The sequence below is a fragment of the Bubalus kerabau genome, chromosome X (assembly GCF_029407905.1).
Source record: "Bubalus kerabau isolate K-KA32 ecotype Philippines breed swamp buffalo chromosome X, PCC_UOA_SB_1v2, whole genome shotgun sequence".
In the NCBI taxonomy this organism is placed as follows: Eukaryota; Metazoa; Chordata; class Mammalia; order Artiodactyla; family Bovidae; genus Bubalus; species Bubalus kerabau.
The window spans coordinates 124,715,613-124,787,701 of NC_073647.1; the positions used below are offsets into that span (position 1 = coordinate 124,715,613).

At 38.6% G+C, this 72,089-nt stretch overlaps 1 long non-coding RNA gene across 1 annotated transcript; it reads right to left on the reverse strand.

The window, feature by feature from the left end:
- Positions 1–17,617: 17,617 nt before the first annotated feature.
- Positions 17,618–59,831, reverse strand: LOC129638700 (uncharacterized). Its single transcript, XR_008707974.1, has 2 exons — positions 59,120–59,831; positions 17,618–17,992 (listed from the first exon to the last, which is right to left on the reverse strand). It is a non-coding gene; the product is annotated as an uncharacterized LOC129638700 (long non-coding RNA).
- Between the last annotated feature and the right edge of the window lie 12,258 nt (positions 59,832–72,089).

Genomic DNA, 72,089 nt, shown 5'->3' on the forward strand with positions numbered 1-72,089 from the left:
AATTATATCCTGTGACTTGAATACAGAGCTGGCTGGTTTATTGAGGGAGCTCAACATGTTGGCATTACAAACACAAGAGGCTTTTATCACTGTTGTTATCATTACTTCAATACTGGTCTTAAAAATGTGCTCTTGAATCCTTTTCTTTAATCATATCTTGGGACACTTCCATCATTGCTGGTTACTATTGGTTATTAAAGCAGATTAATCCAATATAAAACTATAAATCTCATAACCTAGTCAGATTTCTCCCAGAAGTTTTCACTTGTAGATTCTACCTCTCCAAGAAAGTGGGAGTAAGGAAGATAGTAGTAGAGTAGAACAAGGGTTTCCATGTCTAACTTGGCTACATTTGTAACTCATCTCGTATTTTATTTTCTGATTTACTGGGTAACTCAAATGGGACCCTAGTGACCTCTTTTGGCCCTTTTAAAAAAATATGTGTTTTTTCATTGGGTTACTGAGAGAGACCTATAGGGCCTCCCCAATGCAGAAATCTCTGAGATATGAAAGATCTCACACAAACTCATTCTCCCCATCATTGCAGTCCCCATCAGCTCCCCACCAGCAGTTTCTTAAGGCTGGAGTCTTGTCTATCTTCAGGTATTTCTCTGAAGTAGAATGTGAACAAGATGACAAAAAAGTCAGCTATCATCCACGGTGTCCACTGAGCCCATTACAGCCTCATATAACCTTGCTACAACTGATGGTGAGAGCAGAGGCTAATTTACAACTGCATACATTCTCCATTCTGCAGCGCTCTGTTTTCAATTCTCTTCTTTCCTACCATATAGGTTGGAGACAAAGCAGCAAGTCCATTTCCTAAACACACAGCAAACTGAGGAGTTTATTTCTGACTCTCTTTATTACAGCTCTACACTCATAATTTCTACACTTTCCTTTATTTTAGGGAAGCACTGCCCTTCACCCTTCAGTACATCAGTGCTGGGAAACAACAGATTTTAGGCTGATCATCCTGGTCGAAGTGACCAGGGGAGTGTGACTTTTTTAGGCTGATCATCCTGGTCGAAGTGACCAGGGGAGTGTGACTTAATGATTAATTAATTGCACACAGTGACTATGACTATTTCATTTGTGACATATCTGCAAGGAAAAGGATCTAAGTGGAATCTCGGGTCCTTGAACACCAAGTTACTGAGCAGAAGACAGGCTGGTGAATTAACAGTGCATTTTTAACTCATCATTGGCTTTCGGGGACTGAGGTTCATATTTAACCCTGCTGGTTTGAGAAATGTGTAGCAGTGACTTCAGCAGGGAACAGAACGTACCTTTGTAGGATGTGGAGTGAGACTGATTTCTGCCTCCAGTGGAGAGAACTGGCCAAGTACACTGAGGAAAAGCAATATACTTAGGAACATTTATGTTTCTATTTATCTCTCTGAGATGCACCGGCTTTGGAGGCTCTTACTCAATCAACTCTTGGAGAAACCTTCCCTTAATCTGTGGCCCATTTTTTTTTTTAATTTTATTTTATTTTTAAACTTTACATAATTGGCCCATTTTATCCTATATCCAGCACTGGGCAAGAAATTAAGTTTATATGCAGTACAGTATTCTTCTGTTTTCCATCTCTTAAGCCCCTGGAATGGATACACTGATGAGCCCCACCCATCACGTGGCTTCATCCCTTTATTGGATGGAACACACAGAAAATCATGATGGCCAGGTTCCCTAAGGGCAGGGCAGTTACCCATGCCTGGGATTTGGCATGGCAGGGTGAGCCTGGGCATCCACAATGATTCCCAGTGTGTGCTCTCCTCTTTCCCCAGATGCCCACAATTATCTTCGCAGATGACTAGAAAGTGGCTTAAGTTTCCTTCATGTGACTTCTCCTAGTGAACACCATGCATGTCCTTTAACACAATACCAAGTGAAAGCTAGGAGACTGTAATATATACTATTTAGCTCTTTCCACTCCTCCTTCCAAGAATGTTTTTATACCCATCCCTGACTGTTCCAAAGCACCAAAAAAATACCATATGCCAGACTTTCAGCCTTCCAAGCAAACTATAATAGTTTATTACTAAGACCATTGTGATTGCTCCCTCTTTGTCCTGCATGCGACTCTTTGTGACAGCATGGACTGTAGCCTGCCAGGCTCCTCTGTCCATGGGATTCTCCAGGCAAGAATACTAGAGTGGGTTGCCATGTCCTCCTCCAGGGGATCTTCTTGATCCAGGGATTGAACCTGCATCTCATCTATCTCCTGCACTGGCAGGCAGATTCTTTACTACTAGTGCCACCTGGGAAGCCCTTTGTCCTAGCCTGATGTTATAATATTCTAGCCTATCCAAAGAGACCACAGTCTAGACAAACAGAGGTATTTGGATGAGTGTTCAAATAAATTAATAATAAATAAGTAAATAATAAATTAATATCGAGGTAATACTGAACATATTCCTCTATTTCTCTTAACAATTTTGAAAATAATTTCAGATCCTTGTACCTCCCCTGAGCAAATGCAATGGTTTATTGATGAGTCTTCCTTTGTACAATATTGTCAGTTTTCAACATCTTCTCCATATTGTTACTAAGCTGTATTTGCTAAAATACAAATATGATACTGCTGCATTTCTACTTAAAACATTTCATTTTCATCCATTATTCATAGATTCAGTGTCAACAGCATAAAGAACCAACCCTAGGGTCTGGTTTTCATTGGTCCTCAATGTCATACCACAATCTGAGTACCATCTTCTGGCACCACTCCTTATACATTAAGTTACTCATCCATAATTGTCAAGACCAGCTTGACAAGCAGGGTTTCTGAAAGTGTGATACAGTGAGAGAATGAGAAACGGGGCACAAGAATTCAGAGAAAAGCGAGGATCAGGGGACCAACACCACTCCAAGGTGAAGGTGCCAAAACTGAATCCAAGCCAGCTTTATTATACTTTCAGCCATGAATGAAAGAATATGCAGGGAGTTAAACTATAACTCATGTGGCCTTCAGGGCCAAAGAACAAAATGATCATTAACCATTGAGTAATTAAGAAACAGTAATCAATAACAAATCAGTAACTAAGACTAATATTCTTATCTATAGATTTTCCACCAGATACGTAAAACATGTGACTCTGAGACACCAGCTGAGAAAGTCTGGGGTCAGTTTTCTGACCCCAGGATCATATCTTATTTTCAAGATTATGAACTGTTCCCTCTGGACTTGTTCCAAGAGTCTCATGCCTTATAGCATCCAGTTTATCAATAATTATAAATTTCTTTTGTGGCTCTTGCCGGGGCCTGCTTTTCTTTTATTCTTACTGTCTCCTACACATAATAGACTAGTCTTTTTTATGCCTCTATAATTTACCTCCTGAATTTCCTTCTACCTTTTCCATTTCTATATGGTTGAAATTTTATTCAAGGCAAATTGAAACCTGCCTTATAAAGGCTTTCTTACTGATCTCAGGCCATTTCTTCTTCTTCTGTATTTCTAGAGTCTTTTATTATAATATCATTATATCACTGATCACATCTTGATGTATTTATATGGCATCCATGTTCTTCCCCAACTGGGTATGATCTCCTTTAAGACAGGCCCAGCAACTCCTTCATCTTTGTGCTCTACATTAGAGACAATTCCCAGCACATCATAGATGCTCCATAATTACTGGAAAAAGTAACAAAGAATTAAAAAGTCTCAAACCCAAAGATGAATCATCATTTGGACATTGTTCAGAAACCTATCTGCAGCAAATCCCAATACACTACTAACAGAGTACAAATAAAGAGTATATTGTGGAATGCAATTTGGAGCTATGTATTAAGAGTCCGAAAGCATTCTTACTCCTGGAGTCAGAAACACTACTCTACAAATCTGTTATCAGAGATGTTATAAAACAAACAGAAATTGTTCAGTTGCATTTAACTTACAAAATAATTTAAACAAAAAGTGGAAACAGGCTGCTTCTAGAGCTCGAAGGAATACTGGAGAAGGTTAAAATATTGAAGCAAGAGTTACAGTACTGAGGGCCAAGGTAGTATAATCCAGGGCTCTGCTGGACTCCATCTATCATTCTTCTCTGCTAGTTTCACTTGATTTCATTCTTCAGGTAGGTTTCCTCCTGAGGGAGAAACCATGGCCCCAGCAGATGCAGATCCCCATCCTTCTCTGCATTAGCAACTTAAGAGACTAAAGAGCCCTTTTTATCCTATTCTCCTAGCATCTATCAAAACAAAACATGTATTGAGTTGACCTACTTAGATCATGAGAACACCCTGTGCCTAATCACTGTTTCCAGGAGAGTCGGATGGAAAGTGCTGGTGTCCCAAGACAAGGATGCTAGAAGTTTACAGATAAATGCATAAGTGAATCATACATCCACTGTGAGTCAGAGGATTATGTTCAAGAGCACACATCATTTTACAATATTAAAGAAGTGGTTTTAAAAAGAAAACAACTAAAAGCCTAGATGCCTTAGTGGCAATGTTGATTGTGTGCGTATGCTGAACCATCATATAACCATCTCAAAAGTGTGTTTTTCTAGAATTTTTTTGAGTATATGAAAAGATGGATATGATATTATAGCAAAAACAAAACAAAAACATACTACATATTTTCAGAAAATGCACTGAAAATGATCAAAATTTAAGACATTAAATTACTGGGGTTTTATTTCTTTATAATTTTCTGGGCATTTAAAATTTTGTACACTGGCAATTAATTTTATAATAAAATAGTTTAAAATACATGATAAATATCAGGAAATAGAAATACAATGGCTATTCTTAGCACAATCAGATGCGAGTTGGTAGTCTTGGTAGAGAAACTATGTATTAATAGATCCAAAGGTACCTCATATGGTAAAGAATTTGTCTGCAATGCTGAAGACCTGGGTTTGATCCCTGGGAAGCTCCCCTGGAGAAGGAAATGGCAATCCACTCCAGTATTCTTGCCTGAAGAATCCAACAGACAAAGCCTGGCAGGCTACAGTTCATGGGGTCACAGAGTCTGACATGGCTGAGTGACTAACACACACACACACACACACACATGTACACACACACATTACTTTCATCAGTTGTTGTTCAATCACTTAGTTGTGTCTGACTCTGCAGTCCCATGGACTGCAGCACGCCAGGCTTACCTGCCCTTTCTCCAACACCCAATACCATCCTCCTTTTAGGTCCAGTATAGTTTTTAAAGGTTCAGAATATAGGAGGTATATATTTGAGTTTCTTACTATGTTTTAGGAAATTGGGGATATTGTCTAAGACTCTCCTGGAATTGATCTTTGAGCTCAATCATCCATTCTGCATCCAGGCAGCATCTTCAAAAGCAAAGCCATATTACCTATTTTAATTGACAAAGTGAGTTGAGGCAAAGTTGAAAATTCAAATATGTTGTATAATTAGTAGCCCTAGACCTCAATGTCAAATGGTAAACTTATGAAACAATGAACACTGTAAAGAGAAAGCTCTTGTTTATGAACGTTTTCTATTGCCTCCATTGGAAGAGGTAGTGTCAAACCCCATGAAATGACAGTGTAAGGTGAAAGTGTGAGAGCAAGTCAAAGAAATCCAGTTACTCTTCTGTCAAATTCAAGAGAAAGGTAAAGTGATGCAGAAAGGAGGGTGATATCCAAAGAATATTAGAAAGAACTAGTGAGGTCAATCTTACTCTTGATGAGATGGTTAAACAGTGATGATCAAAAATGACAACAGACTTCCACTTCTATTCAAGATCTATTAATGGCCTGAATATATAATACCTTCCTACATGAATGAACTAAAAATACCAGCCAAAATACATGAAACAAAATTATTAAGGTACTGGTATCAGGCAAGAAAGGACTGTGATTCCTAAGGCTTAGGAAACAAACTGGTTAACCTGACTATTGATAAAATGGGCAGGGTAAAGAATGATGCTTTTTAAAGGGGTACCAGATTTCCGAGGCAAAAACATCAAACAGGTCACATACTATCAAAATTGATGGAGGCATGTGAGCAAGCAAGATAGGGATAAGGGGGGGTGATGCTTTTGCTGGAGTTTTGGGGTTTGTTTGTTGGTTGGTTTATTTTTTTCCTGTTTGATTTGTTTCTGTGCTCTCCTGTCATATTCTGAGTTCAGGGATCAGATCCCTAAAAACAATGCAATTTGTGGTCAAAGATCAGTGAGTCAAGGGCCAGGAAAGATTTATTTTAAAAAAATGATACATAGCCTTCTGACAGCTGTACATTTAAAGAGAGATGAATTCTGCAAGGGAGCTCAAACCAAAACAGCTGAATGTAAAGACAGGCCCATTTTCACTAGAGGGTTGATGAGACATATTTTATTCTACCTTATGCTAAATCTTTATAACTCAAACTGTAGTGAAAGAATGGCAATTGCCCACTGAGTTGAGGTAGTAACTAAATCCCAGTATGCCGTCAATTTTCTAACTAATAGAAGATGTGTAACAAATAGTCTTCATTTGTCCTTCATTTGAAGTATTTTCTTTTTATCATTACAGAAACATAATAAGACAATTAATAAGCTATTAAAATCATTTAAATATTCATAAAAAAGAAGACAACTTCTTTAGTTTCACCATAAACATACAGGCACCCCTTCCCACTAAATGTGCTCTGGTCTTTATGGCTTTCATTTACTCTTTTATAGCTGGAATTTCTGCCAAGTTTCTAGTGAAATAAGATGTGTTTATGACTAAGACTGAATTTCACAGTTTCAAAAAACTTCAACTAGATACTTTAAAAACTTGGTATCTGAAACTAGATACCTGAGAAATATGTCTCTATGAAACTTGACAAGTGAAGATTTACTTTCTAATCTTGCAATATGTCCGGTGTGGGCATGGATGAAGAGAATGAGCTCACGCTTGACAGCCTTGAACACTGCGTATCACAAAGGCCAGCACCAAGCCCTACTGCAATACACTGGCTGGCCGGCTAGTACTGTCACCATGGAATCCCAGTGGCTTTCATCTGTGGAATTTATAATTTAAAGGCCATTTAAGAGAATGAACATCTGGAGAGAGTAGCACAGAGTGTGCCAAGAATTCTAAGAACCTTTTGACCCTTTCAACTTTTCCACAGATTTCATGAGACATCAGTATGAAAAGAGGGCAGGAAAGGGACACTGCTAAGTTGGCCACAGGCTCTGGCCTGCAGGCTGAGGCAGGGACACAAATGCTCTTTTCTGAAGAGGACTTTGATAAGTCATCCACTTAGTGATATACATGACTGTCCTATTTTTTTTTTTTTTTTGATCCATGAAAGAAGAACAAAAATGTCTTTCTAAAAAGGAAGTAAGAAGACATGCTGCTAAGTCACTTCAGTCGTGTCCAACTCTGTGCGACCCCATAGACGGCAGCCCACCAGGCTCCCCCGTCCCTGGGATTCTCCAGGCAAGAACACTGGAGTGGGTTGCCATTTCCTTCTCCAATGCATGGAAGTGAAAAGTGAAAGTGAAGTCACTCAGTCGTCTCCGACTCTTCGCAACCCCATGGACTGCAGCCCACCAGGCTCCTCCGCCCATGGGACTTTCCAGGCAAGAGTACTGGAGTGGGGTGCTATTGCCGTCTCTGAAGGCATAGCTTCCCTTTAAATGATGGAAGCACTTGAGCTACGGTATTCCTTAGCATACACTTAATCTGTAGATAAACTCCCAGAGAGTTGTAAAAATCAAAGAGGCACCAGTGTTCAACTATCAAGAAAAATCAGTACCACCGGTATGGTTTCTAAGTGAAGCAAATATGGTTTGGGAAGATGAGGCTGTCTAAAAAAAAGAAAATTGAAATAGAGGCATGGGGATAATAGCAGTTTTATTAAGTGCCTCGGAGACAACTCAGATCTGTGGTATTTGTTGAAAACAAATGATATGTATATTTTGTTGAAATGGCAAGCCAGGTCTGGGCAAGATCAGGAGACAGTATGAAGGTTGCAAAAAGAGTTGAGAACAAGCTTTGAAATTCAAACAAATGAATAAATGATTTAAATAGTACAGATTTTTGTTTGTGCTGGTACCATAAAGCATTCTGCCTCAATGCAAATCATAGAAGGCTGTAGGCAGTGCATGTCATGGTGCCAGTCAGGAGAATCTATCATTCTTTGTAAAGTGCCATTCTTTGCTTTCTGAGACTGTGTGTTGCATTTTATTGTTTAAGGCTACATTCATAATGCATTACTGCATTTTTCTTTACTTTTTTTTTTTACCACTTAAGGATACAGTATCTTAAATCTATGTACTTTTCTTCTGTATATGTGTACTGCCCTCATAACTGTACTGTAAAGTCCCTTGAAAAGAAGATAAGACAGTGAGATATAGATATCAGAGAATGATTTTCAGTAAACTGATTAGGGAAATGGAGATTAACACTGATGCTAATGTAATTTGTATGAGATCTCCTCATATGTTCCTGTCATCTGCCAAGGTCATATGGTCTCCAGAGGACAAACCCCATATTGAGGAATGGGTCATTTGCATCTAAGTGGTCAATATTAAGTTTGCAGAATTATTCACACATCTTACAATAAGTCCTCTACATACGAACCTCCAAATTGTGAACTTTTAACGATACGAAAGTGCCTCTGGTTCCAACAAGGAACCAGAACTTGTTCCATCAACAGCATGAGTGGAATTGCAGCTTGCCCTCCATCACCTATTGCTGATGATCCTCCAGCTCCCACCCTCTTCCCCTCTCCCACTCAGTAACCCTTCTTGCCTGTTCACTTGCTGCCAGCCCCTGTATGCCAGCTGTTGTACTGTACTACTGTACTTTTCAAGGTACTGTAAGATTAAAAACTGTTGTGTGCTTGTTTGCTTTTTATGTATTGTGTGAAAGCATTATAAACCTCCTACAATACAGTACTATATAGCCAACTATATTAGTTGGGTGCCTAGGCTAACTTTGTTGGATTTACAAACAAACTGGACTTACAGACACACTCTCAGAATGGAACCCGTTTGTATGTAGGAGACATACTGTATTATCTTTTGGATGCTTGCAGGGCCTTTAGTGATATCCCCTGTTTATTCCTGGTATGGATAATTTGTGTCTCTTTTTTGTCATTCTTACTAAAGATTTATCCATTAATTTTTTTTTTAAAGAATCAGCATTTAACTTCATTGATGTTTTCTATCTTTTTTCTGTTTTCAAATTCATTGATTTCTTTTCAGTTATTTCCTTCCTCAGCTTGTGGTGGTGGTAGTTTAGTTGCTAAGTTGTGTCTGACTCTTGTGACCCCATGGACTGTAGCCTGCCAAACTCCACTGTCCATGGGATTCTCCAAGCAAGAATACTGGAGTGGGTTGCCATTTTCTTCTCCAGGGGATTTTCCCAACCCAGGGATTGAACGTGGGTCCCCTGTATTGAAGGTGGATTCTTTACTGACTGAGCTACAAGGGAAGCCCTTCCTCTGCTTGATTTGGGTTTATTCTTTCTTTCTTACATTCTTTAAGTGGGAACTTAGATTATTGATTTGACACTTCTCCTTTTACCAAATATATGTGTATTGTGTTATCACTTTCTATTTTATCCATGGTTTAGTTATATGTCACAAATTTTGATATGCTGTATTTTCATTCATTTCTAGGTCATTTTAAAAAATCCTGTTTGAAATTTCCTCTTTGACTCATTGATTGTCTAGGAGTATGCTATTTAGTTTTCATGTCTTTGGAAATTTTATATTCATTTTTAGATTCCACATATAAATGAAAACATACAGTACTTGTTCTTCTCTGATTTGTTTCACTACACATCATACCCTCCCAGTCCATCTATTTTGTTGCAAATAGAAAATTCCTATTCTTTCTTATGACTGAGTAATATTCCATTGTATATAAATGCCAGTTCTTTAATCATTCATCTGTTGATGGACATTTAGATTGCTTGCATAACTTGGCAATTGTAAATAATACTGCTATGAACATTGGGATGCACATATCTTTTCAAATTAGTATTTTTGTTTTCTTCAAATAAACACCCAGGAGTAGAACTGTTGAATTGTATACTAGTTATATTTTTAATATTTTGAGGAACCCCCATACTGTTTTCCATAGTAGCTGTACCAATTTACATTCCCAACAAGAGTGTACAAGGGTTCGCTTTTCTCCATGTCCTCCCCAACACTTATTTGTTGTCTTTTTGACAAGAGTCATTCTGACAGGTATGAGGTGATATCTCATTGTGGTTTTGTTTTATGTTTTCCCGATGATCAGTAATGTTGAGCATTTTCAAGTGCCTACTGGCTATCTGTATGTCTTTGGGGAAATATCTATTCAGGTCCTCTGCCCATTTTTTAAGTCAAGTTGTTTTAATTTTTTACACTGAGTTGTATGAGTTCTTTCTGTATTTTGGATATTAACCCCTTATCAGATATATCATTTACAAATATCTTCTCTCATTCAGTAGGGTGCCTTTTTATTTTATTGATGGATTTTCTCACTGTTTAAAAGATTTTAAGTGCCATTTATTTTTTTCTTTCCCTTGCCAGAGGAGACAGATAAAAAAAAAAATTACTAAGGCTGTGCCAGAGTGTATTGCATACAATTTCTTCTAGGAATTTTATGGTTTCTGGTCTCATACTTATGTCTTTAATCCATTATAAGTTTATCTTTGTATATGGTGTGAGGAAATGTTCTAATTTAATTCTTGTACATGTAGCTATTCAGTTTTCTCAGCATGATTTACTGAAGAGACTCTCTCCCCCATTGTGTATTCTTGCCTCTTTTGCCCTAGATTAATTGACCGTATGTACATAGGTTCTTTTCTGGGCTCTATTCTGTTCCACTGATCCATATGTCTGTTTTAATGTTGGTATCATATTGTTTTGATTACTGCAACTTTGTAGTATATAGTCTGAAGTCAAGAAACATGATACCCCGGCTTTGTTCTTTTAATCTCAAGATTGCTATGGCTATTCAGGGTCTTTTGTGCTTCTATGAATTTTTGAAATTTGTTCTAGTTCTGTGAAAACTGCCACTGGTAGTTTGATCAAGATTGCATTAAATCCTGAGATTGCTCTGGGTAGTATGATCATTTTAACAATATTAATTATTCCAATCCATAAACATACACTATCTTTCCATTTATTTGTAACATCTTCAATTTCCTTCATAAATGTCTTATAGTTTTCAGCATATAGGTCTATCATCTTCTTGCTTAAATTTATTCCTAGGTAATTTATTCTTTTAGATGTGATTATAAAAAGCCTCTTGATGAAAGTGAAAGTGGAGAGTGAAAAAGTAGGCTTAAAGCTCAACATTCAGAAAACTAAGATCATGGCATCTGGTCCCATCACTTCATGGGAAATAGATGGGGAAACAGTGGAAACAGTGTCAGACTTTATTTTTCTGGGCTCCAAAATCACTACAGATGGTGACTGCAGCCATGAAATTAAAAGACGCTTACTCCTTGGAAGGAAAGTTGTGACCAACCTAGATAGCATATTGCAAACTAGTACAGCCACTATGGAGAACAGTGTGGAGATTCCTTAAAAAACTGGAAATAGACCTGCCTTATGATCCAGCAATCCCACTGCTGGGCATACACACTGAGGAAACCAGAAGGGAAAGAGACACGAGTACCCCAATGTTCATCGCAGCACTGTTTATAATAGCCAGGACATGGAAGCAACCTAGATGTCCATCAGCAGATGAATGGATAAGAAAGCTGTGGTACATATACACAATGGAGTATTATTCAGCCATTAAAAAGAATACATTTGAAGCAGTTCTAATGAGGTGGATGAAACTGGAGCCTATTATACAGAGTGAAGTAAGCCAGAAAGAAAAACACCAATACAGTATACTAACACATATATATGGAATTTAGAAAGATGGTAACAATAACCCTGTGTACGAGACAGCAAAAGAGACATTGATGTATAGAACAGTCTTATGGACTCTGTGGGAGAGGGAGAGGGTGGGATGATTTGGGAGAATGGCATTGAAACATGTAAAATATCATGTATGAAACGAGTTGCCAGTCCAGGTTCGATGCACGATACTGGATGCTTGGGGCTGGTGCACTGGGACGACCCAGAGGGATGGAATGGGGAGGGAGGAGGGAGGAGGGTTCAGGATGGGGAACACATGTATACCTGTGGTGGATTCATTTTGATATTTGGCAAAACCAATACAGTTATGTAAAGTTTAAAAATAAAATAAAATTAAAAAAAAAAAATAACTGCAACAACAACAACAAAAAAAAACCAAAAGCAGAGACATTACTTTGCCAACAAAGGTCCGTCTAGTCAAGGCTATGGTTTTTCCTGTGGTCATGTATGGATGTGAGAGTTGGACTGTGAAGAAGGCTGAGCGCCGAAGAATTGATGCTTTTGAACTATGGTGTTTGAGAAGACTCTTGAGAGTCCCTTGGACTGCAAGGAGATCAGCCCTGGGTGTTCTTTGGAAGGAATGATGCTAAAGCTGAAACTCCAGTACTTTGGCCACCTCATGCGAAGAGTTGACTCATTGGAAAAGACTCTGATGCTGGGAGGGATTGGGGGCAAGAGGAGAAGGGGACAACAGAGGATGAGATGGCTGGATGGCATCACTGACTCGATGGATGTGCGTCTCAGTGAACTCCGGGAGTTGGTGATGGACAGGGAGGCCTGGCGTGCTGCGATTCATGGCGTCGCAAAGAGTCGGACACGACTGAGCAACTGATCTGATCTGATAAATGGGACTGTTTTCTTGCATTCTTTTTTCTGATTGCCCATTATTAGTGTAGAGAAAAGCAACATATTTCTGTACATTAGTCTTCTACTGTGCAACATTATTGCATTCATTTACTACTTTTAACAGTTTATCTGACATAGATTTTAGAGTTTTCTATTTATAGTACCACATAATCTATACATATTGACAGTTTTACTTCTTTCCTTCCAATTTGGAGGCCTTATAATTTATTTTTCTTATCTGATTGCTGTGGTAATGACTTCCAATACTATGTTAAACAAAAATGACAAGAGTGGACATTCTCATCTTGTTCCTGATCTTAGACGAAAAGCTTTCAGCTTTTCACCACTAAGTCTAATGTTAACTGAGTTTGTTATAAATGGCTTTTATTATGGTGAGATATTTTCTGTGTATACTAACTTTGCTCAGAGTTTTCATCATAAATAAATGTTGAATTCTGTCAAATGCTTTTTATGTTTCTATTAAGGTTATTATGTGATTTTTATCCTTCCTTTTGTTAATGTGGTGTATTATTTGGATTGATTTGCAGATATTGAATAACCCTTTCATTCTGGAATAAATCCCACTTAATCATGCTGTGTGATCCTTTTTATGTCTTGTCAAATTTGGTTTGCTAATATTTTGTTGAGTATTTCTGAATTTATAGTCATCAGAGATATTAGCCTATATATGTTTTTCTTTTTTTGTATCATGTTTGATTTTGGTATCAGGATAATGGTAGTCTCATAGAATGAGTTTGGGAATGTTCCCTTTCCTGAACTTTTATTTATGGTTTTGAGTGGTTATCTTTGTATAGTTTTTTTTAATAATTGCTCTTAGTGTCATATTACATATGTATAACATCACAATCTTCTGGTGTTACCATTTTACCAGTTTGAATAAATGAATTTAGTAAAGTCACAGGATACAAAATTAATACAGAGAAATTCCTTTCATTCCTATACACTAACAATGAAAAATCAGAAACAAAAATTAAAGAAACAATCCCATTCGCCACTGCAACTAAAAGAATAAAATACCTAGGTATACTTTTTAATGGCTGAGTAATACTCCATTGTGTATATGTACCACAGCTTTCTTATCCATTCAACTGCTGATGGACATCTAGGCTGCTTCCATGTCCTGGCTATTGTAAACAGTGCTGCAATGAACATTGGGATACACGTGTCTCTTTCAATTCTGGTTTCCTCGGTGTGTATGCCCAGCAGTGGGATTGCTGGGTCATAAGGCAGTTCTATTTGAATCAGTTCTAATGAGGTGGATGAAACTGGAGCCTATTATACAGAGTGAAGTAAGCCAGAAAGAAAAACACCAATACAGTATACTAACACATATATATGGAATTTAGAAAGATGGTAACAATAACCCTGTATACGAGACAGCAAAAGAGACACTGATGTATAGAACAGTCTTTTGGACTCTGTGGGAGAGGGAGAGGGTGGGATGATTTGGGAGAATGGCATTGAAACATGTATAATATCATATATGAAACAAGTCACCAGTCCGGGTTCGATGCACGATACTGGATGCTTGGGGCTGGTGCACTGGGACGACCCAGAGGGATGGTATGGGGAGGGAGGAGGGAGGAGGGTTCAGGATGGGGAACACATGTATGGCGGATTCATTTTGATATTTGGCAAAACCAACACAATATTGTAAAGTTAAAAAATTAAATAAAATTTAAGAAAATAAATAAATAAAATGAAAAAAATAAAAAAAAGAATGAAAATGAAAAAAAAAAAAAAAAAACCTAGGTATAAATCTACCTAAAGAGACAAAAGACCTGTATACAGAAAACTATAAGACAGTGATGAAAGAAATCAAAGATGACACAAACAGTTGGAGAGATATACAATGTTGTTGGATTAAAAGAATCAATGCTGTGAAAATGATTATACTACCCAAAGCAATCTACAGATTCAATGCAATCTCTATCAAATTATCTGTGACATTTTTCACAGAAAAAAACCAAAAATTTTACAATTTGTATGGAAACACACAAGACTCCAAGTAGCCAAGGCAATCTTGAGAAAGAAAAATGGAGCTGGAAACCTGGCTTTAGACTATACTACAAAGCTATAGTCATCAACACAGTACCATACTGTACCCCGATGTTCACTGCAGCACTATTTACAATAGCCAGAACATAGAAGCAACCTGGATGTTCATCAACAGGTGAATGGATAAAGAAGATGTGGTACACACATACAATGGCAATATTTCTCAGCCACAAAAAGGAATGCATTTGAGTCAGTTTTAATGAAGTGGATGAACAACCTAGAGGGGTGGGATGGGACATAGGAGGGAGGGTCAAGAAGGAGGGGACATATGAATACCTATGGCTGATTCATGGTGATGCATGGCAGAAACCAACACAATATTTTAAAGCAATTATGCTTCAATTAAAAATAAATAAAATGTTTACCAAAAAAAGACAGGGCAAATATATGCAAAGGAGTATTACTCAGCTATAAAAAGGATCAAAGTTGAGTTAGTTTCAGTGAGGTGGATGAACCTTAGAGCCTGCTATACAGAGTGAAGTCAGTCAGCAAGAGAAAAACAAATACCTATATTAACAAACACACACACACACACATATATATGAAGTCTAGAAAAATGGTACTGATGAACCTATTTGCAGGGAAGGAATGGAGACACAGACGAAGAGAATGGACTTGTGAATACATCTGGGGAAGGAGAGGGTAGGAGAAGTTGAAAAAGTAGAATTGACATACATACACTATCATGAATAAAACAGATAGCTAGTGAGAAGCTGCTATATATAGGGAGCCAAGCCTGGCTCTCTGTGACGACCTAGATGGAGTGGGATGGGGAGTAGGGGAGGGAGGCTTAAGAGGGAGGAGACACACATTTAATTATGACTGATTCACAATGTTGTTCAGCAGAAAACAACACAACATTGTAAAACAACTTTCCTCTAATTAAAAAATAAACTTAAAAAAAGAAAAAAAATCTTACTTCCCTTTACATCTTTTACTCCCTTCCATTTATAACATCTGCTTATTAAAAAGCAGAGACATTACTTTGCAAACAAAGGTCCATCTAGTCAAGGCTATGGTTTTTCCAGTAGTCATGTATGGATGTGAGAGTTGGACCATAAAGAAAGATGAGCACTGAAGAATTGATGCCTTCAAACTGTGGTGTTGGAGAAGACTCTTGAGAGTCCGTTGGACTGCAAGATCAAACCCGTCTATCCTAAAGGAAATCAGTCCTGAATATTCATTGGAAGGACTGATGCTGAAGCTGAAACTCCAATACTTTGGTTGTCTGATGCAAAGAACTGACTCACTGGAAAAGACCCTGAAGCTGGGAAAGATTGAAGGCAGGAGGAGAAAGGGATGACAGAGAATGAGATGGTTGGATGGCATTACCAACTTGATGGACATGAGTTTGAGCAAGCTCCAGGAGTTGGCGATGGACAGGGAAGTCTGGCATGCTACAGTCCATGGGGTCACAAAGAGTTGTACACGACTAAACTGAACTGAATTTATAACATGATTATCATATATTTCCTCTACATGCATTCAGAACCACATCAAACAGTATTATAGTTTTTGATTCCACTGTTATCCATAATTTAGAAAACTCAAGAGGAGAAATATTTACTGCATTTATTTGCTATCATAATTTTGCATATCATGCATTTGAAACCTTCCTGATGCTCCAAGATTTCTTCTTTTTTTTTTTTTTCTTTTTAGAAAACTTATTTTAGGTACTCAAGGTAGGCATGCTGGTGAAATTTGGAGGTTTTATCATATCATAGATTGGGAATGCTGTCTGTAACTACATGAATATCTGTGTATATATGGCCTAAGTAAATAATAGTCAATTCTCATGAATTTTCCATGTGTAGTTGGAAATAATATGAATTTTTGATTCTCAGAGTTTGATATTTATACAAGATCCACCTGATTAATTATATTGCTGAGTTTTCTTACAGACATGAAATTTTTTGGTTTACTTAATCTGTTTTTCTGAAAAGTAAATTTCCTGTTGATACTCAGTTTTCCTGTATTTCTCTTTATATTTTCAGTTTTTTTCTTATGAATTTGTTCTGCTGAGTTATTAGGTGTATAAATATTAATAACTGTTTTATATTCATTAGAATGTCACCTTAGCATTACAAAAGTATTCTTATCTGTCTCTTTTTATGTTTTGTTTGATATCTACTTTCTCAGATATCAGGTTTAGGACCTTTACTTTCTTTTTATTTGCATTTACATGTTTATCCATTGTGCATTTAAACTATTTTATTAGCTGTCTTTTCTTTATACATCATAGTGTTATGTTCTACTCTGTGACTCTTATTTTTTCTCCATAAAGTAGGCATGTGAAGCCTAGTTGAATATTTTTGAAGCCTAGTTGAATATTGTTTAAAGTACATAGATAAATATAGTTTTGAGCTATGCCATTTATTTTATTCTGTTTCTCTGTCTCTGTTTCTCTCACATGCACACTTTTTGGATTCTTTTGGTATACAGTAAAATGTGTATTTTTTGCTGTAGTTGATCTCAATAAAATATGACTTTTTAATAATATTTTATTCCACCTAATTTTTAGCTATTATCTTTTAGTTCTGCATTATGAGAAATATTGAAATTAGCTAAAACTATCTGCTCCCTACTATCTAATGTGAAGTGACATATTTTTATTCAGTTAATATCTATAAGGCCATAAAGTGAACTTATTCTATTTTATTTACACTTTCCTCATAACCCTATCACTCTTAATGTTTATACTCCACATATGGTGTCAGGAAGCATAATCATTAAATACTATCCTTCCTTCATTATAACTATAATTTTGATTTATGTCTATAGGTAAAAATGAATTTAATGCTTCTGCTGACACTACTCTAGTCATTTTAATTGACAACTTATTTCTTTACTTGATTCTTCAAGAAGAACTTGTAAAAAGAATATTCTCTAAGCCTTTATTTTTGAAGGTAAGTTTGGGTGGTATATTAATTTCCTAGGGTTGCAGTAACAAATTACCAGAAACTGGGTGGCTTTAAAACACAGAAATGTATTTTCTCAGTTTTAAAAGCCAGAAGTTTGGAATCAAAATGTCAGCAGGTCTATACATCTTCCAAAGGCTCTAGGAGAGAATCCTTCCTTGCCCCTCCTAGCTTCTTGTAGCTCCTGATGTTCCTTGTCTTGTGGCAGCATTATGACCATCTCTGCTCCTGTCTTCATATGGCTTTATGTCTTGGTGTCTTCTTTGTAGGACAGATGTCATAGCCAGATTGCCCTCACATTCTTGTTTGTTTCTTGTACGGACACATCATTGGATTCAGGGTCCATTCTAAATTAAGTGAAAGATTTTAAGATCCTTAATACATCTGCAAAGACCCTGTTTCCAAAAAAAACTCACATTCCCAAGTACTAGAGTTTAGGACTTAAATATGTTTTGAGGGTCATTATTCAATCATTATAATTCACCTTCTGATCCCCAACACTTTATTTCTGTCCCATGTGCAAAATACATTCACACCATCTCAACATCTCCAAAAGTCTCAACCTCATTACCACATCAAGTGTAAGTTTAAAATCTCATCTAAATATCATCAGCTCAGAAAAGTCCCAAATCTCATGTTCTAAATCATAAAGTAATTAGTCTCCAATTAAAATAAATAAATTTATATTTAAAAAAAAACAGGTATGAATGAGACTCTGGCTATGATCATTCTGGGCAAAACTGCCCTCCATTTGCGTACCTGTGAAACTACACATTATCTGCCTCCCAAAGAAAATGGTAGGTCAGTCATTGGTTAAACAGTCTTGTTCCCATACAGAGAAACTGGAGGTAATAAAGGGGTCAGTGGTTCCAAACAAGTTAGAAACCCAGCAAGGAAAATTCCATTATGTTTTAAGGCCTGAAAATAATCCTCTATGGCTTTCAAGTTCTATCTTTTGGGCCCATGGAAGCTCTCTGGTTCCACCTCTCTGACTTCTCTCTGTATTCACAGTTCTTCCCTTGGAAACATGGTTCTTTCTTCTTGAAGCATATCATATGCTTGAAGTTCATAAGCTCTATCAGCCTGTCTCCTGCCTGCAGAAGTTCTGAAGTTTGATTGGCCTCTTTGACTTTGTCCTGTCTCTGTTCCCTTCAGTTCGAGCTGGTGGCGTTTTTACTGATATAACATTCTCAAAAAACACTGTGGTTCTCCCATGTATTCCATGGGGATCTATGCCATTAGACAAGAAGATCCTCCACAAATTTTCCATTGGTAACTCTTGCACTGGCTTCTGCTCAGATCATTGAGTATATCCATTAGTCACACACCTAATCTCTCCAACAAAGGTTGTCCAGGAAATCCCATGACCCTGTCTTCAGCGAATGCTTCTCCAGCAGTGAGTTTGCTAATTTTAGCCTCATTTGCAATCTGGATAGGTCAAAAATCTTCCAAATCACTGAATATTGGTTTATTTCTGCTTAATAGTTCCTTCTTCAATATACTTCTTTCCTCTCGTATTTTACTATAAGCAACAAGGAGATACCAGGCTATACCTTCAGCACTTTTCTTGGAAATCGCCTCAGCTAACATGTTTTTGTTGTTGTTGTTGTTCTGCTTTGTGAACAACAGAACACAATTCAGCCAAGCTTTATGATATTTTATAACAAGGGTCATCTTTCCTCTACTTTCCAATAACATGTTCCTCATTTTCTTCTGATATTTTGTAAGAAGTACTTTTGATGTTTATACGTCTACTAACTCTCATCAAGGCAATCTGGAATTTTTCTATCATGTACCTCAAAATTTTGGAAGCTTCCACCCATTATCTACTTTCAAGGCCACTTCTACACTTCAGTATTTGTTATAACAACACCCTACTTCCAGGTACCAAAATCTTATTGGCTTCCTAGAGCTGTCTTAAACAAATGACCACAAACTTGGGTAGACTAAAATAACAGAAATGTATCCTGTCACAGTTCTAGAGGTCAGAAGTCCAAGAAGTCCAACATCAAGATACAGAAAGAGCCACATATCCTCCAGAGCTCTAAAGAAAATCCTTCTTTGCCTCTTCCAACTTCTGGTATCTCTTGGATTTCCTTGGCATGTTGTAGTATAAAAACAATCTCTGCCTCGACCTTTACAATCCCTTCTTTTTTTTTTTTAATTTTATTTTATTTTTAAACTTTACATAATTGTATTAGTTTTGCCAAATATCAAAATGAATCCACCACAGGTATACATGTGTTCCCCATCCTGAACCCTCCTCCCTCCTCCCTCCCCATTCCATCCCTCTGGGTCATCCCAGTGCACCAGCCCCAAGCATCCAGTATCATGCATCGAACCTGGACTGGCAACTCGTTTCATACATGATATTTTACATGTTTCAATGCCATTCTCCCAAATCTTCCCACCCTCTCCCTCTCTTACAGAGTCCATAAGACTGTTCTATACATAAGTGTCTCTTTTGCTGTCTCGTACACAGGGTTATTGTTACCATCTTTCTAAATTCCATATATATGCGTTAGTATACTGTATTGGTGTTTTTCTTTCTGGCTTACTTCACTCTGTATAATAGGCTCCAGTTTCATCCACCTCATTAGAACTGCTTCAAATGTATTCTTTTTAATGGCTGAATAATACTCCATTGTGTATATGTACCATAGCTTTCTTATCCATTCATCTGCTGATGGACATCTAGGTTGCTTCCATGTCCTGGCTATTATAAACAGTGCTGCGATGAACCTTCTTTTTAATGTGTCTATTTATCCTCTTTTATGTCTCTTATAAGGATTGGAATTGGGGATCCATCTATATACAGAATCATGTCATCTTGAGATCTTTTACTTAATTATATTGGCAAATATCCTATTTCCAAACAAGGTCATATTCACAGTTACTAGGGATTAGGACTTGGACCTATCTTTTGGGAGTCACTACTCAACACACTACAGATGGATATAGATGTAGTGTAGATCTTAGAAAAAGCTAGAGAATTTCAGAAAAACATCTGCTTCATTGACTACACTAAAGCCTTTGACTGTGTAGATCACAAAAAACTGTGGAAAATTCTTAAATTGATGGGAATACCAAACCACCTTACCTGCCTCGTGATAAACCTGTATACAGGTCAAGAAGCAACAGTTAGAACCAGACATGGAACAATGAACTGGTTCCAAATTGGAAAGGATTATGTCAAGGCTCTTTATTATCACTTTGCTTATTTAACTTATATGCAGAGTACATCATGCGAAATACTGGGCTGGATGAAGCATAAGCTGGAATCAAGACTGCTGGGAGAAATAGCAACAACCTCCGATATGCAAATGACAACAACCGAATGGTAGAAAGCAGACTTAAAGTGCCTCTTGATGAAGATGAAAGAAGAGAGTGAAAAAGCTGGTTTAAAACTCAACATTCAAAAAACGAGGATCATGGCATCCAGTGCCATCACTTCATGGCAAATTGAGAGACTTTCTTTTCTTGGGCTCCAAAATCACTGCAGATGGTGACTGCAGCCACGAAATTAGACACTTGCTCCTTGGAAGAAAAGCAATGACAAACCTAGACAGTGTATTAAAAAGCAGAGACATTACTTTGCCTACAAAGGTTCATCCAGTCAAAACTATGGTTTTTCCAGTAGTCAAGTACAGATGTGAGAGCTGGACAATAAAAAAGGCTGAGCACCAAAGAAATGATGCCTTCAAACTGTGGTGCTGGAGAAGACTCTTGAGAGTCCCTTGGACTGCAAGGAGATCAAACCAGTCAATCCTAAGGGAAATCAGTCTTGAATATTCACTGGAAGGACTGATGCTGAAGCTGAAGCTCCAATATTTTGGCCACCTGATGTGAAAAGTCGACTCATTGGAAAAGACCCTGATGCTGGGAAGACTGAAGGCAGGAGGAGGAGGGGACGACTGAGGACAAGATGGTTTGATGGCATCACAGACTCAATGGACATGAGTTTGAGCAAACTCTGAGATGGTGATGGACAGGGAAGCCTGGCGTGATGCAGTCCATGGGGTCGTAAAGAGTCGGACACGACTAAGTGACTGAACAACAGATGGATTTATAAAATCCTTTGCTATCTTTTTATTTTGAGTCTCTTAAGTCTATCATTTCCTGACATAAAGTGGAGATGTTTAAAAGCTTGATGACAATTTCATTCTTTTCTTTGTGAGTTAATCTTTTTGCCTAGATGACTAATAAGTGATGTGTTTTCCTCTAAAATATAAATGTTTTAGTAAAATATATCTCAGTGTTGAATGTTTTTGTATCTCAGTGTTGAGTGTTTTTGTATCAGTACGTAGTATGCCCTTTCAATAAGTAGTTTTGACATTTTAATTCAAGCAGTTTTCTTGAATTAAAAATTGTGTTAATTTTATTGTTTTTTCTTCTTCCATTGCCTTGATTTTCTTTTTCTTCCTATTATATGTATTTTGGATTTTTTCTTGTCTTCCATATTTATCACTTTCTCTAGACTCATTATGTCTTTCTTAATTTTTAATTAAAATTTTTTCTTTTAATCTACCCATTTTAAGGAAATTTCCCTGATGCTTATTTACTAGTATTTCTCAGTTTACTCTTCACTTCACTTTTTAAAAAAATTACTTCTCTTTCAGCTCACTTCCCCTGTCATCTGGTTGAATTTTCTAATTCAGACTCATCTTTTTGTTTTATATTTTCTATATGATTTTAATTAAAAAGTTAAAAGAGTAAAACATTACAATATAAACTTTAAATTGTACTATATTTTTAAAATATTTATTTACAGTTTATCTGTTCTGTAGCCAAAAATCTCTAAAGTTCCTTCATTTAATGCAATGATGTTATTTTGCTTCCCAAAATCCTCCCCCTCTGAATTTAACAATAGATTTTTAAACAGTGTTTAAATAATCAGGTCAAGAACTATTATTATATTGTATTTAAGGACTCAATTTCACAGGATCTTTTAAAAAATAGTCACATCATGTCATAGTATGTACACATTTATTTGTATAGAGTATGGCTGAATATCCAAACATGTTTCATGTAGTAATGAATTAGAATGACATATGCCAGCTATCAGTTATGGGCCAAAATGTATGATTCTCTCAGCAAGCCTACAAAATTATTACTTTATCCATTTTATAGAAGACATGTTTAGATTTGGAAATATTAATTAACTTAGCCAAGATAACTCAGCAAGCAAGGGGCAAAGCTCACATTTGGTTTAAAAATCCAATCTTCTGAGCCACTCTTAGGAAGCCAGTTGCCTAGGTAATCCTCACTTCCATTTCAAGGATGCAAGGTGCTATTTTAGGAGTAGTTCCTTCTTCTCTGGAGTCCTCTATCCAGCATCCTGGGGCATTAGCAATTATTCTGTACAAGTCAAGCCCTAGTTTTATTTAACAAGATCTGGTAAGATAGGATTGTAAAAGAAATTTCATAAAGCAAATGTGCACACGTACACACTATTAAATAGTAATTATATAGGTGACTAACACCAAGAAATTTACCAGGCAAATTTAAATCTTAACTGTCTAGCAGCATATTACTTTTACATTCAAATACATTTTCAATCTGACCACTTCCCAGCACCTCCACAGCTATCATGTTTAGTTCAAGATACTCCCATCTCCCTTTACTTTTCTTCAATAGCCCCCTAAATGGCTTCATTACTTCCACTTTTGCTGTACAGTTAATTTTCCACATTGCGGCCAAGATGATCTTTAAGAACATAAACCAGATCCTATCAATCATCTTTCAAAATTCTCCAGTAGCTGCTTTAACAGACAATAAAAGGTAAGTCCTTGTACTAATCTGACAGGATTATTTTATTTTTAATTGTTGATTTGTAAGAGTTCTTTATATATTCTGGATATAACTACTATATCTGGATATAAGCACTATATCAGAATTATGAATTAAATTTTTCCTCATTCTTCAGTTGTCTTTTCACTTTCTTTATGGTGTCCTCTGAAATACAAAAGGTTTCTTTTGCTGCTTATACTTTTAGTGCCATACCTAAAAAGGATTTAACTCAACGTCTAAAGAATATTTTTAAGATTATTATAATTTTAGCTCTTATATTTAGGTTCCATGATCCATTTTGAGTTATTTTTTGTGTATGGTATAAGAAAGGAAGTACAACTTGATTGTTTTGCATGTAGATGTCCAGTTGACCCAGCACCATTTATTGAAAAGACTTTTCTTTTCCCATTTAATTGTCTAGGCATAATTTTTAAAAACCAAATAACCATAAATGTAAAAATTTACTTCTAGATTATCAATTCTCTTCCATTGACCTGTGTCTTACCTTGCCAGGACCTGACTGTCTACATTACTGTCACTTTTACACTAAGTTTTACAGTTCAGGACGGTGACTCTTCCAGCATTTTTTTTTTTTTCAAGATCATTTGACCATTATACCTCCCTTGAATTCCCATGTGAATTTTATGATCATCAATTTCTGCAAAAAAAGTTAACTGGGATTTTGACAGGGACTGGATTAACACTATAGATCAAATTATGGAAAACTGACATCTTAACAATATTAAATCTTTTATTCCATGAACATAGGGGGCCTTTCCATTCACTCAGGTCTTCTTTAATTTCTTTTAAAGACAGTAGGATGCATGTTGATGTATGGCAAAACCAATACAATATTGTAAAGTAAATAATAATAATAATAAAATAAAAAAGAAATAAAAAAATAAAGAGTACTTTGTAGTTTTCAGAGTATGAGTTTTATACGTCTTTTTATTAAATCTATTCTACATATTATATTTTCCAATATGCTATTATAAAAGAAATTTTTTAGTTTTAAATTTTCAATTAGAGGATAATTGCCTTACAATGTTGTACAAATTTTCTTAATTTTTAGATTTTTTATTGCTGGGGTACAGAAATAAAATAGATTTTGTATACTGATCTTACAACCTGGCTGAAATCACTCCTTTATTAATTCTATTTTTTTAGTGGATTCCTTGTAAGTTTCTATATACAATATTGTGTCATCTGCCAAAAAATAGTTTTACTTCCTCCTTTCTAGTCTGGATTTTTTTTAAATTTTCTTGCCTAATTGCCCTAGGCAGAGGCAATACAACGTTAAGCAGAAGTTGTAAGAGTGAAAGTCCTTGTCTTATTTCTGATCTTAAGGGAAAGACATTCAGTTATTTACCAATAATAATTACAGTGTTTAATGTGGACTTTTACTGGATGGGTCGCATGTTCTTCATTTCTTTTCTTGGATACTTAACATTTTAGATACTATGAATATATTGTAGCAGCTCTGGATACTAGTCAAAGCTATGGTTTTTCCAGCAGTCATGTATGGATGTGAGAGTTGGACCATAAAGAAAGCTGAGCACCGAAGAACAGATGCTTTTGAACCATGGTGCTGGAGAAGACTCTTGAGAATCCCTTGGACTGCAAGGAGATCAAACCAGTCAATCCTAAAGGAAATTAGTCCTGAATATTCATTGGAAAGACTGATGCTGAAGCTCCAATACTTTGGCCACCTGATGCGAAGAACTGACTCACTGGAAAAGACCCTGATGCTGGGAAAGATTGAAGGCAGGAGGAGAAGGGGACAACAGAGGATGAGATGGTTGGATGGCATCACTGACTCAATGGACATGAGTTTGAGCAAGTTCCAGGAGTTGGTGATGGACAGGGAAGCCTGGTGTGCTGCAGTCCATGGGGTCACAAAGAGTCGGACACAAGTGAAGGACTGAACTGGATACTAATACCTCCTCTTGGGTTCACTGGTTTTGCTTGCTTGTTTTTGGTTTAGTGGTTTCCCTGTACTATTTTAGTGAAGCCTATTTCCCCAGCAGGTTGTATCCTATGATGTAGCTCTTCAGAGGGTACAGCCTTGGACATGCACACATTCACCCTGGGGTAACAATGACTTCAGCAGGCTCTCTTTGTGTCTTTCCCTGATCTCTCTAGGCCCTCTGCTATGGCTGGATTCACATGCAACTGTTATACTGATGTTGCTATGGTTTCAGTACTGCCCTGAGGCATAAATTCCTCCACAGTCTGATCTCATTAATAGTTTTCTCTGTAGAAGTAATCTTTGAGGCCAGTGTTTGAGGTCTGTTCCCACCCTAGGAGGACTCTTCTTAGCAACCTCCTTCACTGAGTCTGTCTGATACACATCTAGCTGGTTTAGTTTAGCTTCCTGTTCTCACTGAGCAACCAGCTTTTTTGTAATTGTACCATTAAAAACCTCCATGGGTTTGAGGAGTTCCCTTAGCCTTCAACTACCCATGTTTTGTTCCAAATGAAGTAATTTCCCTTAGAAAGAGCTTCAGAGTTCTCTAGTTTTACAGCCTGCCTCTTCCCCTGAGCAAAATCACACTGATCCAGTGCTGAGGGCCTGAAATGTGGCCAATTCAGCAGGGACACCTCTGCCTCATGAGCAGGATACTGGGCTGGTGTACCATCCTCTGGTCTTCTTGTTTCACTTCTTCTAGCACAGGACCTCCACCCCCTGAGGGAGCTGGGGTGATAGTAACTGGAGCCCCAGTATCGCTGACCTGCCAACGTTGGAGTGAGGCTCTTTCCAAGAAGTGGGAGCTGGGCTGAGGAAAGAGATCTCCCAGGTCTCTCAGTCTACTCTTTTCTGGAACAGAGTTTCTGAAACTTCAAGCTGCTGGGATGGAGAAAGGCTGGTGGCCTGTCCCTCTGGGTGAGATACCACTGTCCTGAACTGGAACCTGGAGACAGAGAAAGCCCAGTGTCTTGTCCATATCCTGTCATAATGGGGCTCCAATCACACTGAGTTGGGAGGGTAACACTGGGAAGAGCTTGTGGTTCAAATTTCACAGACTCTCACTGTACTTACTGAGATTTGGTAGTCATTCTTGAATATTGTTTTAAACTTGATACACGTTCTTAAAACAATTTTCAGAGATTTTAAATGGCTGCTCTGAGACAATACATAAAATTTTCACCAGTTATGGCTGTTTCACCAGAAAAAGAATCCAATACTCATCTTCTCATGTCGTCATTCCAGAAGTCATTTTGTAATTCTTAATAAACTATCTTCGAGTTTGTGGTTTTAAATGGAGCCCCGTGGGTCAATGGAAATGTGACAGTGTTTGAAACCTCTACTCATATCACCCCAACTCTCATCACCTCCTGGTCTCTCTGGTAAAGCCTAATCCCCACCCCCAGTGCTCTGAGCTCCACAAGGGCTCTCCTTCCTCCCACCCATCTAGCAACCACTGCTGCCTTCTACCCCATGGGATGTGGGCCTGGACAGACGGACAGAGAGGACTGGAGTCAGATGACTGTGCTCCACGGCACTGTGGGGGTCAGAGCTTGGCGATGGCTATCCATGTCCCAGCTATCAGTGCCACAGCCCATTTAGAGTCAATTTGGAGGTGCTAAGACCTTCAATCATGCTCGTTTCAAGCAAAAATCAAGTGAGCCCCAGGATGGAGGTTGAAATCCCTTTGAGACTGCTCATCTGTGAACCATGGGAAGCTAGATGCTTGGCTGAACTTTCCCACCTTCTAAAGTCTTACTGGTTTGGCTACTGGTGGGAGATGGACCAGAAAGCCAGTGGACTACATGTGCACCCAACCTCAGGTCAGGCTTCTGGGAACCTCTGAAGGTTTGCACCTGCCCTGTCTGTGTTCTTACAGGAGGAAAGGTGATGTGAATGAACAGAAAATGAAAAACAAACAAACAAAAAACACCATGGCAGGTTGAGAAAAAGACTGTGGAAAGAAACACTTATAGGCTGTCTCCTCTGCCTACAATACCACTTCCCCTCATCCTCCCTTCTACAGCCTGGTGGTCACTCCTATGTATTCTTAATGTTTTGCCTTAGATGTCACTTCCTCTGAAAATCTTTCTCTCCAGCTTGGATTAAGTATTGCCACATGCTTTGATATAGTCTCTCCTTTCCTCATCTAACTACCTATGTTCAAGTGTCTATTTGCTCAATTATATCCTATCAAAATTCTTGAGGGCAGAGATTATTTTCTTGGTCACCACTGTACCTCTGAGTTCTTCCACAGTACCAGGCATCACATGTTGAATACATCACCATTAAATGATGATTAAATAGACAGACAAGCCTTTCAGATGTGATGTCTGGGCTTGTTTCTGAAAGAGGACAAGGAGATGATAGGAGGCAAGGTGAGAGGAACATGGAAAGGCATATAGGAGGTGTGATGTATAGCCAGTACATCTAGGGAGTGGGCCAGTTGTTCCCTGGGACTGGAATGTAGGGCGCAAGTTGATGTGTACAGATACTTTGTGCACAATATTAATAAGACTGGCCTCCATCTGGAAGGTAACATGGAGCCACTGGAATGATTTAAGATGTAAAGTTAGCACATCTTGGTGAGATCACTCGGAGAAGGCAATAGCACCCCACTCTAGTACTCTTGCCTGGAAAATCCCATGGATGGAGGAGCCTGGTAGGCTGCAGTCCATGGGGTTGCTAGGAGTAGGACACGACTGAGCGACTTCACTTTCACTTTTCACCTTCATGCATTGGAAAAGGAAATGGCAAGCCACTCCAGTGTTCTTGCCTGGAGAATCCCAGGGATGGGGGAGCCTGGTGGGCTGCCGTCTATGGGGTCACACAGAGTCGGACATGACTGAGGCAACTTAGCAGCAGCAGTGAGATCACTCTGGGTCCAAAATGAGAAAGCTTGGCTATTATGGCCACTGGCTTACCTGGTAGCTCAGAGGTTAAAGCATCTGCCTCCAATGCGGGAGACCTGGGTTCGATCCCTGGGTCAGGAAGATCCCCTGGAGAAGGAAATGGTAACCCACTCCAGTATTCTTGCCTGGAGAATCCCATGGATGGAGAAGCCTGGTAGGCTACAGTCCAAGGGGTCGCAAAGAGTCAGACACGACTGAGCGACTTCACTATTCACTACATAGGAGGAAAAGAGAGCCTGGATTAGGGCAGTGGAGGTACTGAGGAAAGAATGGATTAAAGTGGCCCTAAAATCAGACTCAAGGATTGATGGAACATGGGATATGAAAGAAGAACGCCTACAAGTGCTCTAACTTAGATGTCTAAGCGATAGAGATGAAGTAAGTCAGGGTAGAAGAAGAGAGGGAAGAGGGGGTGTGAGGTCAGGAGCATAAGAGAAGATCAGGACTTTGTTGTGTATATACTGGCTAAAATGCCTTTGGGATATGTTGGAGACAGGGTAACTTAATGTCAACCAAATATATGTGACAGTGGGTACCCAGAAGTACTGTTCCATTTTGGGGACATAACATATTTGTAAGTTGGAGTCAGTTTATATTTGGATTTGTAGTTGAATATTGGGGTTGACATTGACAGTATAAACATGCAACACTTTAAAAAATAATAATAAGGAAGTCACACTGCAAAGATCCAGCAGAAGATGGACTTAAAAACTGTTCCTCTACCTCAGTCCTCAACTTCCTCCATCTCTCTGGATTTATACCTATAATGTTTGGTTCTTTTTTCTTTTTCCTGTTTCATGTCTCCTTATTCATGGGAGAATGGAAATGTTTCATGTGCCTTGTCTGCACTGGAATTATCCCCTATGTTCTGAAACATCATATTGAGTTAGGTGACCTACAAGGTCACAGACTTTTCCTCCATTACATTGTGTTGGCCAAAATATTCATGTGGATTTTTCCATAAGGAAAATTTTTCCAGTATTACCACTGCATGTGCACAAGTGTGCACATGACTGTACACACTTAAACTCACACACATATCACTTGCTTCAGAACTGCTAGTCTATCTTCAATTCAATTCAGTGTGCTAAGGTACCTTAAACCTCCAAATCTTTGGCCATGCCGTTCCATCTGCTGGAGATTCTTTTCCTCCTCTTCTATCTGTATGCCGATCTTTCTGGCTAATCCTTACTTGTCCCTCAAGAATGAGCTCACTTAATGCTAACAGGTTCCCACAAGCATCTTTACAGTCCTCAGGTTCAGTCAAGAGGTTCTCCCTTATCATCTTCACATACAGCATGGCAATGATCGACGTTCTTCCACATGTCGTCTTCTCTATGTTGAGCATCTTGAAAGTCAGGGCTGCTCAGTGCTTGGCCTTTAATATGTACCAAATGAGGTGATGCTGAAGAATGAGAGGCTATGGGTGAAGGTTTAGGAATACCTTCAAAGTGCTCTCAGAATGAGGAACAGAAAATCCACAAGAAGAAAAAAAGTCAACAGGGAACTAATAAAATTGCTTGGGATAGTTCACTAAATTTCTACACCCTTCTCATAAAAAAGGACTTGATGACTTAAGTTAAAGCATAAGTTGCCAGAATTAACAGGCCCAGATTCAGTTTTATTCCCCAGGAACAGAGTTTTAAATTTCATTGTAAAGAAATCAACAGGAAGCCTAATATGCTGGTCATACTTATTGGTAGGTTATTTGCAGGGATGTTCTTATAACTTATTATTCATCAACTGCTTCTTAGGAACAAGCAGTTTCCACCCTAGCCAGGCACCAGCAGCCTGGTAGTTGGCAGCTGGATAGCATCACATCTACTAGACCGAGAAGGCAATGGGTTTTCTCTGCTTCCCAGTAAGAACAAACAGACATCTGCTGCCATGAGGGGCTGCTGTACTTGGTGTGCAGTGATCAGTAAACCAGGCACTGAAGTCTTGAGTTTTATTCTCCTCACTGCCCTCACAAATGATTCATCTTTTCACGACCATCTGTAACAAATCAAGAATAAAATAACAGAACCTCACTGCTAAAACCACTTGTGATTACCAGGGAGAAAATGGGGATTCACTGGCCACAGGAGATTATACTTAGAGAGAGACGTGAAAACTGTGAGGCATTTGCAGATTCAGCCTATATGCCCTCGTTTCCTCAGCACAAGCTCCTTGAAGATGTTTCTATGATGCAAAAGTCAATCTCTCACATCCAACTCAGCCCTTTATGACCTGTTCAAACACCTGTCATGTGGAGAGTCACTCTTTCTGGGTGTGGTATCATCATCCAAATACCTCAGTATTTCAGATTATCCCCCTTTGGTCATGCAAACCAAAATGCTATTTTCAGGATTTTTTCATCCCATCATCAAGATTTTTCCCTTATTCTGCTACCTCCTCCAGTAATTTTTTTTTTTTATTGCTTTAGAGTTCATGGGTAATACTACTTTTGGAAAGAGATCTGTAAATCTTCACATTTCACTTTAGCACCAACCTGATGTTACATAAAAGAAAAATCTGTAATCCATCATATGAAGGGAAATTAGGATGAATGCAGCATACACCATTCTATAAAATGGCTTTTCCTGCCTGTGGGGAATAAGTTAACAAAATTGACCTGAATAGATGCCTAAATGGAAAACAGTACAAACAAGATTCAGCTGTATATAGGAGGGATGAGACGAGGAGGAGAAAAACTGCAGGGCCCAAGCAATTGTTTTAAACCAAGGACTTCCAGGTGAATGATCTTTAAAAGAAAAATGATCAGGTCCAGATAGAAAACTATGTATTTAACTACAAACAAGGCTGTTTTAAACTTTCTCCTTGAAGTGAAAAAATATCAGACTGAAAAATGATTTTAAGAAATACATCATGTGATATTAGAATCCATCCATATCTACCTGCCTCAATTAAAACATAGGCCCAGTGGATTTGGGGTACTTGCCTCCCAATCTATTTTTATCTCATGAAATACTATTAACATCCAAAGCATAAGCAGCAGTCTTTTGTGCTTAGAATAAGGAAAACACCCTTTCCCTTCAGCTGATATAACCACACTGCCTTTATCAGAGTGAGGATCTCAAGATTTTGAGCATCCCAGGTGTTAGAAAAGCTGCGTATGGCTGCATACGATGCATTCTGCCAAACATGAATGAACCTGCCAGGCTTTGCAAGTCTAGAAATATCTAAAGCTGTTCTCAGCAGACATTCTGGAAGCAATTTAAATTTCTGAGGGCTTTGAAAATATGTATTTTTGGTTATCTCACATGGGAAGCATGCAGCGACGAAAGCCTGCTGTCTTCTTCCCAGTCCACTGGCTCCCCACTCCTAGCAAGCACAGATAACTTTTTTCAGTAGGTTTAAATTCCCCTCAAGCCCTTGCCATAAGACGACTTTCAAGAGAGTCATTGGGAAAAGTTCAACATGATAAGGGCTACAAGCTCTCTAAAGTCCCCTGACTCTATCCTAGTACCTGGTCTAAGGGTTAATGATAAAAACTGGCAAGGCCACAAGTTTTTGCCAATCTGAACTCAACAGACCGTCTAAATGGCCACAACTGACAGGAACCCAGAAAGGTCATCCTCCCTTGGGAAGCAACTTAAGTCCCAGCAAACAGGACTATCTCCCATCTACCAACAAACTCAACCACGTTATCATGGCAAGAATTTTACCTGCTGTCATCAACTTGGCAGCAAGAACCCCAAAGGGAATTTGCTCAAGCCCTTAATTTTCAGAATGTTCTATTAGCTTCACTGAACAGAGACTGGGATTATTTAGCCAATGTAGAGGATATTACAATTAGAATAAAAGGCTTCATTCATTGTGAGATTAATGTGTTCCAGGTACCATGGTATCTCCAGTTTTATTGAAGGGAACATTTCATTGAAAAATGGGCACAATAAAGGACAGAAAGGGTATGGATCTAACAGAAACAGAAGATATTAAGAAGAGGTGGTGAGAATTATACACAGAAGAAATAAAAAAAAAAAAAAATCTTAATGACTCAGATAACCATGATGCTGTGATCACTCACCTAGAGCCAGATATCTTGGACTGTGAAGTCAAGTGGGCCTTACGAAACATCTCTATGAACCAAGCTAGGGGAGGTGATGGAATTCCAGAAAAACATCTACTTCTGCTTCACTGAATATGCTAAAGCCTTTGACTGTGTGGATCATAACAAATTGTGGAAAATTCTTAAAGAGATGGTAATACCAGACCACCTGACCTACCTCCTGAGAAACCTGTATGCAGATCAAGAAGCAACAGTTAGAGCCGGACATGGAACAATGGACTGGTTCCAAATTGGGAAAGGAGTACTCAAGGCTGTATATCGTCACCCTCCTTATTTAACTTATATGCAGAGTACATCATGAGAAACGCTGGGCTGGATGAAGTAGAAGCTGGAATCAAGATTGCCGGGAGAAATATCAATAATCTCAGATATGCAGATGACACCACCCTTATGGCAGAAAGTGAAGAGGAACTAAAGAGCCTCTTCATGAATATGAAAGAGGAGAGTGAAAAAGTTGGCTTAAAACTCAACATTCAAAAAATGAAGATCATGGCATCCAGTCCCATCACTTCATGGCAAATAGATGGGGAAATAATGGAAACAGTGACAGACTTTCTTTTCTTGGGCTCCAAAATCACTGCAGATGGTGACTGCAGCCATGAAATTAAAAGATGCTTGCTCCTTGGAAGAAAAGCTATGACAAACCTTTTGTTGTTGTTCAGTCATTCAGTCGTGTCCAACTCTTTGCAAACCCATGGACTGCAGCATGCCAGTCTTCCCTGTCCTTTCACCATCTCCTGCAGCTTGCTCAAACTCATGTCCATTGAGTCGGTGATGCCATCCAACTATCATTCTCTGTTGGACCATTATCAGCAAAGTGATGTCTCTGCTTTTAAAAACGCTGTCTAGGTTTTTCATAGCTGTCTAGGTTTGTCATAGCTTTTCTTCCAAGAAGCAATGACAAACCTATACAGTGTATTAAAAAACAGAGACATCCCTTTGTTGACAAAGGTCTGTCTAGTCAAAGCCATGGTTTTTCCTGTAGTCATGTATGGATGTGAGAGTTGGACCATAAAGAAAGCTGAGTGCCGAAGAAATGATGCTTTTGAACTGTGGTGTTGGAGAAGACTCTTCAGAGTCCCTTGGACTGCAAGAGGATCAAACCAGTCAATCCTAAAAGAAACCAATCCTGAATATTCATTGGAAGGACTGATGCTGAAGCTGAAGCTCCAGTACCTTGGCCACCTGATGCAAAGAGCTGACTCACTAAAAAAGACCCTGATGCTGGGAAAGATTGAAGGCAGGAGGAGAAGGGGACGACAGAGGATGAAATGGTTGGATGGCATCACCGACTCAATGGACATGAGCTTGAGCAAGCCCTGGGAGATGGTGAAGGACAGGGAAGCCTGGTGTGCTGCAGTCCATGGGGCTGCAAAGAGCTGGACACACCTGAGTGACTGAACAGCAACAACAAGGCAATACGCACGAGTCACTTGATATTATATATCCCATTTTTCGTATCAGAAGACTGAGGCTTAGGGAAGACACATCACTTCTCCATCATCGTGTGGACTAAAAACTGGAAAATCAGAACATAAACTTGGGCAGGGGGACACTAAAGCTGCTGCTGCTGCTGCTGCTAAGTCACTTCAGTCATGTCCAACTCTGTGCAACCCCATAGATGGCAGCCCGCCAGGCTCTCCCACCCCTGGGATTCTCCAGGTAAGAACACTGGAGTGGGTTGCCATTTCCTTCTCCAATGCGTGAAAGTGAAAAAATAAAGGGAAGTCGCTCAGTCGTGTCCGACTCCTAGTGACCCCATGGACTGCAGCCCACCAGGCCCCTCTATCCATGGGATTCTCTAGGCAAGAGTACTGGAGTGGGGTGCCATTGCCTTCTCAAGCCCTGGGAGATGGTGAACAATATAAATATATATTGTTCATTTTCCCCAGCAGTCTCCACTCCACCAACCCCAGCCCCGCACCAGCCATGATGTGGAAGCAGCACCTCTAATCTTATAATACCACCATTTTCCCTCTTCTACTACAACAAAGGATCCTGGTAGAGGCTGCCAGTCATTTGACATAATGACAGGGGCAGACTCTGTGCCAAGGAGTCCGAGTCCCCAGCTTCCCTGGGATGTGGGCTCTGCTTGGCCCCTCTCTGATGGTGAAGCTGTGAGGATAAGAGCTATGAGAGTTGGGCTGAAGAACTAGTGGAAGATGGATTACAGAAGATAAAGGAGACCACCATGGAGAAGCAGAGCCTGGCAGAGAGAACACCGTGATGCCCCCTGTCTCAGAGGCCTGGCTGCACCACTTTCCCTTCCCTTGGTTGTTAGAGTGGATCAAGTTCCATTTTGTGCCTAAACTTGTTCAAGTTGAATTTCTAGTATAGTCCCTAAGATCTTTAAGATAAAACTAAAGACTCTCTTTGCTTTTTTTCTTTTGTTTTGCCTTGTTTTAATCTTCTCCTAAAACAGTGTCTGGCATGGAGTAGAACCTCCAACATAAAAATGTAAAAAGTAAAATAAAATGAAAAGTAGCATAGAATATTACCCCCTACCTCCTCTTTCTTGAATGAATGGTCATGGTAAGGTGATATGTTAGATACACTAAAAATCAGAGCAAAACAATTACTTTTAAATGAAAATGAGATATTTGACTTTTATGAAGGAAGATCAGACCTACATTCTTTACTATTTCAGCAAATTTTCACAAAAGATAAGGGAAGTCTTTGAGATATGCTTCAAAGAGGCAGAAGAGGCAACAGGCAAGCAGATAAATCCAGACAGGAAACATGTCATGATGCAGATACCGCCTGTTTAATGATTAGAATCAAGTCATTGGGAGAAGAGAAATAAGTGTCATATTCTGACTAATATTATAGATAATCTTTTTTGAATTCTTTCTATGAGCCCAATAAAAGGTATATAATGAAATTTTCACAACCCTATCAATAAGTATTCCAAGTAGCAGTGACAGTGAATGCCGCTCAGTCTCGTCTGACTCTTTGCAAACCCACGGACTATATATAGTCCATGGAATTCTCCAGGCCAGAATACTGGAGTGGGTAACCTTTCCCTTCTCCAGGGGATCTTCCAAACCCAGGGATCAAACCCAGGTCTCCCACATTGCAGGCAGATTCTTTACCAGCTGAGCCACAAGGGAAGCCCAAGAATACTGAAGTGGGTAGCCTATCCCTTCTCCAGTGGATCTTCCCAACCGAGGAATCAAACTGGGGTCTCCTGCATTGCAGCCAAATTCTTTTACCAAATGAGCTATCAGGGAAGCCCTCAAATAGTAGTTCCATCCCTAAATTTGCAGCTTTCCTGGTGACTCAGTGGTAAAGAATCCACCGGCCAATGCAGGAGACACAGGTTCAACCTCTGGGTCTGGAAGATTCCCTGGAGGAGGAAATGACAAGCCACACCACTATTCTTGCCTGGGAAATCCTATGGACAAAAGAGCCTGGCAGGTTTTAGTCCACGTGGTCGCAAAAGAGTCAGACATGACTTAGCAAGTAAACAACAACTACCTCAATTTAGCAAAAAAGATAACTGAAAGAGAGACTTTAACAAAGTGTCCTACAAGTAACTTCTAGTCAATGGTGAGAACAGGTTGGCAGAAAGCAATCAAAGTCAATGGCCCATGTCCAGTTTAACAAACTGTTTTAACGTATTTAGTATTAGAATATGTGCATGTGTGCATGCTCAGAAGCATCTGACTCTTTGCGACCCTATGGACTAGAGCCCAGCAGGATTAGATAAAAGCCAAAAAACAAACAAAAAAAGCAAAACAACAAGCAGAAGATGATATAAGTAACTGAGGTAATGTGAATAGTATTGCTTAATATCAAGGGAAATTAAAAGTCACAAATAATAAATCATTAAATAACACAATATGACAATACATACAAAATATCATTTTCAGAAGTTCCTAGACTATGGGGAAGGAGAACTGTTTAACTTCAAGGAGATTTAAATCTGGTAGGTATAATATCCAAAAGTAATGGATTTCTAAGTAGTTACTGCATGGGATCATAGTTCTGTCTCCTATTTTAATCCTTGATTCCATTAGAAAAGCCTTGATTAAAGCATTATTAGCAAGCCCTATGTCTGTTTGGTCACTGGAGACTTCTGTGCATGCTTAGGGATACTTTTCCAAAGCCAATAAGATGTAGAGAGCTCTAACACATTAGCTCCTCCCAGGATAACTTCATGTTGGACCTGACAAAACCCAGGGAAACACTGCAAGTGGTTCATGCACCTCCTCACAGCTCATTTAACCTCCAAGTGGTTCTCCATGACTTGAGGACTTTCCTCTCTTACCAGACTCAAGGCTCAATTTTGCTATGTTCTCTAATTATTGCAGATCATGAAAGCAATTTCTATGGTAGATTATATTGACAAATTCTCTTCAACTACCTCCTTTTTCTTTATCATTCATTTTGCTACCTCTTTTTGTTGTTGGAGTTTCAGCACTTCCTATAAAATGGAGGTTGATGGGCATTGGCCAGCTATTTTCATTAGATCTAACTTTTGTTTCAAATACTCCATATGAAGTTCCCAGACTCAGAATGTATTCAACATATTAAGCATATGTTATAAGGATCATGAAAAGTGTAATAGACAATTCTGGGTCAAAATTTTAAAAATTAGCACTACGTTTCTTATTTATAATTTACCACTTTTTTGATTACCACTCAAAAAGAACTTAAGCACAAGCTAATAGCTCTCCAATTACCCTCCTTGCCTGCAGCCTGTCCTCTCTCAATCTTCTAAATTCAATTGCATAAAGTAAAAATCATTATTAAAATGTAAAGAAAAAAGTTAACCATGTTCCCCAAAGCACCATTTCTAATAAGCCCACCCTATACAACCAAGTAAATTTATATGGATAATATAAATAGTTTTTAAATAAAAATCAACAGTACAGTAAAATTTAAGTAGAACTTGAGATGTGATTATTCAATGTTTCTGAACAGAGGCAGACCTTATTGATTTAGAAGAAAAGCAAGAGTATGCATGAGGGAAGATCAAGTTGGTTAACTGCTTACATTGTTTCCCACTATCTTAGCAGATGTCACCCACTTCTCAAAAAAATTAAATGAATGCATGTTTTTCACTAGTTCATATAAATTTTTTCCTATTTGCTGAGTGCTGTTTAACTTCCCTTCATAATACCCTGTGAAATATTATAAGGACATCTAATTTTAGTCTTAATATTAGTGGGTAGGACTATGGCTAAGCAACTCATCTCCAAGTTACAGAGGGGCTGTCAGAACGTAAGGGTATTCAAGTCTTCTGCCTCTCAAGTTGTCACTTGGCAACACACACAAAAAAACTTTAACTATGGACATGTCTGCTGCTGCTGCTAAGTTGCTTCAGTTGTGTTTGACTCTGTGCGACCCCATAGACGGCAGCCCACCAGGCTCCCCCGCCCCTTGGATTCTCCAGGCAAGAACACTAGAGTGGGTTGCCATTTCCTTCTCCAATGCACGAAAGTGAAAAATAAAGTGAAGTCGTTCAGTTGTGTCCGACTCTTCGCGACCCCATGGACTGCAGCCTACCAGGCTCCTCCATCCATGGGATTTTCCAGGCAAGAGTACTGGAGTGGGTTGCCATTGCCTTCTCCGATGGACATGTCTGTTGCTGCTAAGTCACTTCAGCCATGTTCGACTCTGTGTGACTCCATAGACGGAAGCCCACCAGGCTCCCCCATCCCTGGGATTCTCCAGGTAAGAACACTGGAGTGGGTTGCCATTTCCTTCTCCAATGCATCAAAGTGAAAAATAAAGTGAAGTCGCTCAGTCATGTCCGACTCTTTGCGACCCCATGGATTTTCCAGGCAAGAGTACTGGAGTGGAGTGCCATTGCCTTCTCCGATGGACATGTCTACATTATATCAAAATAGCAGATTGACTCAGCTGGGGGGAAGTATATGCATATTTATGGTATTGTATTGTCAAACATATGAACTGACAATTTTTTAATATTTTCATTTTGATTTGGGTGTTGTGAGGATACAGTTGAAATGTGAGAAACACTAACTTAGTAACTGAAATTCAGAGAAGCCAATTTTGAAAAGCACTCATTATGTTGATCATCCACACATATTATACTTTTTGATATACATTTATTAAGAAAACTTGTTTCCTATCACTCCTATAAGTCCTTTTAATGACCATCATTGTCAAGCTTTTCCTATGCTTCAGATACAGTAGACTGTGAGATGCCACTAATTTCTTAAGATGTAATAGTTTCAGAGTAATGCATAGAGAGTAATGAGTAGCTTCATTTGTATCAGGGTGACAGCTTGGCTCTCTTTGATTTTACATAAATCTTAACTGGAGAGACTGCATGTAATGCGGTGAAAAAGATACCAAGCTTGGGAGGCCTCCTTGTTACAGCTCTGTCATTACCCTAATGGAAGAATGTAAAAAATATCATTTATCCCCTTCCAGTTTCTTTTGCCTTGTCACTTTCAAAAGAAGGGAGAGAAGGCAGAAGAGAAGGAGATTGGTAAGGAAGTTCAAAAAGAAAAGGAGGGAAAAAAAAAAAAAAAGAAAAGGAGGAAAGGGAACACACAAATGGAAGGGAAAGGAAGGAATTAATAAAAATAATGGAGGGAGGAAGAAACAAAAGGAGAGATAAGACAAATGTATATGGCTGAATAATGGTCCCCCAAACCTTGTGGCTCAGATGGCAAAGAATCTGCCTCAAATGTGGGAGGCCTGGGTTCAACCCCTGGGTTGGGAAGATCCCCTGGAGTAGGGCATGGCAACCCACTCTAGTATTCTTGCCTGGAGAATCCTCATGGACAGAGGAGCCTGGTGGGCTACAGTCCCCAGGGTCGAAAAGAGTTGGACATGACTGAGTGACTAAGCACAAAATATTAGGATGACATCCTGAAACCTGTACACGTTACTTCATATGACAAAATGGATTTTACAGACGAGATTAAATTTAGAATCTTGAGAAGGGCATATTATCCTGGATTATCTAGGCAGGCCTAATGTCCTTACAGAGAAAGACAGAGGGGGATTTCATGCACAGTGGTAGGCTATATGAAGATAGAGGCAGAGATTGGAGTATTGACTGAAGAGTTCCAACATTAGAAGCTGGAATAAACAACATTTTTTCTTCTAGACTCTTTGGAAAGATCATGGCTCTGTGGATACCTTGACTTTGGCCCAGGGTTACTTGATTTTAGACTTTTGGCCTCCAGAACTGTGAGAAAATAAATTTCTATTGTTTTAAACCACCAAGTATGTGACAATTTGTAACCAAAATTGTCACAAGTAAGCAAAAACAAGTAAGGGGTTAAAAATGTGTAAATATTATTATTATTAGTCTGCTGGGATTGCCGTAACAAAATATCATACATTGGGTAGCTTAAACAACAAAAGTTTATTTTCTCATATTCTGGAGGCTAGAAGTTCAAGATCAAGGTGTCAACAGATTTGGTTTCTTCTGAGACCCACCTCCTTGGCTTGCAAATGGCCACCTTCTGGCTTTGTGTTCATGTGATTACTCCTCTGGGTGTTTGCATCCCTAGTGTTTGTGTTAAATTTCCTATTCTTATAAGAACATCAGCCAGACTGAATTAGTACTCCCCTTTAGGGCTTTGTTTCAACTTTCTCACCTCATTAAAGGGCCTGGGGGTTAGGGGTTCAACACAAGAATTTCAGCAGGACACAATTCAGCTCATAAGAACACATAAAATTCTTACATTATTTTCTGCTTCACTCAACACATCCACTGAAACACAAACAAAATATGTTCAATCTCTTCATTTGTTCAGCAATCATATTAAGCACTATATGCCAACTGGCATGCTTTCTGCTCAGAATAACGTGATAATTGTGACAACATACTTCCACTCAAATTTTCAGAGTATAGCATAACTGGTAAAATCATTACAATAAAGTGATGTGTTTTAAGTATAGTCATTGCTTAGAAAGAAGAGAAGTTGACTGTGTCTGAGGTTTGGAGGCAGTAGCCTATAAACACCATAGATAAGAGAATTATTGATTTGCATCAGGAATAGGGTTAAGACCTCACTCATGGAAGAACTAAGGAATGGCGATCCTCAGAGAAAGAAAATGTTCAAAATATGGACGAGAGAAACATGGAGACTTTAAGTAAGTCAGTAGATGGTAGATTCTTGGATTTGAAAGGATATTGTAAGAAATGAGGTAAAAGTCTATTCATTAAAGGTCATTCTATTAAAAAGCAGAGACATTACTTTGCCAACAAAGGTCCGTCTAGTCAAAGTTATGCTTTTTCCAGTAGTCATGTATGGAAGGGAGAGTTGGACTATAAAGAAAATTGAGCACCAAAGAATTGGTGCTTTGGAACTGTGGTGTTGGAGAAGACTCTTGAGAGTCCCTTGGACTGCAAGGAGATCCAACCAATCCATCCTAAAGGAAATCAGTCCCGAATATTCATTGGAAGGACTGATGCTGAAGCTGAAACTCCAATACTTTGGCCACCTGATGCGAAGAACTGACTCATTTGAAAAGACCCTGATGCTAGGAACGACTGAAGGCAGGAGGAGAAGGGAACAACAGAGGATGAGATGGTTGGATGGCATCACCGACTCAATGGACATGGGTTTGGGTAAACTCTGGGAGTTGGTGATGGACGGGGAGGCCTGGCGTGCTGCAGTCCATGGGGTTGCAAAAAGAGCTGGACACGACTGAGTGACTGAACTGAACTGATGCCATCCTGAAAGCTTGAGTTTTCTTGCAAGCAGTGAATAGATGAAAATATTAAGCAAGGAAGTAATATTATTATATTTTTACTTTAGCAAGATATTATGGAGGATGAAGTAGTATGGTGAAGAACTGAAGTGAAATAATGTGGATGGAGTTAAAAAGTAAAGAGACCAAAGGAAAAATGATCAGGGCTTGCATTAGGGAATGATCAGCATGAATAAGGGAACAGTATGGATGTGAGGGATGTAAAGGAAGATAAGTGAATTTAGAACTTGATATAAAATAGAAGGGGTGAACAGAATGAAGTCAAGCTTCCTTGGATGATGATATCCTCAAGCTATATTGTTCTATAATTGATTTATGGTGGAACTAATAAAACTCAGGTTTGGTCATGTTGAATTCAATGAACTTGTAGAATATCTAGGGGTGAGGCCTATCTGATTGGCAGTGGGATATACAGATATCAAGGATCCAGGAGCCATATCTGTGACAGAGATTTAGATTTAAGACTGACCCAGCTATAAAAGGGTATTAATAACATTACTGTAGACACAGTCATTTAGTGAGAGTTTGTGGAATAACAATTAGTACAGGGTTATCCAAGAAATTCTGAGGGAAATCAACTATTCAGATATAAACAGTGAAAAAAATCAAGAGTGGTCAGAGTAGCTGGAAAAGAACTGGAATAAAATGGTACCCCAAGAAATCAAGGCCAATAACATTCAAGAAGGGAATGAATTCTGGTGTCAAATGGAGAATAAGGTAAGGAATATGACAATTGTGCCTACTGCATTAAGAATTACAAAATCATTAATATTGGCAAGATTAATTTCAATAGAGTCATGAAGAAAAAATAATTACAGTGGGAATAAAGAAAATGGAAAAGGAAAAATCATTTTTTTTCCAGCTGGCTTTTAAAGGTTTTTGTTTTATGACTAATCCATAGATACAGTATTTTATAAAATATATCTACACATTGCATCACATTCAAACACAAAAGAAGCTTAAACGTTTCATTTTATGTTTCCCCCTATATTTCTCTCCTTAGATGTAACCACCATTAGCAACTTGATGTGTAACCTTATATTTTATTTATCATGGCTTTATGCAAATATATGTATTAAGCACATATTTATTTTTAAGCAAAACATAATATCTAAAAGCCATACAGAAAAAGATTGACAGAACAAGACTTAGCAAAAGAGATTTTTGTATTCTAAAATAATTCATAAAGTTTGAAGATAAAAGGCTGTAAAACATCATTTTTGTCATAGTCAGCAGATAGGAATGGATAGCCAGAATGAGTTGATATGTGAATACTCAAATGGAAAAGCCAAACAATTCAACAGAAAAAGGGCAAAGACTATAGACATGAAATTCACAAAAAAAGCAAATATAAATGATAGATTGCTAATTAAATATATTCAACCTCACTGATTATCAGGGAAATTCAAAATTAAACAAGAGTTTTATTCACCTATAAGATTTACAACAAGGTAATAGCTTGTTGTCACCAATTATTGCTGAAGCTATAAGTAAAAGGGCACTCCCACATACTCTTGTGAGAGTATCGGGAAATTTTTAAAAGGCAATTTTTGCAATATCTATCACCAATGTTAAACACACATATGCTTGGCCCAGCAACCATCCTTCTAAAAATACATATATATATATATATATACACACACAAAAATATAATTACTAGATGGTCACTGCTACATTATTTGTAGTGGTAAAAAAAAGAGAATAGAGAATCTAGAAGTCCATCAAAAAGGGAGTGGTTAAACAAATCACATCCTCCACTGAAGGAGTCACAGATACTAAGAGAAGTGTGAAACCCTTGTTTCCACACAGCCAGGATCAACAATGCCAAGGAGAGTATCATGGAAATTCAGCAGCTGTCTAAGGTCATATCCTTTACAAGACTCATGGCCTGACTTGGGGGATGGAAGAAATGGGCACTGAGATCCTCTTCTGTTACAAGCATGAGGTATCAATGGTAAGGGAACAAAGAATGAGGACTATGGATGGGGACCAAAAAAAAAAAAAAAAAAAAGGGAAAGGGGAAAAGATCTCAAAAGTAGAGGAACAAAGGGGCAGAATTAAGGAAGAAGAAAGCATCCAGATGATTTTTTTTTTTTTTTAGAAAACCAGAGTCTGTAAAACATTTAACTAAGTAATTCAGTAATGGGTTAATTTTTCATTGGGCTATCCTGTGCATATGAGATTGACTGCAAACGGGTATCCTATACAAGTAGGAGGTCCTCTCATCTAAGATTACTTAAAAAACACTGGTGTAGAATAAAATTTGTGAGGAACATTACTCTTCAGAGAATAGCCCAGCAGGAAAACAGAGATTTGATCACATAATCCAGCCATTGTAAACTTTTAGCTGGCATCAGAGGGCTCATTACAATACAGAATGCAAACTCTACCTTAGGCAACTAGCAGAAGAGTTAAGTAGATCTAAAGTAGTAAGAGAAATGAAAATTACACAATTAAAGCAGAAATCAATAGAAAATAGAGAAAAATCAATTAGAGCAGAAATCAATAGAAAATAGAGAAAAATCAATGACAACAAAAGCTGGTTCTTTGGAAAGATCAACAAAATTGATAGCCATTCAGTCAGAATAACCAACAATAAAAAAGATAAGATATTAATCAATGACATCAGGAATGAAAAACCAGACAACATTACTGATTCCACTGGCATTAAAGTATTAACAACTCTCTGCCCTTAAAGTCAGTAACTTAGATGAAATAGATCAATTCTAGATGAAATACACCAATTCTCTGAAAAACATTAACTACCAAAAATCACTCAAGGAGAAATGGATAACCTGAATAATTCCAAATCTATTAAAGAAATCGAATGTGTAGTTAAAATTTCTCCTCCCCTTCCCCCGACTCTCCCCAAAGAACCCTACAGTCCAAGTGATTTCACTATAGAATCATCACCAAAAGTTTAAGAGAATTACTTCCACACAACCTCTTTGAAGAAACAAGAGAACACTTCCAAATTCATTTTATAAATCCATCAGTACCTTCATACCCAAACCAAAGACATCAAAACTCAATATAGCTATACACTAATATCTCTAATTAATACAGATGTAAAAATCCATTAGAAAATATCAACAAATTGAATCCAGCAACATAACAAAATTAAAATATATCACAACCTAAGGAAATCAACCCTGAATATTCACTGAAAGGATTGATGATGAAGTTGAAGCTCCAATACTTTGGCCAACTGATGGGAAAAGCCAACTCACTGGAAAAGACCCAGATGCTGGGAAAGATTAAGGACAAGAGAAGTGGGTGATAAAGGAGAAGATGGTTGGACAGCATCACTGACTCAATGGACATGAATTTGAGCAAACTCAGGGAGATAGTGAAGGACAGGGAAGACTGGTGTGCTAGATAGAGTTTATGAGGTCACAGAGAGTCAGACATGGCTTAGCGACTGAACACCAACAAGATGGGATTTACCACAAGAACTCAAGGTCAATTCAACATATAAAAAATTAATATAATTCAGTGTATTAAAACACTAAATTTTAAAGTAAGTACAGAAAATCATTTGACAAAATTCCACACTCATACATGATAAGAACACTCAAAAACTAGTAACAGAGGGGAGTTTCCTTATTCTAACTGAAAATATCCACAAAAAAACCTACAGCTAACATTATACTAGAAGCCATCAGATTGAATGCCTTCACCTTAAAATAAGGCAAGGTTGCCATCTCTGACCATGGCTATTCAATATTTTATTAAAACTACTATCTAGATTAGTAAGGGCGTCCCAGGTGGTGTTAGTGGTAAAGAACCTGCCTGCCAATGCAGGAGACCTAAGAGATGCAGGTTTGATCCCTGAGCGGGGAAGACGCTGGGGAGAAGGAAATGGCAACCCACTCCGGTATTCTTGCCTGGAGAATCCCTTGGACAGAGAAGCCTGGTGGGCTACAGTCCATAGGGTCACAAAGGGTTGGACATGACTAAAGTGACCTAGCATACATGCAGATTAGTAAAACAAGAAAAAGAAATACCAGGTGTACAAATTGGGAAGAAGAAATAAATCTTTATTCTCAGATAACATGACTGCCTACGTAGAAAATCCCAAAGAATCGACTACAAAACTAGAACTAATAAGTTTAGCAAGATGACATATTACAATGTCAATAGACATAAGTAAACTGCATTTCTAAATATGAGAAAAAATAACTATAATTTGACATTAAAAACTGGTAATTCCATTTATAATTGCACCCCCAAAACGAAGTACTTGGGTACAAATCTAATAAAATATGTGCAGAATCTATATGTGAAAAACTGGAAAACATTAATGAAAGAAATCCAAAAATTAAGTCAAAAAAGCTATATATTATATATATATAAGAAATATATATATATATATATTAAGTGTACCAGAATCTATACTGATATAATTAATTAATTAATTAAAGGAAGACAAATTTTCCTTACAGAATAATTCCAAGTAATTTATGTCAATATGACCCAGAAAGTGCATCTGCATTCTCCCCACTTCCCCTGAGTGTAGGCTGGATTTAGTGACTTGATTTCAAAGGGAAGCGTATGGATGGAAGGCAGAGCAATGTGTTTTGTTTTTTTTTTATGGTAATGTATCTCACATTTTATTTTTTTTTCAACTTTTTTTTAAATTTTTTAACTTTACAATATTGTATTGGTTTTGCCATATATCAACATGAATAATGGAAAAACCTAGCATAGCAAACTGAGTCCAGTAATCAAGGTTAAAATCACCAGCATTAAGTCATGTTGACAGTATGCACAAATTCATATAATGTCATTAGAATGACATTTTACCTATGTGGTATTCTTTACAAAATCCCTTAGCCTAGTCTAATTGTGAGAAAACATCAGAAAAACTCAAATGGAGGGACATTCAACAAGATACCTGACCAGTACTCCAAAAAACTGTCAAGGTTATAGAAAAAAAGGAAAGTCTGAGAAATTATCACAGTCCAGAGAAGACCAAGGAGACATGACAAATGTAATTCAGTACTCTGGATTAGATTCTGGAACAGACAAAACAAAACAAACAAAAAAAAATCCATTAGTCATAGTCTAATGAAATCCAAATGAAGTCCATAATTTAGTTATTAGTAATGTGCCAGTGTTGGTTTTTTAGTTTTGGGAAGTGTATCATGGTTTTTCAGATGTTAATAATAGGGGAATCTAGGTGATGGGGATACAGAACTACTTTGTAAAAAAAAAATCTAAAATTATTCCTTAATTTACTTAAAAACATTCTTACTTCCAAACTTAAATAAAAATGGTCCTTAAGACTCCTACACACACACACACACACACAATATACACATAATATATACACAGAGACACAGACTGCTGGGCTTTAGGAAGTTGGCCCCGATAATTATCCTAACTTGGACATTTCTCCTAATGGTTCTCACTTGCCTCATCTGGCAGTACAGGCTATGGAACTCACCACACAGATTTTTGGCCTCCTGTCTCTGTGTTCAGAGGGATCCAAACAAGGAGCCAAGAAGACAGGGTTTGGGCAGATACCATGGTTCACCATACTACTGGACCTGGTGATACACATCTGTTCGCTATTTACCTGCAAAGTAATTAAACTCTATACAAACCCCTGGGATGCCAGGGCTTTTGAGGTCCAAACTTTCTTGCCATCTGTGTTTTCTGAGAATTACCAGGAGACAGATTATGCTTGGAGGGCATGCTCCATTGTCCAAACAGGCATTTATCAATCAGCAAATTCAGTGATCTCAAATTCTCCACTGAGTAAACATCACAGTTCATTTTACAGGCTTGGAAGACACTTTATGTTTCCAGGAGCAGGCTCAGAAATACTTTGGGGAATGTTTTCTACATGCCATCCTGCCAAATCCAACAGACAAGTAATGCTCACTTTCTACTCACCGCCAGATTGTGTTCCAAAGCCAAGACCAGGAAACAGACGGTTTGCTGCCTTCAACGGAAGGAAGGTTCAACTATTAGAGGCAAATGTTTGAGTAAATAAGCACAGCTATTAAGTTGTTTGGGGTAGATACACAACAGGGCAGCCAAAGTTCTGACGTGGGTAATGGCGGAAGAGCCCCAAAGCTTCACTTTCAGGTTATACCAGAAATCAGCTTTGAATTCGAGCATATATCTATTTATTAGTTACCCATTATCAAGTGTCCATAAAGCGATTCAGGCAACTTGGAAGTGGCACCTGCTAAGCGCATTTTTAACAAGCATCTTAGATGATCCTGAAGCACACAACAGTGTTAAAACCACTGACTCAAGCTGTGCCTACATCAGACCCAATTCCAGCCTTAACTGCCTCCCATTTGGTCTTTGGGAGCTGGAAGATACCACAAAAAAACTGTTAGAAGGACGCCCAGGAAAGGTAACATTTGAGGCACACTGGAAGTGTATTACACATGCTCTTGAATTTTTATTTTATAAAGCACAGAAATTATCTGAGGGGATTATTTTTTAAATACAAGGTAATGGAACGTACCCCTGACATGATGAATCTGCATGCTTGCTGTGGGAGAGTCATAAATACTTTTCAAAAGCTGTGATCAATTCTAATGCATGTTTGTGAATCACTGGTGTTGAGCTAGATGAAAGCCCCTTTCCATTTCTCATGCTCCAGTTTTAGAGCTTCCAGCAATAGAAAAATATTGTGTTTTTCTATACCTGGAGTTGCTATTGTCACCGGGTTCTCAGGCAAGCCATTTAACGTATCAAAACTTCAGTCTTCTCAAAGGAGACAGACTAATACAGATACCCTAATAAAATGTTATCCCCTTTCCAGTCATCTAATTAGCCACAAATTTTTGTTTGCAGGTGTGGCAGTAGACAATATTTTGATAATAATCAAGGCTTTTCTTTCTCACATTTTCTTGATAATCTGAGATCCCTCACCCATTGAGTCACTGGTATTAATAATTATAAGAGGCAGAGTAAGGCTAATCCAGCTGAGAATAAAGAAACCGAGTTTCTGAGTAGATATTTTAAACTGGCAGAATACACAAGTTATGAAAACCTGGCACTCTAGTAAACTCAGCCTTGAAGGAAGCAGACCTAGAGTTTATGCTGTATGTATTCTACTCAAAGGATTGTAGAAGGATGTGAGAAAAGAAAAAGAAATAATTGATAGACATAAGAAAGTTAAAAGGTGGAAGTTAAAATTTTTCTTTTCTTTAGGAAAAGAAAAAGAAATAACTGAAAGACATGATCAGTTCAGTTCAGTTCAGTTCAGTCGCTCAGTCGTGTCCAACTCTTTGCTACCCCATGAATCGCAGCACGCCAGGCCTCCCTATCCATCACCAACTCCCGGAGTTCACTCAGACTCACGTCCATCGAGTCAATGATGCCATCCAGCCTTCTCATCCTCTGTTGTCCCCTTCTCCTCCTGCCCCCAAACCCTCCCAGCATCAGAGTATTTTCCAATGAGTCAACTCTTCGCATGAGGTGGCCAAAGGACTGGAGTTTCAGCTTCAGCATCATTCCCTCCAAAGAAATCCCAGGGCTGATCTCCTTCTGAATGGACTGGTTGGATCTCCTTGCAGTCCAAGGGACTCTCAAGAGTCTTCTCCAACACCACAGTTCAAAAGCATCAATTCTTTGGCGCTCAGCTTTCTTCACATGATAGATATGATTAAGGAAGTTAAAATGTGGATTAAATGTCCCCAGGCTGTTTCCTAGGGTTTAGGATTAGTGGGATCCAAACCTAAGAGGCATTAGAGAAAGGTCCTTGGAAAAATCCCATGGCTACTTTGGCACTTCAGCTTAGAGTAGTTATGATTGTATGTTCTCAATGTGGTGGCTGGGGAGAATCCAAAAGTGGTTTACACGTTTCAGAGTGGCAACTTGGTTAGACCCCAAAATGAAGAAAAAATAAACACACATACTGATCTGTAATAAACTGAGCAACACAGAACAGAGGGGCATGGACGTCTGAGTCACAGAGGCAGTGGATAGATGTCAACTAGTAATACCACTTAAGATTATTCACTTCAGTCAAAGTCAGTGTTTAGTTGGTTCCAGTGTTAAGTTACATATAATAAATGACATGTATCCCCTAAAAGTGAGCCTATTTACAAAGCCTCTTGGAACACAGATGACCTCTAAGGCAAATAAAAGGAAAGGAGAAACAAGAATTTCCTGAACTAGGAGAGTGCTACCCTAAAAGAAGTTGAGTTTCAACCCAGAATTTACCTGACAGAATGTGGTCCACCAGAGAAGGAATAGCAAACCACTTCAGTATTCTTGCCTTGAGAACCCCGTGAACAGTATGAAAAGGCAAAAAGATAGGACACTGAAAGATGAACTCCCCAGGTCGGTAGGTGCCCAATATGCTACAGGAGATCAGTGGAGAAATAACTCCAGAAAGAATGAAGGGATGGAGCCAAAGCTAAAACAACACCCCGTTGTGGATGTGACGGGTGATAGAAGCAAGGTCCAATGCTGTAAAGACCAATATTGCATAGGAACCTGGAATGTTAGGTCCATGAATCAAGGCAAATTGGAAGTGGTCAAACAGGAGATGACAAGAGTGAACATCAAAATTCTAGGAATCAGCAGACTAAGATGGACTGGAATGGGTGAATTTAACTCAGATGACCATTATATCTACTACTGTGGGCAGGAATCCCTTAGAAGAAATGGAGTAGCCATCATAGTCAACAAAAGAGTCTGAAATGCAGTACTTGGATGCAATCTCAAAAACGACAGAATGATCTCTGTTTGTTTCCAAGGCAAACCATTCAATATCACGGTAATCCAAGTCTATGCCCCGACCAGTAACGTTGAAGAAGCTGAAGTTGAACAGTTCTATGAAGACCTACAAGACCTTCTAGAACTAACACCCAAAAAAGATGTGCTTTTCATTATAGGGGACTGGAATGCAAAAGTAGGAAGTCAAGAAACACTTGGAGCAATGGGTAAATTTGTCCATGGAGTAGAGAATGAAGCAGGGCAAAGGCTAGTAGAGTTCTGCCAAGAGAATGAACGGGTCATAGCAAACACCCTCTTCCAACAACACAACAGACGACTCTACACATGGACATCACCAGATGGTCGACACTGAAATCAGACTGATTATATTCTCTGCAGCCAAAGACAGAGAAGCTCTATACACTCAGCAAAAACAAGACAGGGAGCTGACTGTGGTTCACCTTATGAACTCCTTATTGCCAAATTCAGACTGAAATTGAAGAAAGTGGAGAAAACCACTAGACCATTCAGGTATGACCTAAATCAAATCCCTTATGACTATACAGTGCAAGTGAGAAATAGATTTAAGGGACTAGATCTGATAGACAGAGTGCCTGATGAACTATGGATGGAGGTTCGTGACATTGTACAGGAGACAGGGATCAAGACCATCCCCATGGAAAAGAAATGCAAAAAAGCAAAATCGCTGTCTGGGGAGACCTTACAAATAGCTGTGAAAAGAAGGGAAGCAAAAAGCAAAGGAGAAAAGTAAAGATATACCCATTCGAATGCAGAGTTCCAAAGAATAGTAAGGAGATAAGAAAGCCTTCCTTAGCGATCAATGCAAAGAAATAGAGGAAAACAACAGAATGGGAAAGACTAGAGATCTCTTCAAGAAACTTAGAGATACCAAGGGAACATTTTATGCAAAGATGGGCTCAATAAAGGACAGAAATGGTAGGGACCTAACAGAAGCAGAAGATATTAAGAAGAGGTGGCAAGAATACACAGAAGATCTGTACAAAAAAGATCTTCACGACCAAGATAATCACGATGGTGTGATCACTCACCTAGAGCCAGACATCCTGGAATGTGAAGTCAAGTGGGCCTTAGAAAGCATCACTACGAACAAAGCTAGTGGAGATGATGGAATTCCAGTTGAGCTATTTCAAATCCTGAAAGATGATGTTGTGAAAGTGCTGACTCAATATGCCAGCAAATTGGGAAAACTCAGCAGTGGCCACAGGACTGGAAAAGGTCAGTTTTCATTCCAATCCCAAAGAAAGGCAATGCCAAAGAATGTTCAAACTACTGCACAGTTGCACTCATCTCACACGCTACTAAAATAATGCTTAAAATTCTCCAAGCCAGGCTTCAGCAATATATGAACCGTGAACTTCCAGATATTCAAGTTGGTTTTAGAAAAGGCAGAGGAACCAGAGATCAAATTGCCAACATCTGATGGGTCATCAAAAAAGCAGGAGAGTTCCAGAAAAACATCTATTTCTGCTTTATTGACTATGCCAAAGCCTTTGACTGTGTGGATCACAATAAACTGTGGAAAATTCTGAAAGAGATGGGAATACCAGACCACCTGACCTGCCTCTTGAGAAACCTATATGCAGGTCAGGAAACAACAGTTAGAACTGGACACGCGACAACAGATTGGTTCCAAATAGGAAAAGGAGTACATCAGGGCTGTATATTGTCACCCTACTTATTTAACTTACATGCAGAGTACATCATGAGAAACACTGGGCTGGAAGAAGCACAAGCTGGAATTAAGATTGCCAGGAGAAATATCAATAACCTCAGATATGCAGATGACACCATCCTTATGGCAGAAAGTGAATAAGAACTAAAGAGCCTCTTGATGAAAATGAAAAAGGAGAGTGAAAATGTTGGCTTAAAGCTCAACATTCAGAAAACAAAGATCATGGTATCTGGTCCCATCACTTCATGGGAAATAGATGGGGAAACAGTGGAAACAGTGTCAGACTTTATTTTTCTGGGCTCCAAAATTATTGCTGATGGTGATTGCAGCCATGAAATTAAAAGACACTTACTCCTTGGAAGGAAAGTTATGACCAACCTAGACAGCATATTCAAAAGAATTGATGCTTTTGAACTGTGGTGTTGGAGAAGACTTTTGAGAGTCCTTTGGACTGCAAGGAAATCCAACGAGTCCATCCTAAAGGAGATCAGTCCTGGGTGTTCATTGGAAGGACTGATGTTGAAGCTGAAAGATTGATGTTGATGCTGGGAAAGATTGAGGGCAGGAGGAGAAGGGGACGACAGAGGATGAGATGATTGGATGGTATCACCAACTCGATGGACGTGGGTTTGGGTGGACTCTGGGAGTTGGTAATGGACAGGGAGGCCTGGCGTGCTCCGGGTTCATGGGGTCGCAAAGAATTGGACACGACTGAGTGACTGAACTGAAAGAATACATTTTTACAACAGAGCTGAAATGGAAGCTCTAAACTAATTTAATTCAGGCAAAAAGATAAAGATGTATTAGCCCTTTTGTGGTTAGTGACTATACCTAAGATGACTTTGCTTTCTTGATTAAAGAAAATTATTAATTATTAAATATTTCTACTCTTTGATGAATATTTTAAGCTTCTGTCCAGAATTTGGTATTCCCATTAATGACTATTTTATGCAAAACAGCTCATACAGTATAACTTTTTTGTTTATAACTCCTTTCTATTTCCTGCATAACTTTAAATACACATGTATAAAACAGCAATTATACATCTATATCAATGTGCACACAATGCATAAAGATGTAATATTTGACAATGATAACAAAGGTGGGAGGAACTATACAAATGAATGAAAGTCATTCAGTCATATCCGACTCTTTGAGACCCCCATGGACTATACAGTCCATGGGATTCTCCAGGCCAGAATACTGGAGTGGGTAGCTTTTCCCTTCTCCAGGGGATCTTCCCAGGGATCGAATCCAGGTCTCTTGCATTGCAGGCAGATTCTTTACCAGCTGAGCCATAAGGGAAGCCCAATAATACTAGAGTGGGTAGCCTATCCTTTCTCCAGCAGATCTTCCTGACCCAAGAATCAAACCAGGGTCTCCTCCATTGCAAGCAGATTCTTTACCAACTGAGCTATATAGAGGACCAGAGTTTACACATGCTATTGAAGCTAAGTTGGTATTTATTTTAAGTAGACTGTTATAAATCTTCTATGTTCATTGCAACTCGTATGGTAACAATAAGAAAATATTTTATAAATATACACAAAAGGAAATGAGAGAAGAACCAAAGTGGTGCCCTTCAAAACTTAAACATAAAGGAAAGTATAGATGAAGAAAATGAGGGGAAAAGGCAATAAAAAAATCCAAAAAGTAGTAGCAAAATGGCACAAGTATATCCTTCCTCATCAAAAATTACATGTATGTGGGTTAAAACCCAAAAGCAATAAGGAGATTTGCACAATAGACTTTTCTAAATCCCATAGTCCAACTATTAATATATGTTCTCTATAAGAGACTCACTTTGGATCCAAAGACACAAATAGCTTGAAATTGAAAGGATGGAATAAGATGTTACATATGAATAATAACCAAAAGTGAGTGGAGTGGCTATACTAATATTAGACAAAATAGACCTAAATTGCTTAAAAAAACTTACAGGGGATGAAAGGATTTTATATTGTAACAAATGGATCAATTCATGAATCAAAGCTGAAGAAATTATTGAAGATCTAAAGAAACTGAAGATATTATATGTTCAGGATTTAGAAAACTTAATGCCAAAAGTAATCTAGAAATTCAATGTCCTTAAAAGAAACATTCCTTTTTGCTTGTTTGTTTGTTTGCAGAAATGGAAAAGTCAAACCTCAAACTCATATGCAATTACATGGGGCTCCAAACAGCCAAAACAATTTTGAAAAAAAAATTAGAGGATTCAAACTTCCTGATTTCAAAACTAGGTGAAAAACTACAGTAATTCTAACAGTGTGCTACTGGCATAAAGACCAAAGGAACAGAATTGAGAGTCCAGAAAAAAACTAGATGTCTAAAGTCAATTGATTTCTTATAATGATGCCAAGACTACCTGCCTTAGTCTGCTAGGGCTGCATAACAAAATATCACAGACTACGTGGTTTAAAAAAACAGACCATTTGTCCAAAGATCAATGTGCCATCAGGACTGGCGTTTCCTGAGGTCACTTTCCTTGGCTTACAGATGGCTGTCTTCTTGCTGTGCCCTCGCATAGTCTTCTGTGTACATGTATTCCTGGTGTCCTTTTTTTCCTTTTATAAAGATACCAGATATATTGGATTAGGGTTTCACATTTATGACTTCATTTAACCTCACCTCTCTTTAAAGGTCTATCTCCAAATACAATCACAGTGGGAGTTAGGGCTTAAACACATGAATTGTGGGGGAATACAATTCATTTTATAACACTGTCCAAAGTAGAAAGATTATTCTTTCAACAAATGGTGCTGGGATAATTGAATATCCTATATGAAAGTGAAATTGGACCCTGACTTCATCTCATATACAAAACTTAACTCAAAACAGACAAAGGATTAAATGAAAAAGATAAAATTATAAAGTCAGTACAAGGAAATACAGGAATAAATTTCATATCTTGGGTTTACCGATGTATTCTTGGATAAGATATCAAATGTATGACCAACAAAATAGATAAACTGGACTTCATCAAAATTAAAAACTTACATATCAAGGAAGCGAAAATACAATCTACAGAATGGAAGAGAATATTTGCAAATTATTTATCTGATAAAAATTTAGCATTCAAAATATATAAAGAATCCTTACAACAACAAAAAGTCAAACAATCTAATTTTAAAAACAGCTGAAAGATTTGAATAGATATTTCTCTGGAGATGATATACAAATGGGTGAGCACATGAAAAGATGCTCAACATTTTTAGTCATTGCTGCTGCTAAGTCACTTCAGTTGTGTCCGACTCTGTGCGACCCCATAGACGTCAGCCCCACCAGGCTCTCCCACCCCTGGGATTCTCCAGGCAAGAACACTGGAGTGGCTTGCCATTTCCTTCTCCAATGCATGAAAGTGAAAAGTGAAAGTGAAGTCACTCAGTCGTGTCCGACTCTTAGCAACCCCATGGACTGCAGCCTACCAGGCTCCTCCATCCATGGGATTTTCCAGGCAAGATTACTGGAGTGGGGTGCCATTGCCTTCTCCATTTTAGTCATTACAGAAATGCAAATCAAACAATAATGAGGTGCAACTTCACATCCACTAGGATGGCTGTAATCAATAAAACAGAAAATAACAAGCATTGGCTAGTATGAAGAGACACTGGAATCACTGTGCATTGCTAGTTAGAATGTAAAATGATTCAGCCATTATGGAAAACAGGTCTTCAAAAAAAGTAAAACATAGAACCTCCACCCACTCAACAATTCTACTCCTAAATATGTATATAACCAAGAGAATTCAGAGCAAATACTCAAACATATGCATGCAATTACATGTCCATAACAGCTCTCTTCACAATAACCATATGCAAAAACAGCCCAAATGTATATCAAGGCATAAATGGATTAATACATATACATACAATGGAATGCTATTCAGCCATAAAAAGGAATGAAGTACTGATACATGCTATTAACACAGATGAACCTCAAAAGCATTACAATTATGCTAAATGAAAGAAGTCAGACACAAAAGGTCACATATTGTATGATTTTATTTACATGAAAAATTCCGAATAGGTATATTCATAGAGAAAAAGAGCTCATTGGTGTTTGCCAGGGGCTGGCAAAAGACAGGAATGGTAAGCAACTGCTGAATGGCTACAGTTTCCTTTGGGGATGATTAAAATGTTTTGGAAATAAATGGAGATGGTGGTTGCACAACTTTGGGAACGTATTAAATATCACTTAAAATCATAAAATCGTTCACTTTAACATGATTAATTTTATGTTATGTAAATATCACTTCTATAATAATGAAAAATCTTTGGAATCTCAGACAAATCCCAACTTATATTACCTCAATTAACACCATCATAACATTTGGTGTGCACAGACACAACTTATGCTCCCAGTTAAACACAAATTTTACTATTTTCCAATTTGCAGAGCAAATGATACATAAATTGAACATTTATAGTGAATTCAGCAATTTCTGGATTTTTGTCAGCATTATTCAGGAAATAAATTCTGGATTTTCATCTTTGCCATTTGTTTTCCTCTGGGCTACATAGGGGGATGACAGAGGACAAGATGGTTGGATGGCATCACCGACTCAATGGACATGAGTTTGAGCAAGCTCCAGGAGATGGTGAAGGACAGGGAAGCCTGGCACACTGCAGGCCATGGGATTGCAAAGAGTTGGACATGACTGAGCAACTGAACAACAATAACATATACTGTGGCTGGTGGAGTATTTTATTAGTATATTGCCACATTACAGTTTGTGTTTGGTCCACAGCCACCTTCCGCTCTCTGGCCTCTGCTGAGATGCCTCAATCCCATCTTGTTGATGGCTCTCTGATGCCAGATCTATGTCATCCTCTTTATGTAAACACTGAGTCCCTTCAAATCCACTGCTGCTGCTGCTGCTGCTAAGTCGCTTCAGTCGTGTCCAACTCTGTGCAACCCCATAGACGGCAGCCCACCAGGCTCCCCCGTCCCTGAGATTCCCCAGGCAAGAACACTGGAGTGGCTTGCCATTTCCTTCTTCAATGCATGAAAGTGAAAAGTGAAAGTGAAGTCACTCAGTTGTGTCCGACTCTTAGCGACCCCATGGACTGCAGCCTACCAGGCTGCTCCACCTATGGTATTTTCCAGGCAAGAGTACTGGAGTGGGGTGCCATTGCCTTCTCCTCAAATCTACTGAGACTTCCTCAAATTGTCTCCTTTCAGAGACATTAGGAAAATCTGTCTCATTCCCAGAGAGCCAACTATACTGCAAGAAATTTGGGGATGCAAGCAACTTGGGACAGTCAGAATTGCTTTACAATCACACCTTTCCTGTGGCCATTTCTACTATGAGGCTGTAGATGTTGGCATGTTGCACTCTTGGAATTCCAAATGAGAAGTGGTCAATAAGTCATGTCTGATCTTATTTCATCATACATTGGCTCCATCTAGCAGCATCCATCCCTTTCTCCAAAACGTGTACCAATGCCTTTCTCTCCTCTCCCAGTTCTCCCTTCCCTCCCACTGAGCTGTACTTCTAGGGTAGAAAAGACCAATGCTTTCATAGTTATGGGTTCTCTGCAAAACTGTTATTTGGTACTTTGGGTCCTACCTCTCAGGTGTTCAAACAGAGCTTTTGGAAGTCAATAAACATTTTCTTTTCTCAAGCAGCTCAACTCTTACACTCAAAAACTTTGGACCTCAAGAATACTGTTAGAATTCTAAAATTCATTGGAAATGGAGTTAATTTTTTTGTTCTGTGCCAAAATGCTATGTTTGTTGAATTTTAATTTCTAGTTAAGGTGGGATAAATTATTTAGATGAACTCTATTGCTAAAAGTAATTTAAAACACTTGATAAAATTTATGAGCCATCACTTAAAATATACCAAGGAGCAGGTAAGACCATGGAAAACTCCAGGGCCAAGGTTGTACTATAAAGTGAGAAGCTTAGCAGAGAATAAGACAATTGGTCTCACCTCCCTTCCCCTCATTCATGAGAGGCTTTGTGTTTACTTTATTTTGGGAGTTAGATTCTTGGGCTTGAGTAGGAATGATGGAAGCAGGGAAGGAGGACAGAAACAGAGAAGCCAAGACTCAAGGCGTACCAAGGAGGAGAGTCTGTGATCAAAAAAGGCTACATCCTTAGTACTAGAGAAAAGCAGAACTAACTTTTACCCAGAGGGTGCAGGAAAGTTATCTTGGTGTTGAGAGAAAAAAACAAAATCAATTACATATTCCACAGATTTGTTGTTGTCTAGTCGCCAAGTCATGTCTAACTTTGTGACCTCATGGACTGTAGCCCACCAGGCTTCTCTGTCCTTGGGATTTCCCAGGCAAGACCACTGGAATGGGTTGCCCGTTTCCTTCTCCAGGGGATCTTCCCTACCCAGGGATTGAAACCATGTCTCCTGTAGGAGACATGTCCTGGCAGCGGGTTCTTAACCACTAGCCACCAGGGAAGCCCTACCATAGATCTACTAAGGCCAAAAAGCATTACAAGACATAGAGAACTCAAAAAAGCTGAAGGAGGGACTTCCCTGGTGGTTCACTGGCTAACACTTTGTGCTCCCAGTGCAAGGTGCTCAGGGTTCAATCCCTGATCAGGGAACTAGATGCTGCAACTTAGAGTTCACAGGGCACAACAAAAGATCCCACATATCACAAAAGATAGAAGATCCTGCGTGGCTCAACTAAGACCCAGTGCAGTCAAATAAATTAAATAAATAAATGAAAACTTTAAAAAGCACAATGACTCATTTCATCAGTAAGATAAAACAGCAGGGGACTTCCCTAGTGGCTCAGTGATAAAGAATCCACCTGTGTGTATGATAAAGAATCCCCTGCCAGTGCAGGGTACACAGGTCCCTGATCCAGGGAGATCCCACAGGTCTGGGAGCAACTAAGCCCTTGCACCTTGAATCTCTAGAGCCCACGAGGCACACCTACTGAGCTCACGTGCCCTAGAGCCAGCGCTCCACAGCAAGAGAAGCCACCGCAATGAGAAGCCGCAACCAGAGTAGCCCCTGCTGGCTACAGCTAGAGAAAAGCCCACACAGCAAAGAAGACCCAGCACAACCAAAAATAAATAAATAAAAATCATATATATATATATATATTAAAAAACAGCATAAGCTCAAAACACACACAGACAAAATATACACAATTATAATAAGAAAGGGAGAAACCTCATAGGAGGTTTTTAGCATACTCCTCTTTCGGTAACAATCACACAAAAAAATCAATTGGAATATGGAAGATCTAAACACTATTAACAAACATAGCCTGATGGTTATGTGTGTGTTCATACATAAATCACCCAACAACAGTACAATACAGTTTTCATTAACATGAAGAATATTTACAAACGTTGACCATAAAGTTGTTACTGTAACTTAAATGTTATAGTAACAAAAGGGCAGCAAGTAACAAGCATAATAGACACGATGTTTTCATGTCAGTCTCAGCCCATAGCAATTATATCAGCTAGAAATGCCTGGGGCGCTCATCTGGACCCATACTATTTGTGAGAGCCCCACAGGGGTTTCGCCAATGAGGGCCAGTGTCCTGGCTGCGCTGACTCTTGTGGTCCTTATTATGACTGCAAGATGCAACTCGGCAACAGCTATAGGGGAAGTTTGAAAAAAAACTAAGCTTATTTACTCACAAGTGCTGGAGAATACGCTGCACGCCTGGGCCACACATTGAAACCGCGGGTAGAGATGCAGAAAAAGCATGTGCGCGCCGTGAAAGACACAGAGAGCATGCGCGAGCAAACGAGCACTTGCAGTCCTGGGTTCCATTTTATTGGGATCTGGTGTGGCGTACTTAGGGTTTCACAGGTTAGCTCTTAATTGGTAAATATAAAACGTCAGAGTGGGAGTTAAAGCGCTGTTGCTGCTGCTGCTAAGTCACTTCAGTCGTGTCCGACTCTGTGCGACCCCATAGACAGCAGCCCACCAGGCTCCCCCGTCCCTGGGATTCTCAAAGCAAGAACCCTGGAGTGGGTTGCCATTTCCTTCTCCAATGTGTGAAAGTGAAAAGTGAAAGTGAAGTCGCTGAGTCGTGTCCGACTCTTAGCGACCCCATGGACTGCAGCCTACCAGGCTCCTCCGTCCATGGGATTTTCCAGGCAAGAGTACTCGAGTGGGTTGCCATTGCCTTCTCCAGAGTTAAAGCGCAGGAAGGTAAAAACAAACGGTCAGTCAAATGGTTAACCAGAGCTTTCTAAAAAGAGGCACTTCATGGCTGGGGTGGGCCTGGCTCTTCACATAATTGTGTGTTTATTCAACATGGATGTCTCTGAAGCAGATGCCTGGACAATCAGCTTAATGTCAGGTACCTATACATTACAATCAAGAAAGTTCATTGTCAGGTGCTTACACTACACAATCAGCTTGACTCTTGGTGGTTTTGATTGGTAGGGAAATAGGATGATTACACAAGTATTCACTTTTCAATTTTCTATTAAACTATGTGTTTGTGTTTTATGGATTTTTCTATAATTGCATTACATTTCACAATAAAGTTGATTAAAAAATAAGGACAATCAATACTTTCACTTTCTTCCCAAGTGATACAAGAGGTTTAATGTACTTTAATTTATTCCCATCTCAGCTTGAACATGATTATTGCCACACATTTAATTCTATATATAAATCCACCAGATATTATTAATATTTTAACACAGTCAATGTGCACCTACCTATGTCCTTACTATTTTTTGCTCTTACTCCCTTCTTTCATCTCAGACCTTCCCTCTGGAATCTTTTTCCTGTTTTTCTGGAGAGGTGTATCTATAGTCTTAACATTCTGGCAGCTTCTAGTTATTGATGACATGTTTACATTTTGATGATTTATTACACTGTGTATGTATGTTTTAGGTTTTCAATGTGTAATATATTAATATAGTAATTAAATCAGAGAGGGTAAAAAATAATAACCTTAGATTTTACTTCAAATAATTTTTGTATATGCTAGTTTAAATCTCATCCCATATTTGGCTGAAGAGAACATACATGTTTTTCTGTTATCTCCCTCCTCAGTATGTATTTTGTCACAATAAAATATTTGTTTAATAAATTACAATGCTTTCCTTAGACACCACAATATACAAAGAGAAACAGAACTGATCCAGTCAGTGTGATATATTTTTGAGAGTTGTGGATTTGGAACCTGAAGTTTTATAATTCAGATCTTGACATTACCATTTTTGTAGCTGTCTCAATTTACAAAAATTCTTTATCCTATCTTAATTTCAAATAGGACTTCCCTGGTGGCTCAGACAGTCAAGAATCTGCTTGCAATGTGGGAGACCTGGGTTTGATCCCTGGGTTGGGAAGATCCCCTGGAGGAGGGCATGGCAATCCACTTCAGTATTTTTGACTGGAAAATCCCCGGAGCCTGGCAGTCTACAGTCCATGCGGTTGCAAAGAGTCGGACACGACTGAGTGACTAAGCACAAATTTAAAATAACTAATATTTATAATTGAGAAAATAGTACCATTTGTGCCCATTTCACAGAAATGTTGAGTGGTACTAATGAAACAAAATATGTGAATCTACTTTATAAAATGGTTGAGTAACATGACTTTAAACTAGTATTATTTATGTGGATATGGAGAAGAAAAAATGAAAATTCGGTGTTTTGTGTAAACTGCAAATGAGGATATATTTAGGTATGTGGAAAACAGCATTATGATATAAAGGACACAGTAGGGATTTCTGAGTCAGATATAATAACTTATAATAATTTGCATTTCTGCTCCACTGCCTATTAGCTGTAGAATCTTTTGCAAATTAACTTTTCTCAGTTTCAATTTCCTCATCTGTAGAAAAGAATAATAATATTTCATCAATACCTCATTTACTATGAAGACCCAAGAGGATACTATGTCTACAGCATCTGGGATATAGTAATGCACCACCAATGTTAGTCTTTACAATGGAAATTCGGTTAAAAAAAAACTAGAATGCAATTATGGTGTTAAAGAAAATGGTCTATTCACATAGGATTCTGCCTTGAAAGTCAGAACAAACTGATAAGACTAAATTTCAAAATAATACAATTGTAAACTCCAGGAGTCCTTGGGCATTAAAAAAAAAAAAAAAAAAAGTCCCTTGGGTATACCTGTGGCCTGTTTTGAAATCTGACTAAATGGCTTGGTCCAAGGTTTCTTTGCTCTGGTTTTCTCTGGCTCTTGCTGATTTGACAGCAGACATTTTTTCCCAAGGAGTCAGCCTCTTCTACAGAGAATGCAGAGGGTAGCATAACATCTTCCCAGTTTCACCACAGATTGCACCAGAATCCTTTCCTCACTCCCAGAAGCAGTACCTCGCTGTGGCAATACAAGAAGATGCCAATGGCCTGTAATAACTGAAGAGACAACACAGGAATATTATGGTTCTCAATTCATATGCTAACCCTGAGTAAATGCAAACCTTTGTCTTTCAGGTTCCCTGTTTCAATGAAATGTTGAACTTTTATACATGGTTCAATCATAGAGAATGTAATATTAATATGATGATAATATAACTCAGTGCTTATCAGGCTTGAAGGGGCACATGAATCCTCTTGCAATCTTGTAAAACTGCTGATTTTAATCTGGCAGCTCTGGGGTGCTGTGGTCTTGAATGCGTGTGTCCCTCCAAAATTCACACGTTGAAAACTAATCCCCAAGGTGAATGTATTAGGAGCTGGCATTTTGGGGGGAAGTGGGCTGAAATAGTGATGTGAACAAATAACAAATACTACCTCACAGAGTTTTTACCAAGAGGCCACTTTGTTCTCAGGAGGGCTGTGTGCTGGCTCAGGCTGGGGTGGATCAAACGTGAGGAGTCTCGGAAAAGGACAGAGGCCCCACCCACCTCTGTCCTTTTACTTAGCAAGCATTTGATTCCTATTGATCAATTGGAAGAAGCAAGCTGTTCAGGTAATCATTTATGACATTAAAAAGTAGGAACTTGGAAGGCCTGTGTCTGACTTTGTCTTAGGTAAACAAAGGAAGCATCTGTGAGTGTTATGGGGAAGGATGTTCCTTTGTAGAAAACCATTTTCTGAACACAGGGTTGGGGTAAGCAATGCATTTCTTTAACCATCATTGTTTTCCAGGAACACAGGGTTCATATAAAGTTCAACATTGCCAAAACCAAAACCAAGAGGAAAAGTACAGGAATTTCTTTTTTTATTTTTCCTTCTCCCCACTGAGCTACTCAAAGGACGACTGTCAGGGAAGTGGGCTGGCCTGGGAATGAGACCAAGAGGAGATGTGAAACTCAACAGTTTGAGCTGCATGGCTTTCAGTTTGCTGAGACCACAGCGTCCCCTGTACTAGGGAAGAAGAACCCATGTAAAAATTTAGTTTTGTTGAGGGTACCCCATAAAAATCAGGAAATGTGATGGGTGATGTGACCTGGGGCTGAGGTATAGGATTCTTATTGCTGTTAAGTTGCTAAATTGTGTGTGACTCTTTTGTGACCTCATGGACTGTGGCCCACCAGGCTCCTCTGTCCATGGAATTCTCCAGGCAAGAATACTGGAGTGGGTTGGCATGCCCTTCTCCAGAGGATCTTCCCGACCCAGGGATCAAACCCAAGTCTTCTGGTTGGCAGGCAGATTCTTTACCACTAAGCACTGGGGAAGCCCAAAGTTGAGGATGGAAGAGAGCAAATTTGGAGTCTTGGAGTTTAAGGGTCAGAGAGTCAGAGAATATATACGCATGATACCCACTGACCAGGTGTGTGTGTGACGGCTCTGGTAACAGTGACTCATGCACTGAGTGTGTATGTTACTGACCCAGGTCTTTGGACCCTTTAATCAATAGAAATTGTCAAAAGTCCAGGCAAGAAATTCAGGCAAGGCTTAATTGGGACTCATGCTGCAGCACGAGGGAGCGAAGAAACAGGAGACCTTGCTAGCTGGTTGGTAGGGGGCAGGGAACTGGTTCCTTAAATGAGGTGAGGGTAGGGGTGGATCGATGGGTCGGGCAGGAAGCTTATCTTAGGTGGTCTGTCCGCTGGCTTGGTGGTGCTGCATACAGAGATCGTGCACACTACACTGCTTCTGATCTCTGGCACCTCGGAAATGGCAGTTTGTGGCCTTTTTGTATCCTATTGATCTAATTGCCTGATCTGCTCATGCGTGCAGTTATTTTTAGTCCCTCATAGTTTCTTCGTGTTCTGTTGCTCGAGGAGACATTTGTCCAGGTGCATGCACTGCAGAAAAGGGTCCTAGGTCCCAACCCGTCTCATTTACTGTGTGCTTGCCACCTATAGGGAACTTCATTCACATCTTTGCTTTTTAGTCTCCCAAGAATCCTATTTTTAAAGTATCATTTTACAGATGGGTTGACTGAGGGCCAAAGAGGTTATTGTAACTTGTCGGAAGTTAGGCAGCTAGGCTTCAGATCACTATGATACAGTCTAGATTCGCTGCACTGAAGCGAAGAGTAAATTCATAAATTGGCTTTCAGTTTATTCTTCAAAAAGTAAGGTGATTTTTCAATGTGTTCTGATGATCATATTTTGCTCAATAATGAACAAAAATTGCATTTTTCCACAAATATGTTATAACTCAGTTTCTTCATAAAATAATATTTAGGGAAAAATGAAAAAGAAATCAGCCTCTAACACTAGTGGTCAAAGCTTAATGTTCTCATTTGCTGAAATGTGACACTGAAGTCATGGTCTCACTGTTATATTTGTTAGGCTGTGTTTGCTCTTTAATTATAGTTTATACGTGTCCCAGTTGAACCCTGGCTGGTTTTTGATAAAGAGGATAAAAGGAAATAGCAAGTTCACCAACTGAGATTCTCTTTACCCTTCCGTTCCCAAGGCTAGCCAATTACTAACCTGACAGCCTCTGTCTTGATGCCATTACCTAGGATGAGCCTTACACTCAAAGGGAAAGCCATCCATGTCCCTGATTCAAACTGCAGGATTTTACACTTACTATTATTCACTGTAGGATGTGATTGAAGCAAAATCTAAAAATAGCTGGTGTTTGGTTGTCATTTCTTTGATAGGAAATACCCAGGGAGTCTTGGGGAAGATCTTGTTTAGAGATTGAGACAGCCTAGCAGACATTGGAATTTGGAGAACTCTCAGCAGGTGACAGACACCAGCCATGAGCTTGGGTTTCTGATCAGGACACCAGCACTTAGTAAGGGAAAAGCAAGAGTACATATGGCCTCAAGTTTGGGGGGATGGGGAGGACTCGATATTTGTAGGCAATTATTATAGGAAGATCAGATCAGATAAGATCAGATCAGTTGCTCAGTCGTGTCTGACTCTTTGCGACCCCATGAATCGCAGCACGCCAGGCCTCCCTGTCCATCACCAACTCCCGGAGTTCACCCAGACTCATGTCCATCGAGTCAGTGATGCCATCCAGCCATCTCATCCTCTGTCGTCCCCTTCTCCTCCTGCCCCCAATCCCTCCCAGCATCAGAGTCTTTTCCAATGAGTCAACTCTTCACATGAGATGGCCAAAGTACTGGAGTTTCAGCTTTAGCATCATTCCTTCCAAAGAAATCCCAGGGCTGATATCCTTCAGAATGGACTGGTTGGATCTCCTTGCAGTCCAAGGGACTCTCAAAAGTCTTCTCCAACACCACAGTTCAAAAGCATCAATTCTTCGGCACTCAGCCTTCTTCACAGTCCAACTCTCACATCCATACATAACCACAGGAAACACCATAGCCTTGACTAGATGAACCTTTGTTGGCAAAGTAATGTCTCTGCTTTTGAATATGCTATCTAGGTTGGTCATAACTTTCCTTCCAAGGAGTAAACGTCTTTTAATTTCATGGCTGCAGTCACCATCTGTAGTGATTTTGGAGCCCAGAAAAATAAAGTCTGACACTGTTTCCCCATTTATTTCCCATGAAGTGATGGGACCAGATGCCATGATCTTCATTTTCTGAATGTTGAGCTTTAAGCCAACTTTTTCACTCTCCACTTTCACTTTGATCAAGAGGCTTTTTAGTTCTTCTTCACTTTGTGCCATAAGGGTGGTGTCATCTGCATATCTGAGGTTATTGATATTTCTCCCGGCAATCTTGATTCCAGCTTGTGTTTCTTCCAGTCCAGCATTTCTCATGATGTACTCTGCATATAAGTTAAATAAGCAGGGTGACAATATACAGCCTTGACGAACTCCTTTTCCTATTTGGAACCAGTCGGTTGTTCCATGTCCAGTTCTAACTGTTGCTTCCTGACCTGCATACAAATTTCTCAAGAGGCAGATCAGGTGGTCCGGTATTCCCATCTCTTTCAGAATTTTCCACAGTTTATTTTGATCCACACAGTCAAAGGCTTTGGCATAGTCAATAAAGCAGAAATAGATGTTTTTCTGGAACTCTCTTGCTTTTTCCATGATCCAGCGGATGTTGGCAATTTGATCTCTGGTTCCTCTGCCTTTTCTAAAACCAGCTTGAACATCAGGAAGTTCACGGTTCACGTATTGCTGAAGCCTGGCTTGGAGAATTTTGAGCATTACTTTACTAGCGTGTGAGATGAGTGCAATTGTGCGGTAGTTTGAGCATTCTTTGGCATTGCCTTTCTTTGGGATTGGAATGAAAACTGACCTTTTCCAGTCCTGTGGCCACTGCTGAGTTTCCCAAATTTGCTAGCATATTGAGTGCAGCACTTTCACAGCATCATCTTTCAGGATTTGGAATAGCTCAACTGGAATTCCATCACCTCCACTAGCTTTGTTCGTAGTGATGCTTCCTAAGGCCCACTTGACTTCACATTCCAGGATGTCTGGCTCTAGGTCAGTGATCACACCATCGTGATTATCTGGGTCATGAAGATCTTTTTCATACAGTTCTTCTGTGTATTCCTGCCATCTCTTCTTAATATCTTCTGCTTCTGTTAGGTCCATACCATTTCTGTCCTTTATCGAGCCCATCTTTGCATGAAATGTTCCTTTGGTATCTCTGATTTTCTTGAAGAGATCCCTAGTCTTTCCCATTCTGTTGTTTTCCTCTATTTCTTTGCATTGATTGCTGAAGAAGGCTTTCTTATCTCTTCTTGCTATTCTTTGGAACTCTGCATTCAGATGTTATATCTTTCCTTTTCTCCTTTGCTTTTTGCTTCATAGGAAGTCAAGAAACACCTGGAGTAACAGGCAAATTTGGCCTTGGAATACAGAATGAAGCAGGGCAAAGACTGATAGAGTTTTGCCAAGAAAATGCACTGGTCATAACAAACACCCTCTTCCAACAACACAAGAGAAGACTCTATACATGGACATCACCAGATGGTCAACACCGAAATCAGATTGATTATATTCTTTGCAGCCAAAGATGGAGAAGCTCTATACAGTCAGCAAAAACAAGACCAGGAGCTGACTGTGGCTCAGACCATGAACTCCTTATTGCCAAATTCAGACTTAAATTGAAGAAAGTAGGGAAAACCACTGGACCATTCAGGTATGACCTAAATCAAATCCCTTATGATTATCCAGTGGAAGTGAGAAATAGATTTAAGGGCCTAGATCTGATAGATAGAGTGCCTGATGAACTATGGAATGAGGTTTGTGACATTGTACAGGAGACAGGGATCAAGACCATTCCCATAGAAAAGAAATGCAAAAAAGCAAAATGCCTGTCTGTGGAGGTTTTACAAATAGGAAGATAGGGACAAGAATTAAGACAAAGCCCACGTTCCAGTAGGACTGTTAACTCAATTCTGAGACCTGGTGTGTTAAACTTTGTTTTCCCCTAAGAGAAAGCAAAATGAATCTGTCTTCACTATTCTTTCAGCCTTGGAGCAGCATTCAAATGGTGGAAGAGAGAATAAGTAATGAAAGAAATAGTTTTACTAGCCAGAATCAACATTGGCCTTGTATTTACCATTCATTGTAGAAGAAAGCATCTCGGTATTTGTTTAGAGACAAATGTGTTAAGAGTCACAAGTTTATTTTCATAGAGTTTCAAAAGGAAATTTTTTAAATTAAAAAGCTTTCTGATGGACAAGTAAATCAATTTGATAATATAGTAGATGCATTATAACATTTAGCCAAGACAGGCATAGATATTGAACTAAACATCAGAGGGCTAGTGCATACTTTAAATGTTGGTGAGTAAATTCCATTTCCTGTAATAAAGGCTCTAGCAGATAAGATTTTCTATTAAAAAAAAGCATGTACAACAAGCCCTGAGTAATTATAGAGTTGAGGTTAAGGATTTCATTACACTGAAGATTAAAAATAAAACTCTAAGAATGCAAACAGAATGTTACTAGAGAATTCTTTTTTGCAACAAACTTGCCCCCAAATCAATTTTTTAAATGGCAGGATAAAGAATATGTATAGATTTAGTTAAATCAGTATATGGCTAATGCTCTTTATATCTTGTAGCTTTATGGTAATTGATCCATAAATATTTTTCAACCTTCTTTATTATCTTTTCAATAAGGATTAATGAAGAGCCCAGTATCCTGGATACTCAAAAGCATTTGTGTCAAAAATAATTATTCCTCCTAAAGTTTTTTCACTATGTATTATTAAAATATTTAGCTTATGGTTTTATTTCAGCTGAAGTGAACAATGTTTGGTGCTTAAATATGGCCAGTTCCACATTATATTCTATTTATTTAGAGTATCATCTTATAAGATTTCATCTTCCCTAAACCTTATGAGGAAGGTACTCTTTGTTCTCTTTTATAGATAAGGAAACTGAGGATTAGAGAGGAGTTGCTCGGCTAGCATGTGCCAGAGGAGGGACTGACACCCAGACACCTTGCCTCCAAAGTCCCTCCTCTGAGATGTAGGGAAGGGTGGCCCAAGACAGCATGAATCCCAACGGAGACAGAAACCTAGCTTGCAAAAGTGCATTCGTTGCACAGCATTCCCTCAGGGAGCATGGCCTTGGTAGTTACTTGCTGAATAATACAGCAATGCCACCTATGTGCATTCAAACAAATTTAGCTCTAGCAGACCTTTGGATTATCTGCTGGATGTCTGTTTTTACAGATGAAATTGTTCCCACTGCTTTTGTGAGTTGACTTACAAACTGTAGGGAATTGATGGCACCACATCTTCGAGTAGTTTGTTTGTTTGTTTCTTTCTTTCTTTTTTTTTTTTTTGCAGGGAGGGCTATATCTAGGCTGATTTTTCACAAAAGTCCCAAGGAGGGGGGGTGGAAATATCACTTATGACTTGTTTGGGTTACATGAATCCTTGATGATTGAGACAACTTGCAAGCATCCTTTATTGACACTGCTCTTTCCAGATTGGTAACAAGGTTCCTTTACTACAGAATCATTATGTGGCTGACAAACTTCCCTGGATCATTTCTGTTCATTATATACCATTCTCAGTGAATTTGAGTATAATATCAGAGCAACATTTATATCAAGATATAACAATATTCCATTTAATAATGTAACATTCATTTGAAGAGAAAGATGGCAATTTGAGGATGACACAATTTATCCTCTAATTTATAATATATGTCTTTAGAAGTTAATAAAGTCTGTACAGAAAATGAGTTCTACTCATCGGAAGAACAGGAGTATGAAGTGATTTTTGAGGGCCTTTCTGAACCTATATTTTATGATTCTATTTAAAGAAAAGAAAGTTATATACGGGTCCTGACAATAGCACTGGGGAAGAAATACCAGGCTGAGAGACAGGAAACAGATCTTCTAATCACAGGATTTTTACAATAACTAAGGATCTGGAGGAAGTCAGACCATCATTTACCTTCACTTTCCCATATTCAATATTAGGAGACTAGAGCATTTCTAAGATGACATTCAGCTATAAAATTCTACAACTTGAAAACATTTGGATCTCATTTCATTCAGATGGGTTTAGATCACTTTACTCCTGAGTTTATGATTTTAAATTTCCATGTCAATAATGGAAAGGAAATACAGCAATAAATAACACTTTTTTCTCAATTTTATGTACCTCTACACCTGTTCTGTGAACAGAGTTACAGTCTATATTTATAAAAACAGAAAAAGTAGGCAACCAATTGTATATAAAAATGCATTTATAGAAAAAAAAATAACTCATAATGTGTGCAACCTGGGAAGTATGTAAAGTATTTAGGCATATAGATACCAACAGTCTGGGTCAAAGAAAGCATCTGATATAGATATGAAGAATACCCCTTCCTTGTTCCTAATAGAGAATACCACATATGGTTGTGGGTTTTCATCAATATTATTGGGAGAGTAACAAAATATTTGAATAAATGTCTCAAATAATACCCAACACAAATCATTTGATACCATGACAGAGATAAACCAGTTTCAGATTTCTGAGAAATCTCACAAATCAGAGTACACAGATCTATGAATGCCAACTTTTCAGAATGTTTTCCCCTAGTATCCCTGCTATCATGACCCACTGGCATTTCCAGAATCTCCTATGTTCATCCAGAAGGCAATCAAGGCCACCCTAGCATTGACAGCCCATGTGACCACCATTATGAGACGGTCAACAGCAGTTTCTTGTCCTCTGAAACTAAGTAAGGCATTCTTTGAATGTGGGCTCAACGTGAATTTCTGTACGTCTTTAACCCATCAGGGACTAAGATTAGACTCTGGGTATAGAAATACATAATTAAGAAGAAGGATTCACAAAAATATGCAATTAACTAACTTGTTTTGCTGATGCTGATCAGATTAACCACGTTTCTTCTCACTCCCTTCTGTATGGAATAATACCCTGCCTTCTATCTTGTTTGGCAAATTCCTATTTACTGTTCCAAGGAAGATCAAATGTTACCTCTTACAGGAAGTTTCCTAAATTCCCTCAGATTAACTTCATTCTTTCCTATCACCTCAAAGTATGTTGCACGTGACTCCTTCAGAGCACTCGTATGCTGCACTATATTTAATCTTCTATTTATGTAGCTCCTCACTGCTCGGAATTTGATCAGGGAATAGTCGACCCAAACATACTTCTCGAGAGTGTCAAGGTAAGAGGGCATGATAAAATACTATTGTAAAAAATAGAATTGGCTTGCTACTTAATTCAGGTTTGCCCAAAACTACTTGCACAAATGGTGAGATATAAACCAATATACTGCAGTCCAGAGTGGGGATTACAAATGAAAGGATGAAAGAAAGAAATGAAAAAAGGAAGGCGGGAGGTGGGAGAAAGAGAGGGAGAGAAAAGAAAGGAAGAAAGGAAAGAAAGGAGGGAGGGAGGGAAGGAAGAAAAGAGAAACCTTTGTTGATTTGCAATTCTTATATTTAGTGCCATTCACATGTGACTTCATGGTGTAGCTGCATGACATTTTACCATCTTTGATATTAGTCAGCTACTAGTTGGGTGCAGTAAATAGCTGCAACCACTGAAATTCTGAAATTAAGTAATACAAAATCAAAGTTTTTTTTCCAAGGAAAAAATGATTTATTTTCTTACCTTATTCAAAATATCTCAATGTGTTTTAAGGTGTCAAATTCAGAAAACTGAAAAATAGAAATAAAAATGAAGAATCAGATATCAGAAAGTCTATGTAAAACTTAGAAATATATTGTCAAATGGAAAATTGGGGGAAAAGTTTTAAGCATACTCTGTTAAAGACTTTGGCAAGTATATCCATGTAAGATGATTCTACTTTTGGTGAAAATAATGCTATCCAATTGTGTCATGAATAAGAAATAATTTCAAATAAATAAAAATATATGCATGCAATATTTCATCTCTCATTTAAAAAACTCTAAATATATGAGAATAAAAGCTTGTAGTCAAAAATTTGGGTTTACCCAATTCAAATGAAATGATGCTAATATTTGAAGCCTACAAGGTGCCCAGTTTTCTTAATTCTGCTCTGCTCTTGCTAGACAGAACAGAGGTTTTGTGGGACAAACCTCATTGCTTTTTGACCTCAGAACCCAGAAGAGGTAAATGATTGATAAATGCTTTTTGAGTGAATGAATTATCATTGTCTTAAGTTTTCTCATTTCAAAGTAGGCCAAGACTCATTACTTCATTGCCAATGTTATTGTCACCATCTCAGCTTCAAATTAATTAGATCCAGTCTTCTGTAGATAAATGACTGTGATTGCTGACACAGCGAAATTTGCAGAGCATTGTGAAAGCCCTTTTCATCAAAAAGAACCCCTTGATTCTACAGTAGCCAATTTAAAATGTTATATTTCCTTTAAAATTGCTTTTTATGGGTCCAGAAATGCTTTCAGTCCTAGACAGCTAGTGACTTGTACTTTTTGATGAGCACTCCTTTGCAGAGAAGTTCCATATTCCATGGATTCAATGGAGCACGGGATTGGTATGGGATAAATGCCATTATTATAACAGATCAGAAAAACTAAAAAGAAAAGTATAATTTTTGAATCATACATTCAGGATAACTAAAACATTTTATGAAGCTGCAAGTATTTATTTGTATAAAAGAAGTAGAGTTATTTCAAAGTAATCCTATCACAAATCCTGTCCCCTAAAGTTAGTCCTGTGACATTGTCACATGGGTCATTTTGCCATCTGCTTAGTAGCCTAATTGGAGTCTTGTCCCACTTCACTTGCAATGGCTTCTGAGTTACCTTTCACATTTTCTGGCTTCTTGTTATATCCCAAACACATTGACACAAGGGTCATGGAGCATTTTTATCAGTGTTTCCTGTTTTCACATAAGTAATAGCTGGCAACAAAG